This window comes from Osmia lignaria, unplaced genomic scaffold, assembly GCF_051020975.1.
Source record: "Osmia lignaria lignaria isolate PbOS001 unplaced genomic scaffold, iyOsmLign1 scaffold0005, whole genome shotgun sequence".
NCBI lineage: Eukaryota > Metazoa > Arthropoda > Insecta > Hymenoptera > Megachilidae > Osmia > Osmia lignaria.
In genome coordinates, this window is record NW_027478162.1 from 20,059,385 (window position 1) to 20,131,473 (window position 72,089).

A 72,089-nucleotide genomic window follows, 5' to 3' on the forward strand; every position below is an offset into this window, starting at 1 on the left:
TGTAAAAGTTCCGAAGCCGCACCAACATAATAGAGATACAGAAACACCGTGGCCCCTTTCTTTGAGATAACTCTGCACTAGTGCGAGCCGCAAATGCCACTTCCAGCTTAGCTGTGCAGAAGAAGAACAACAAGAAGAAGAAATATCTCGAAATATGTCCGTCAGGCCCCTTCCCTTGAGATAAATCTGCAAATATCTCGGAAACGAAGCGAGCTATGGCAAAATGTTAAGAGACCTTTTTTGTAGAGAATTAAGTTTCCTACTTTTTATGTTCTATGATATTTTTTGATCAGATGCGTAGTTCTCGAGATATATCAAGATATTTAAAAGTTTCGAAGCCGCACCAACATAATAGAGATACAGAAACACCGTCGCCCCTTTCTTTGAGATAACTTTGCACTATTGCGAGCTGTAAATGCCACTTCCAGCTTAGCTGTGCAGAAGAGGTACAACAAGAAGAAGAAATATCTCGAAATATGTCCGTCAGGCCCCTTCCCTTGAGATAAATCTGCAAATATCTCGGAAACGAAGCGAGCTATGGCAAAATGTTAACAGACCTTTTTTGTAGAGAATTAAGTTTCCTACTTTTTATGTTCTATGATATTTTTTGATCAGATGCGTAGTTCTCGAGATATATCAAGATATTTAAAAGTTCCGAAGCCGCACCAACATAATAGAGATACAGAAACACCGTCGCCCCTTTCTTTGAGATAACTTTGCACTATTGCGAGCTGTAAATGCCACTTCCAGCTTAGCTGTGCAGAAAAAGTACAACAAGAAGAAGAAATATCTCGAAATATGTCCGTCATGCCCCTTCCCTTGAGATAAATCTGCAAATATCTCGGAAACGAAGCGAGCTATGGCAAAATGCTAAGAGACCTTTTTTGTAAAGAATTATGTTTCCTACAATTTATGTTCTATGATATTTTTTGATCAGAAGCGTAGTTTTCGAGATATATCGAGATATTTAAAAGTTCCGAAGTCGCACCAACATAATAGAGATACAGAAACACCGTGGCCCCTTTCTTTGAGATAACTCTGCACTAGTGCGAGCCGCAAATGCCACTTCCAGCTTAGCTGTGCCGAAGAAGAACAACAAGAAGAAGAAATATCTCGAAATATGTCCGTCAGGCCCCTTCCCTTGAGATAAATCTGCAAATATCTCGGAAACGAAGCGAGCTATGGCAAAATGTTAAGAGACCTTTTTTGTAGAGAATTAAGTTTCCTACTTTTTATGTTCTATGATATTTTTTGATCAGATGCGTAGTTCTCGAGATATATCAAGATATTTAAAAGTTCCGAAGCCGCACCAACATAATAGAGATACAGAAACACCGTGGCCCCTTTCTTTGAGATAACTCTGCACTAGTGCGAGCCGCAAATGCCACTTCCAGCTTAGCTGTGCAGAAGAAGAACAACAAGAAGAAGAAATATCTCGAAATATGTCCGTCAGGCCCCTTCCCTTGACATATATCTGCAAATATCTCGGAAACGAAGCGAGCTATGGCAAAATGTTAAGAGACCTTTTTTGTAGAGAATTAAGTTTCCTACTTTTTATGTTCTATGATATTTTTTGATCAGATGCGCAGTTCTCGAGATATATCAAGATATTTAAAAGTTCCGAAGCCGCACCAACATAATAGAGATACAGAAACACCGTGGCCCCTTTCTTTGAGATAACTCTGCACTATTGCGAGCTGCAAATGCCACTTCCAGCTTAGCTGTGCAGAAGAAGAACAACAAGAAGAAGAAATATCTCGAAATATGTCCGTCAGGCCCTTTCCCTTCAGATAAATCTGCAAATATCTCGGAAACAAAGCGAGCTATGGCAAAATGTTAAGAGACCTTTTTTGTAGAGAATTAAGTTTCCTACTTTTTATGTTCTATGATATTTTTTGATCAGATGCGTAGTTCTCGAGATATATCAAGATATTTAAAAGTTCCGAAGCCGCACCAACATAATAGAGATACAGAAACACCGTCGCCCCTTTCTTTGAGATAACTTTGCACTATTGCGAGCTGTAAATGCCACTTCCAGCTTAGCTGTGCAGAAGAAGTACAACAAGAAGAAGAAATATCTCGAAATATGTCCGTCAGGCCCCTTCCCTTGACATATATCTGCAAATATCTCGGAAACGAAGCGAGCTATGGCAAAATGTTAAGAGACCTTTTTTGTAGAGAATTATGTTTCCTACAATTTATGTTCTATGATATTTTTTGATCAGAAGCGTAGTTGTCGAGATATATCGAGATATTTAAAAGTTCCGAAGCCGCACCAACATAATAGAGATACAGAAACACCGTGGCCCCTTTCTTTGAGATAACTCTGCACTAGTGCGAGCCGCAAATGCCACTTCCAGCTTAGCTGTGCAGAAGAAGAACAACAAGAAGAAGAAATATCTCGAAATATGTCCGTCAGGCCCCTTCCCTTGAGATAAATCTGCAAATATCTCGGAAAGGAAGCGAGCTATGGCAAAATGTTAAGAGACCTTTTTTGTAGAGAATTAAGTTTCCTACTTTTTACGTTCTATGATATTTTTTGATCAGATGCGTAGTTCTCGAGATATATCAAGATATTTAAAAGTTCCGAAGCCGCACCAACATAATAGAGATACAGAAACACCGTGGCCCCTTTCTTTGAGATAACGCTGCACTAGTGCGAGCCGCAAATGCCACTTCCAGCTTAGCTGTGCAGAAGAAGAACAACAAGAAGAAGAAATATCTCGAAATATGTCCGTCAGGCCCCTTCCCTTGAGATAAATCTGCAAATATCTCGGAAACGAAGCGAGCTATGGCAAAATGTTAACAGACCTTTTTTGTAGAGAATTAAGTTTCCTACTTTTTATGTTCTATGATATTTTTTGATCAGATGCGTAGTTCTCGAGATATATCAAGATATTTAAAAGTTCCGAAGCCGCACCAACATAATAGAGATACAGAAACACCGTCGCCCCTTTCTTTGAGATAACTTTGCACTATTGCGAGCTGTAAATGCCACTTCCAGCTTAGCTGTGCAGAAGAAGTACAACAAGAAGAAGAAATATCTCGAAATATGTCCGTCAGGCCCCTTCCCTTGAGATATATCTGCAAATATCTCGGAAACGAAGCGAGCTATGGCAAAATGTTAAGAGACGTTTTTTGTAGAGAATTATGTTTCCTACAATTTATGTTCTATGATATTTTTTGATCACAAGCGTAGTTTTCGAGATATATCGAGATATTTAAAAGTTCCGAAGCCGCACCAACATAATAGAGATACAGAAACACCGTGGCCCCTTTCTTTGAGATAACTCTGCACTAGTGCGAGCCGCAAATGCCACTTCCAGCTTAGCTGTGCAGAAGAAGAACAACAAGAAGAAGAAATATCTCGAAATATGTCCGTCAGGCCCCTTCCCTTGAGATAAATCTGCAAATATCTCGGAAACGAAGCGAGCTATGGCAAGATGTTAAGAGAACTTTTTTGTAGAGAATTAAGTTTCCTACTTTTTATGTTCTATGATATTTTTTGATCAGATGCGTAGTTCTCGAGATATATCAAGATATTTAAAAGTTCCGAAGCCGCACCAACATAATAGAGATACAGAAACACCGTGGCCCCTTTCTTTGAGATAACTCTGCACTATTGCGAGCTGCAAATGCCACTTCCAGCTTAGCTGTGCAGAAGAAGAACAACAAGAAGAAGAAATATCTCGAAATATGTCCGTCAGGCCCTTTCCCTTCAGATAAATCTGCAAATATCTCGGAAACGAAGCGAGCTATGGCAAAATGTTAAGAGACCTTTTTTGTAGAGAATTAAGTTTCCTACTTTTTATGTTCTATGATATTTTTTGATCAGATGCGTAGTTCTCGAGATATATCAAGATATTTAAAAGTTCCGAAGCCGCACCAACATAATAGAGATACAGAAACACCGTGGCCCCTTTCTTTGAAATAACGCTGCACTAGTGCGAGCCGCAAATGCCACTTCCAGCTTAGCTGTGCAGAAGAAGAACAACAAGAAGAAGAAATATCTCGAAATATGTCCGTCAGGCCCCTTCCCTTGAGATAAATCTGCAAATATCTCGGAAACGAAGCGAGCTATGGCAAAATGTTAAGAGACGTTTTTTGTAGAGAATTATGTTTCCTACAATTTATGTTCTATGATATTTTTTGATCACAAGCGTAGTTTTCGAGATATATCGAGATATTTAAAAGTTCCGAAGCCGCACCAACATAATAGAGATACAGAAACACCGTGGCCCCTTTCTTTGAGATAACTCTGCACTAGTGCGAGCCGCAAATGCCACTTCCAGCTTAGCTGTGCAGAAGAAGAACAACAAGAAGAAGAAATATCTCGAAATATGTCCGTCAGGCCCCTTCCCTTGAGATAAATCTGCAAATATCTCGGAAACGAAGCGAGCTATGGCAAGATGTTAAGAGAACTTTTTTGTAGAGAATTAAGTTTCCTACTTTTTATGTTCTATGATATTTTTTGATCAGATGCGTAGTTCTCGAGATATATCAAGATATTTAAAAGTTCCGAAGCCGCACCAACATAATAGAGATACAGAAACACCGTGGCCCCTTTCTTTGAGATAACTCTGCACTATTGCGAGCTGCAAATGCCACTTCCAGCTTAGCTGTGCAGAAGAAGAACAACAAGAAGAAGAAATATCTCGAAATATGTCCGTCAGGCCCTTTCCCTTCAGATAAATCTGCAAATATCTCGGAAACGAAGCGAGCTATGGCAAAATGTTAAGAGACCTTTTTTGTAGAGAATTAAGTTTCCTACTTTTTATGTTCTATGATATTTTTTGATCAGATGCGTAGTTCTCGAGATATATCAAGATATTTAAAAGTTCCGAAGCCGCACCAACATAATAGAGATACAGAAACACCGTGGCCCCTTTCTTTGAAATAACGCTGCACTAGTGCGAGCCGCAAATGCCACTTCCAGCTTAGCTGTGCAGAAGAAGAACAACAAGAAGAAGAAATATCTCGAAATATGTCCGTCAGGCCCCTTCCCTTGAGATAAATCTGCAAATATCTCGGAAACGAAGCGAGCTATGGCAAAATGTTAAGAGACCTTTTTTGTAGAGAATTATGTTTCCTACAATTTATGTTCTATGATATTTTTTGATCAGAAGCGTAGTTGTCGAGATATATCGAGATATTTAAAAGTTCCGAAGCCGCACCAACATAATAGAGATACAGAAACACCGTGGCCCCTTTCTTTGAGATAACTCTGCACTAGTGCGAGCCGCAAATGCCACTTCCAGCTTAGCTGTGCAGAAGAAGAACAACAAGAAGAAGAAATATCTCGAAATATGTCCGTCAGGCCCCTTCCCTTGAGATAAATCTGCAAATATCTCGGAAAGGAAGCGAGCTATGGCAAAATGTTAAGAGACCTTTTTTGTAGAGAATTAAGTTTCCTACTTTTTATGTTCTATGATATTTTTTGATCAGATGCGTAGTTCTCGAGATATATCAAGATATTTAAAAGTTCCGAAGCCGCACCAACATAATAGAGATACAGAAACACCGTGGCCCCTTTCTTTGAAATAACGCTGCACTAGTGCGAGCCGCAAATGCCACTTCCAGCTTAGCTGTGCAGAAGAAGAACAACAAGAAGAAGAAATATCTCGAAATATGTCCGTCAGGCCCCTTCCCTTGAGATAAATCTGCAAATATCTCGGAAACGAAGCGAGCTATGGCAAAATGTTAACAGACCTTTTTTGTAGAGAATTAAGTTTCCTACTTTTTATGTTCTATGATATTTTTTGATCAGATGCGTAGTTCTCGAGATATATCAGGATATTTAAAAGTTCCGAAGCCGCACCAACATAATAGAGATACAGAAACACCGTCGCCCCTTTCTTTGAGATAACTTTGCACTATTGCGAGCTGTAAATGCCACTTCCAGCTTAGCTGTGCAGAAGAAGTACAACAAGAAGAAGAAATATCTCGAAATATGTCCGTCAGGCCCCTTCCCTTGAGATATATCTGCAAATATCTCGGAAACGAAGCGAGCTATGGCAAAATGTTAAGAGACGTTTTTTGTAGAGAATTATGTTTCCTACAATTTATGTTCTATGATATTTTTTGATCACAAGCGTAGTTTTCGAGATATATCGAGATATTTAAAAGTTCCGAAGCCGCACCAACATAATAGAGATACAGAAACACCGTGGCCCCTTTCTTTGAGATAACTCTGCACTAGTGCGAGCCGCAAATGCCACTTCCAGCTTAGCTGTGCAGAAGAAGAACAACAAGAAGAAGAAATATCTCGAAATATGTCCGTCAGGCCCCTTCCCTTGAGATAAATCTGCAAATATCTCGGAAACGAAGCGAGCTATGGCAAGATGTTAAGAGAACTTTTTTGTAGAGAATTAAGTTTCCTACTTTTTATGTTCTATGATATTTTTTGATCAGATGCGTAGTTCTCGAGATATATCAAGATATTTAAAAGTTCCGAAGCCGCACCAACATAATAGAGATACAGAAACACCGTGGCCCCTTTCTTTGAGATAACTCTGCACTATTGCGAGCTGCAAATGCCACTTCCAGCTTAGCTGTGCAGAAGAAGAACAACAAGAAGAAGAAATATCTCGAAATATGTCCGTCAGGCCCTTTCCCTTCAGATAAATCTGCAAATATCTCGGAAACGAAGCGAGCTATGGCAAAATGTTAAGAGACCTTTTTTGTAGAGAATTAAGTTTCCTACTTTTTATGTTCTATGATATTTTTTGATCAGATGCGTAGTTCTCGAGATATATCAAGATATTTAAAAGTTCCGAAGCCGCACCAACATAATAGAGATACAGAAACACCGTGGCCCCTTTCTTTGAAATAACGCTGCACTAGTGCGAGCCGCAAATGCCACTTCCAGCTTAGCTGTGCAGAAGAAGAACAACAAGAAGAAGAAATATCTCGAAATATGTCCGTCAGGCCCCTTCCCTTGAGATAAATCTGCAAATATCTCGGAAACGAAGCGAGCTATGGCAAAATGTTAAGAGACCTTTTTTGTAGAGAATTATGTTTCCTACAATTTATGTTCTATGATATTTTTTGATCAGAAGCGTAGTTGTCGAGATATATCGAGATATTTAAAAGTTCCGAAGCCGCACCAACATAATAGAGATACAGAAACACCGTGGCCCCTTTCTTTGAGATAACTCTGCACTAGTGCGAGCCGCAAATGCCACTTCCAGCTTAGCTGTGCAGAAGAAGAACAACAAGAAGAAGAAATATCTCGAAATATGTCCGTCAGGCCCCTTCCCTTGAGATAAATCTGCAAATATCTCGGAAAGGAAGCGAGCTATGGCAAAATGTTAAGAGACCTTTTTTGTAGAGAATTAAGTTTCCTACTTTTTATGTTCTATGATATTTTTTGATCAGATGCGTAGTTCTCGAGATATATCAAGATATTTAAAAGTTCCGAAGCCGCACCAACATAATAGAGATACAGAAACACCGTGGCCCCTTTCTTTGAAATAACGCTGCACTAGTGCGAGCCGCAAATGCCACTTCCAGCTTAGCTGTGCAGAAGAAGAACAACAAGAAGAAGAAATATCTCGAAATATGTCCGTCAGGCCCCTTCCCTTGAGATAAATCTGCAAATATCTCGGAAACGAAGCGAGCTATGGCAAAATGTTAACAGACCTTTTTTGTAGAGAATTAAGTTTCCTACTTTTTATGTTCTATGATATTTTTTGATCAGATGCGCAGTTCTCGAGATATATCAAGATATTTAAAAGTTCCGAAGCCGCACCAACATAATAGAGATACAGAAACACCGTGGCCCCTTTCTTTGAGATAACTCTGCACTATTGCGAGCTGCAAATGCCACTTCCAGCTTAGCTGTGCAGAAGAAGAACAACAAGAAGAAGAAATATCTCGAAATATGTCCGTCAGGCCCTTTCCCTTCAGATAAATCTGCAAATATCTCGGAAACGAAGCGAGCTATGGCAAAATGCTAAGAGACCTTTTTTGTAGAGAATTATGTTTCCTACAATTTATGTTCTATGATATTTTTTGATCAGAAGCGTAGTTTTCGAGATATATCGAGATATTTAAAAGTTCCGAAGCCGCACCAACATAATAGAGATACAGAAACACCGTGGCCCCTTTCTTTGAGATAACTCTGCACTAGTGCGAGCCGTAAATGCCACTTCCAGCTTAGCTGTGCAGAAGAGGTACAACAAGAAGAAGAAATATCTCGAAATATGTCCGTCAGGCCCCTTCCCTTGAGATATATCTGCAAATATCTCGGAAACGAAGCGAGCTATGGCAAAATGTTAAGAGACCTTTTTTGTAGAGAATTATGGTTCCTACAATTTATGTTCTATGATATTTTTTGATCAGAAGCGTAGTTTTCGAGATATATCGAGATATTTAAAAGTTCCGAAGCCGCACCAACATAATAGAGATACAGAAACACCGCGGCCCCTTTCTTTGAGATAACTCTGCACTAGTGCGAGCCGCAAATGCCACTTCCAGCTTAGCTGTGCAGAAGAATAACAACAAGAAGAAGAAATATCTCGAAATATGTCCGTCAGGCCCCTTCCCTTGAGATAAATCTGCAAATATCTCGGAAAGGAAGCGAGCTATGGCAAAATGTTAAGAGACCTTTTTTGTAGAGAATTAAGTTTCCTACTTTTTATGTTCTATGATATTTTTTGATCAGATGCGTAGTTCTCGAGATATATCAAGATATTTAAAAGTTCCGAAGCCGCACCAACATAATAGAGATACAGAAACACCGTGGCCCCTTTCTTTGAGATAACTCTGCACTATTGCGAGCTGCAAATGCCACTTCCAGCTTAGCTGTGCAGAAGAAGAACAACAAGAAGAAGAAATATCTCGAAATATGTCCGTCATGCCCCTTCCCTTGAGATAAATCTGCAAATATCTCGGAAACGAAGCGAGCTATGGCAAAATGCTAAGAGACCTTTTTTGTAAAGAATTATGTTTCCTACAATTTATGTTCTACGATATTTTTTGATCAGAAGCGTAGTTTTCGAGATATATCGAGATATTTAAAAGTTCCGAAGTCGTACCAACATAATAGAGATACAGAAACACCGTGGCCCCTTTCTTTGAGATAACTCTGCACTAGTGCGAGCCGCAAATGCCACTTCCAGCTTAGCTGTGCCGAAGAAGAACAACAAGAAGAAGAAATATCTCGAAATATGTCCGTCAGGCCCCTTCCCTTGAGATAAATCTGCAAATATCTCGGAAACGAAGCGAGCTATGGCAAGATGTTAAGAGACCTTTTTTGTAGAGAATTAAGTTTCCTACTTTTTATGTTCTATGATATTTTTTGATCAGATGCGTAGTTCTCGAGATATATCAAGATATTTAAAAGTTCCGAAGCCGCACCAACATAATAGAGATACAGAAACACCGTGGCCCCTTTCTTTGAGATAACTCTGCACTATTGCGAGCTGCAAATGCCACTTCCAGCTTAGCTGTGCCGAAGAAGAACAACAAGAAGAAGAAATATCTCGAAATATGTCCGTCAGGCCCCTTCCCTTGAGATAAATCTGCAAATATCTCGGAAACGAAGCGAGCTATGGCAAAATGTTAAGAGACCTTTTTTGTAGAGAATTAAGTTTCCTACTTTTTATGTTCTATGATATTTTTTGATCAGATGCGTAGTTCTCGAGATATATCAAGATATTTAAAAGTTCCGAAGCCGCACCAACATAATAGAGATACAGAAACACCGTGGCCCCTTTCTTTGAGATAACTCTGCACTAGTGCGAGCCGCAAATGCCACTTCCAGCTTAGCTGTGCAGAAGAAGAACAACAAGAAGAAGAAATATCTCGAAATATGTCCGTCAGGCCCCTTCCCTTGACATATATCTGCAAATATCTCGGAAACGAAGCGAGCTATGGCAAAATGTTAAGAGACCTTTTTTGTAGAGAATTAAGTTTCCTACTTTTTATGTTCTATGATATTTTTTGATCAGATGCGCAGTTCTCGAGATATATCAAGATATTTAAAAGTTCCGAAGCCGCACCAACATAATAGAGATACAGAAACACCGTGGCCCCTTTCTTTGAGATAACTCTGCACTAGTGCGAGCCGCAAATGCCACTTCCAGCTTAGCTGTGCAGAAGAAGAACAACAAGAAGAAGAAATATCTCGAAATATGTCCGTCAGGCCCCTTCCCTTGAGATAAATCTGCAAATATCTCGGAAAGGAAGCGAGCTATGGCAAAATGTTAAGAGACCTTTTTTGTAGAGAATTAAGTTTCCTACTTTTTATGTTCTATGATATTTTTTGATCAGATGCGTAGTTCTCGAGATATATCAAGATATTTAAAAGTTCCGAAGCCGCACCAACATAATAGAGATACAGAAACACCGTGGCCCCTTTCTTTGAAATAACGCTGCACTAGTGCGAGCCGCAAATGCCACTTCCAGCTTAGCTGTGCAGAAGAAGAACAACAAGAAGAAGAAATATCTCGAAATATGTCCGTCAGGCCCCTTCCCTTGAGATAAATCTGCAAATATCTCGGAAACGAAGCGAGCTATGGCAAAATGTTAAGAGACCTTTTTTGTAGAGAATTAAGTTTCCTACTTTTTATGTTCTATGATATTTTTTGATCAGATGCGTAGTTCTCGAGATATATCAAGATATGTAAAAGTTCCGAAGCCGCACCAACATAATAGAGATACAGAAACACCGTGGCCCCTTTCTTTGAGATAACTCTGCACTAGTGCGAGCCGCAAATGCCACTTCCAGCTTAGCTGTGCAGAAGAAGAACAACAAGAAGAAGAAATATCTCGAAATATGTCCGTCAGGCCCCTTCCCTTGAGATAAATCTGCAAATATCTCGGAAACGAAGCGAGCTATGGCAAAATGTTAAGAGACCTTTTTTGTAGAGAATTAAGTTTCCTACTTTTTATGTTCTATGATATTTTTTGATCAGATGCGTAGTTCTCGAGATATATCAAGATATTTAAAAGTTTCGAAGCCGCACCAACATAATAGAGATACAGAAACACCGTCGCCCCTTTCTTTGAGATAACTTTGCACTATTGCGAGCTGTAAATGCCACTTCCAGCTTAGCTGTGCAGAAGAGGTACAACAAGAAGAAGAAATATCTCGAAATATGTCCGTCAGGCCCCTTCCCTTGAGATATATCTGCAAATATCTCGGAAACGAAGCGAGCTATGGCAAAATGTTAAGAGACCTTTTTTGTAGAGAATTATGGTTCCTACAATTTATGTTCTATGATATTTTTTGATCAGAAGCGTAGTTTTCGAGATATATCGAGATATTTAAAAGTTCCGAAGCCGCACCAACATAATAGAGATACAGAAACACCGCGGCCCCTTTCTTTGAGATAACTCTGCACTAGTGCGAGCCGCAAATGCCACTTCCAGCTTAGCTGTGCAGAAGAAGAACAACAAGAAGAAGAAATATCTCGAAATATGTCCGTCAGGCCCCTTCCCTTGAGATAAATCTGCAAATATCTCGGAAACGAAGCGAGCTATGGCAAAATGTTAACAGACCTTTTTTGTAGAGAATTAAGTTTCCTACTTTTTATGTTCTATGATATTTTTTGATCAGATGCGTAGTTCTCGAGATATATCAAGATATTTAAAAGTTCCGAAGCCGCACCAACATAATAGAGATACAGAAACACCGTCGCCCCTTTCTTTGAGATAACTTTGCACTATTGCGAGCTGTAAATGCCACTTCCAGCTTAGCTGTGCAGAAGAAGTACAACAAGAAGAAGAAATATCTCGAAATATGTCCGTCAGGCCCCTTCCCTTGAGATATATCTGCAAATATCTCGGAAACGAAGCGAGCTATGGCAAAATGTTAAGAGACGTTTTTTGTAGAGAATTATGTTTCCTACAATTTATGTTCTATGATATTTTTTGATCACAAGCGTAGTTTTCGAGATATATCGAGATATTTAAAAGTTCCGAAGCCGCACCAACATAATAGAGATACAGAAACACCGTGGCCCCTTTCTTTGAGATAACTCTGCACTAGTGCGAGCCGCAAATGCCACTTCCAGCTTAGCTGTGCAGAAGAAGAACAACAAGAAGAAGAAATATCTCGAAATATGTCCGTCAGGCCCCTTCCCTTGAGATAAATCTGCAAATATCTCGGAAACGAAGCGAGCTATGGCAAAATGTTAAGAGACCTTTTTTGTAGAGAATTAAGTTTCCTACTTTTTATGTTCTATGATATTTTTTGATCAGATGCGTAGTTCTCGAGATATATCAAGATATTTAAAAGTTCCGAAGCCGCACCAACATAATAGAGATACAGAAACACCGTCGCCCCTTTCTTTGAGATAACTTTGCACTATTGCGAGCTGTAAATGCCACTTCCAGCTTAGCTGTGCAGAAGAAGTACAACAAGAAGAAGAAATATCTCGAAATATGTCGGTCAGGCCCCTTCCCTTGACATATATCTGCAAATATCTCGGAAAGGAAGCGAGCTATGGCAAAATGTTAAGAGACCTTTTTTGTAGAGAATTAAGTTTCCTACTTTTTATGTTCTATGATATTTTTTGATCAGATGCGTAGTTCTCGAGATATATCAAGATATTTAAAAGTTCCGAAGCCGCACCAACATAATAGAGATACAGAAACACCGTGGCCCCTTTCTTTGAGATAACGCTGCACTAGTGCGAGCCGCAAATGCCACTTCCAGCTTAGCTGTGCAGAAGAAGAACAACAAGAAGAAGAAATATCTCGAAATATGTCCGTCAGGCCCCTTCCCTTGAGATAAATCTGCAAATATCTCGGAAACGAAGCGAGCTATGGCAAAATGTTAACAGACCTTTTTTGTAGAGAATTAAGTTTCCTACTTTTTATGTTCTATGATATTTTTTGATCAGATGCGTAGTTCTCGAGATATATCAAGATATTTAAAAGTTCCGAAGCCGCACCAACATAATAGAGATACAGAAACACCGTCGCCCCTTTCTTTGAGATAACTTTGCACTATTGCGAGCTGTAAATGCCACTTCCAGCTTAGCTGTGCAGAAGAAGTACAACAAGAAGAAGAAATATCTCGAAATATGTCCGTCAGGCCCCTTCCCTTGAGATATATCTGCAAATATCTCGGAAACGAAGCGAGCTATGGCAAAATGTTAAGAGACGTTTTTTGTAGAGAATTATGTTTCCTACAATTTATGTTCTATGATATTTTTTGATCACAAGCGTAGTTTTCGAGATATATCGAGATATTTAAAAGTTCCGAAGCCGCACCAACATAATAGAGATACAGAAACACCGTGGCCCCTTTCTTTGAGATAACTCTGCACTAGTGCGAGCCGCAAATGCCACTTCCAGCTTAGCTGTGCAGAAGAAGAACAACAAGAAGAAGAAATATCTCGAAATATGTCCGTCAGGCCCCTTCCCTTGAGATAAATCTGCAAATATCTCGGAAACGAAGCGAGCTATGGCAAGATGTTAAGAGACCTTTTTTGTAGAGAATTAAGTTTCCTACTTTTTATGTTCTATGATATTTTTTGATCAGATGCGTAGTTCTCGAGATATATCAAGATATTTAAAAGTTCCGAAGCCGCACCAACATAATAGAGATACAGAAACACCGTGGCCCCTTTCTTTGAGATAACTCTGCACTATTGCGAGCTGCAAATGCCACTTCCAGCTTAGCTGTGCCGAAGAAGAACAACAAGAAGAAGAAATATCTCGAAATATGTCCGTCAGGCCCCTTCCCTTGAGATAAATCTGCAAATATCTCGGAAACGAAGCGAGCTATGGCAAAATGTTAAGAGACCTTTTTTGTAGAGAATTAAGTTTCCTACTTTTTATGTTCTATGATATTTTTTGATCAGATGCGCAGTTCTCGAGATATATCAAGATATTTAAAAGTTCCGAAGCCGCACCAACATAATAGAGATACAGAAACACCGTGGCCCCTTTCTTTGAGATAACTCTGCACTATTGCGAGCTGCAAATGCCACTTCCAGCTTAGCTGTGCAGAAGAAGAACAACAAGAAGAAGAAATATCTCGAAATATGTCCGTCAGGCCCTTTCCCTTCAGATAAATCTGCAAATATCTCGGAAACGAAGCGAGCTATGGCAAAATGTTAAGAGACCTTTTTTGTAGAGAATTAAGTTTCCTACTTTTTATGTTCTATGATATTTTTTGATCAGATGCGTAGTTCTCGAGATATATCAAGATATTTAAAAGTTCCGAAGCCGCACCAACATAATAGAGATACAGAAACACCGTCGCCCCTTTCTTTGAGATAACTTTGCACTATTGCGAGCTGTAAATGCCACTTCCAGCTTAGCTGTGCAGAAGAAGTACAACAAGAAGAAGAAATATCTCGAAATATGTCCGTCAGGCCCCTTCCCTTGACATATATCTGCAAATATCTCGGAAAGGAAGCGAGCTATTGCAAAATGTTAAGAGACCTTTTTTGTAGAGAATTAAGTTTCCTACTTTTTATGTTCTATGATATTTTTTGATCAGATGCGTAGTTCTCGAGATATATCAAGATATTTAAAAGTTCCGAAGCCGCACCAACATAATAGAGATACAGAAACACCGTGGCCCCTTTCTTTGAGATAACGCTGCACTAGTGCGAGCCGCAAATGCCACTTCCAGCTTAGCTGTGCAGAAGAAGAACAACAAGAAGAAGAAATATCTCGAAATATGTCCGTCAGGCCCCTTCCCTTGAGATAAATCTGCAAATATCTCGGAAACGAAGCGAGCTATGGCAAAATGTTAACAGACCTTTTTTGTAGAGAATTAAGTTTCCTACTTTTTATGTTCTATGATATTTTTTGATCAGATGCGTAGTTCTCGAGATATATCAAGATATTTAAAAGTTCCGAAGCCGCACCAACATAATAGAGATACAGAAACACCGTCGCCCCTTTCTTTGAGATAACTTTGCACTATTGCGAGCTGTAAATGCCACTTCCAGCTTAGCTGTGCAGAAGAAGTACAACAAGAAGAAGAAATATCTCGAAATATGTCCGTCAGGCCCCTTCCCTTGAGATATATCTGCAAATATCTCGGAAACGAAGCGAGCTATGGCAAAATGTTAAGAGACGTTTTTTGTAGAGAATTATGTTTCCTACAATTTATGTTCTATGATATTTTTTGATCACAAGCGTAGTTTTCGAGATATATCGAGATATTTAAAAGTTCCGAAGCCGCACCAACATAATAGAGATACAGAAACACCGTGGCCCCTTTCTTTGAGATAACTCTGCACTAGTGCGAGCCGCAAATGCCACTTCCAGCTTAGCTGTGCAGAAGAAGAACAACAAGAAGAAGAAATATCTCGAAATATGTCCGTCAGGCCCCTTCCCTTGAGATAAATCAGCAAATATCTCGGAAACGAAGCGAGCTATGGCAAGATGTTAAGAGACCTTTTTTGTAGAGAATTAAGTTTCCTACTTTTTATGTTCTATGATATTTTTTGATCAGATGCGTAGTTTTCGAGATATATCAAGATATTTAAAAGTTCCGAAGCCGCACCAACATAATAGAGATACAGAAACACCGTGGCCCCTTTCTTTGAGATAACTCTGCACTATTGCGAGCTGCAAATGCCACTTCCAGCTTAGCTGTGCAGAAGAAGAACAACAAGAAGAAGAAATATCTCGAAATATGTCCGTCAGGCCCCTTCCCTTGAGATAAATCTGCAAATATCTCGGAAACGAAGAGAGCTATGGCAAAATGTTAAGAGACCTTTTTTGTAGAGAATTAAGTTTCCTACTTTTTATGTTCTATGATATTTTTTGATCAGATGCGTAGTTCTCGAGATATATCAAGATATTTAAAAGTTCCGAAGCCGCACCAACATAATAGAGATACAGAAACACCGTCGCCCCTTTCTTTGAGATAACTTTGCACTATTGCGAGCTGTAAATGCCACTTCCAGCTTAGCTGTGCAGAAGAAGTACAACAAGAAGAAGAAATATCTCGAAATATGTCCGTCAGGCCCCTTCCCTTGACATATATCTGCAAATATCTCGGAAAGGAAGCGAGCTATGGCAAAATGTTAAGAGACCTTTTTTGTAGAGAATTAAGTTTCCTACTTTTTATGTTCTATGATATTTTTTGATCAGATGCGTAGTTCTCGAGATATATCAAGATATTTAAAAGTTCCGAAGCCGCACCAACATAATAGAGATACAGAAACACCGTGGCCCCTTTCTTTGAGATAACGCTGCACTAGTGCGAGCCGCAAATGCCACTTCCAGCTTAGCTGTGCAGAAGAAGAACAACAAGAAGAAGAAATATCTCGAAATATGTCCGTCAGGCCCCTTCCCTTGAGATAAATCTGCAAATATCTCGGAAACGAAGCGAGCTATGGCAAAATGTTAACAGACCTTTTTTGTAGAGAATTAAGTTTCCTACTTTTTATGTTCTATGATATTTTTTGATCAGATGCGTAGTTCTCGAGATATATCAAGATATTTAAAAGTTCCGAAGCCGCACCAACATAATAGAGATACAGAAACACCGTCGCCCCTTTCTTTGAGATAACTTTGCACTATTGCGAGCTGTAAATGCCACTTCCAGCTTAGCTGTGCAGAAGAAGTACAACAAGAAGAAGAAATATCTCGAAATATGTCCGTCAGGCCCCTTCCCTTGAGATATATCTGCAAATATCTCGGAAACGAAGCGAGCTATGGCAAAATGTTAAGAGACGTTTTTTGTAGAGAATTATGTTTCCTACAATTTATGTTCTATGATATTTTTTGATCACAAGCGTAGTTTTCGAGATATATCGAGATATTTAAAAGTTCCGAAGCCGCACCAACATAATAGAGATACAGAAACACCGTGGCCCCTTTCTTTGAGATAACTCTGCACTAGTGCGAGCCGCAAATGCCACTTCCAGCTTAGCTGTGCAGAAGAAGAACAACAAGAAGAAGAAATATCTCGAAATATGTCCGTCAGGCCCCTTCCCTTGAGATAAATCAGCAAATATCTCGGAAACGAAGCGAGCTATGGCAAGATGTTAAGAGACCTTTTTTGTAGAGAATTAAGTTTCCTACTTTTTATGTTCTATGATATTTTTTGATCAGATGCGTAGTTCTCGAGATATATCAAGTTATTTAAAAGTTCCGAAGCCGCACCAACATAATAGAGATACAGAAACACCGTGGCCCCTTTCTTTGAGATAACTCTGCACTAGTGCGAGCCGCAAATGCCACTTCCAGCTTAGCTGTGCAGAAGAAGAACAACAAGAAGAAGAAATATCTCGAAATATGTCCGTCAGGCCCCTTCCCTTGACATATATCTGCAAATATCTCGGAAACGAAGCGAGCTATGGCAAAATGTTAAGAGACCTTTTTTGTAGAGAATTAAGTTTCCTACTTTTTATGTTCTATGATATTTTTTGATCAGATGCGCAGTTCTCGAGATATATCAAGATATTTAAAAGTTCCGAAGCCGCACCAACATAATAGAGATACAGAAACACCGTGGCCCCTTTCTTTGAGATAACTCTGCACTATTGCGAGCTGCAAATGCCACTTCCAGCTTAGCTGTGCAGAAGAAGAACAACAAGAAGAAGAAATATCTCGAAATATGTCCGTCAGGCCCTTTCCCTTCAGATAAATCTGCAAATATCTCGGAAACGAAGCGAGCTATGGCAAAATGTTAAGAGACCTTTTTTGTAGAGAATTAAGTTTCCTACTTTTTATGTTCTATGATATTTTTTGATCAGATGCGTAGTTCTCGAGATATATCAAGATATTTAAAAGTTCCGAAGCCGCACCAACATAATAGAGATACAGAAACACCGTGGCCCCTTTCTTTGAAATAACGCTGCACTAGTGCGAGCCGCAAATGCCACTTCCAGCTTAGCTGTGCAGAAGAAGAACAACAAGAAGAAGAAATATCTCGAAATATGTCCGTCAGGCCCCTTCCCTTGAGATAAATCTGCAAATATCTCGGAAACGAAGCGAGCTATGGCAAAATGTTAAGAGACCTTTTTTGTAGAGAATTAAGTTTCCTACTTTTTATGTTCTATGATATTTTTTGATCAGATGCGTAGTTCTCGAGATATATCAAGATATTTAAAAGTTCCGAAGCCGCACCAACATAATAGAGATACAGAAACACCGTCGCCCCTTTCTTTGAGATAACTTTGCACTATTGCGAGCTGTAAATGCCACTTCCAGCTTAGCTGTGCAGAAGAAGTACAACAAGAAGAAGAAATATCTCGAAATATGTCCGTCAGGCCCCTTCCCTTGACATATATCTGCAAATATCTCGGAAACGAAGCGAGCTATGGCAAAATGTTAAGAGACCTTTTTTGTAGAGAATTATGTTTCCTACAATTTATGTTCTATGATATTTTTTGATCAGAAGCGTAGTTGTCGAGATATATCGAGATATTTAAAAGTTCCGAAGCCGCACCAACATAATAGAGATACAGAAACACCGTGGCCCCTTTCTTTGAGATAACTCTGCACTAGTGCGAGCCGCAAATGCCACTTCCAGCTTAGCTGTGCAGAAGAAGAACAACAAGAAGAAGAAATATCTCGAAATATGTCCGTCAGGCCCCTTCCCTTGAGATAAATCTGCAAATATCTCGGAAACGAAGCGAGCTATGGCAAAATGTTAAGAGACCTTTTTTGTAGAGAACTAAGTTTCCTACTTTTTATGTTCTATGATATTTTTTGATCAGATGCGCAGTTCTCGAGATATATCAAGATATTTAAAAGTTCCGAAGCCGCACCAACATAATAGAGATACAGAAACACCGTGGCCCCTTTCTTTGAGATAACTCTGCACTAGTGCGTGCCGCAAATGCCACTTCCAGCTTAGCTGTGCAGAAGAAGAACAACAAGAAGAAGAAATATCTCGAAATATGTCCGTCAGGCCCCTTCCCTTGAGATAAATCTGCAAATATCTCGGAAACGAAGCGAGCTATGGCAAAATGTTAAGAGACCTTTTTTGTAGAGAATTAAGTTTCCTACTTTTTATGTTCTATGATATTTTTTGATCAGATGCGTAGTTCTCGAGATATATCAAGATATTTAAAAGTTCCGAAGCCGCACCAACATAATAGAGATACAGAAACACCGTCGCCCCTTTCTTTGAGATAACTTTGCACTATTGCGAGCTGTAAATGCCACTTCCAGCTTAGCTGTGCAGAAGAAGTACAACAAGAAGAAGAAATATCTCGAAATATGTCCGTCAGGCCCCTTCCCTTGACATATATCTGCAAATATCTCGGAAACGAAGCGAGCTATGGCAAAATGTTAAGAGACCTTTTTTGTAGAGAATTATGTTTCCTACAATTTATGTTCTATGATATTTTTTGATCAGAAGCGTAGTTGTCGAGATATATCGAGATATTTAAAAGTTCCGAAGCCGCACCAACATAATAGAGATACAGAAACACCGTGGCCCCTTTCTTTGAAATAACGCTGCACTAGTGCGAGCCGCAAATGCCACTTCCAGCTTAGCTGTGCAGAAGAAGAACAACAAGAAGAAGAAATATCTCGAAATATGTCCGTCAGGCCCCTTCCCTTGAGATAAATCTGCAAATATCTCGGAAACGAAGCGAGCTATGGCAAAATGTTAACAGACCTTTTTTGTAGAGAATTAAGTTTCCTACTTTTTATGTTCTATGATATTTTTTGATCAGATGCGCAGTTCTCGAGATATATCAAGATATTTAAAAGTTCCGAAGCCGCACCAACATAATAGAGATACAGAAACACCGTGGCCCCTTTCTTTGAGATAACTCTGCACTATTGCGAGCTGCAAATGCCACTTCCAGCTTAGCTGTGCAGAAGAAGAACAACAAGAAGAAGAAATATCTCGAAATATGTCCGTCAGGCCCTTTCCCTTCAGATAAATCTGCAAATATCTCGGAAACGAAGCGAGCTATGGCAAAATGCTAAGAGACCTTTTTTGTAGAGAATTATGTTTCCTACAATTTATGTTCTATGATATTTTTTGATCAGAAGCGTAGTTTTCGAGATATATCGAGATATTTAAAAGTTCCGAAGCCGCACCAACATAATAGAGATACAGAAACACCGTGGCCCCTTTCTTTGAGATAACTCTGCACTAGTGCGAGCCGTAAATGCCACTTCCAGCTTAGCTGTGCAGAAGAGGTACAACAAGAAGAAGAAATATCTCGAAATATGTCCGTCAGGCCCCTTCCCTTGAGATATATCTGCAAATATCTCGGAAACGAAGCGAGCTATGGCAAAATGTTAAGAGACCTTTTTTGTAGAGAATTATGGTTCCTACAATTTATGTTCTATGATATTTTTTGATCAGAAGCGTAGTTTTCGAGATATATCGAGATATTTAAAAGTTCCGAAGCCGCACCAACATAATAGAGATACAGAAACACCGCGGCCCCTTTCTTTGAGATAACTCTGCACTAGTGCGAGCCGCAAATGCCACTTCCAGCTTAGCTGTGCAGAAGAAGAACAACAAGAAGAAGAAATATCTCGAAATATGTCCGTCAGGCCCCTTCCCTTGAGATAAATCTGCAAATATCTCGGAAACGAAGCGAGCTATGGCAAAATGTTAACAGACCTTTTATGTAGAGAATTAAGTTTCCTACTTTTTATGTTCTATGATATTTTTTGATCAGATGCGTAGTTCTCGAGATATATCAAGATATTTAAAAGTTCCGAAGCCGCACCAACATAATAGAGATACAGAAACACCGTCGCCCCTTTCTTTGAGATAACTTTGCACTATTGCGAGCTGTAAATGCCACTTCCAGCTTAGCTGTGCAGAAGAAGTACAACAAGAAGAAGAAATATCTCGAAATATGTCCGTCAGGCCCCTTCCCTTGAGATATATCTGCAAATATCTCGGAAACGAAGCGAGCTATGGCAAAATGTTAAGAGACGTTTTTTGTAGAGAATTATGTTTCCTACAATTTATGTTCTATGATATTTTTTGATCACAAGCGTAGTTTTCGAGATATATCGAGATATTTAAAAGTTCCGAAGCCGCACCAACATAATAGAGATACAGAAACACCGTGGCCCCTTTCTTTGAGATAACTCTGCACTAGTGCGAGCCGCAAATGCCACTTCCAGCTTAGCTGTGCAGAAGAAGAACAACAAGAAGAAGAAATATCTCGAAATATGTCCGTCAGGCCCCTTCCCTTGAGATAAATCTGCAAATATCTCGGAAACGAAGCGAGCTATGGCAAAATGTTAAGAGACCTTTTTTGTAGAGAATTAAGTTTCCTACTTTTTATGTTCTATGATATTTTTTGATCAGATGCGTAGTTCTCGAGATATATCAAGATATTTAAAAGTTCCGAAGCCGCACCAACATAATAGAGATACAGAAACACCGTGGCCCCTTTCTTTGAGATAACTCTGCACTATTGCGAGCTGCAAATGCCACTTCCAGCTTAGCTGTGCAGAAGAAGAACAACAAGAAGAAGAAATATCTCGAAATATGTCCGTCAGGCCCCTTCCCTTGAGATAAATCTGCAAATATCTCGGAAACGAAGAGAGCTATGGCAAAATGTTAAGAGACCTTTTTTGTAGAGAATTAAGTTTCCTACTTTTTATGTTCTATGATATTTTTTGATCAGAAGCGTAGTTTTCGAGATATATCGAGATATTTAAAAGTTCCGAAGCCGCACCAACATAATAGAGATACAGAAACACCGTGGCCCCTTTCTTTGAGATAACTCTGCACTAGTGCGAGCCGCAAATGCCACTTCCAGCTTAGCTGTGCAGAAGAAGAACAACAAGAAGAAGAAATATCTCGAAATATGTCCGTCATGCCCCTTCCCTTGAGATAAATCTGCAAATATCTCGGAAACGAAGCGAGCTATGGCAAAATGCTAAGAGACCTTTTTTGTAAAGAATTATGTTTCCTACAATTTATGTTCTATGATATTTTTTGATCAGAAGCGTAGTTTTCGAGATATATCGAGATATTTAAAAGTTCCGAAGTCGTACCAACATAATAGAGATACAGAAACACCGTGGCCCCTTTCTTTGAGATAACTCTGCACTAGTGCGAGCCGCAAATGCCACTTCCAGCTTAGCTGTGCCGAAGAAGAACAACAAGAAGAAGAAATATCTCGAAATATGTCCGTCAGGCCCCTTCCCTTGAGATAAATCTGCAAATATCTCGGAAACGAAGCGAGCTATGGCAAGATGTTAAGAGACCTTTTTTGTAGAGAATTAAGTTTCCTACTTTTTATGTTCTATGATATTTTTTGATCAGATGCGTAGTTCTCGAGATATATCAAGATATTTAAAAGTTCCGAAGCCGCACCAACATAATAGAGATACAGAAACACCGTGGCCCCTTTCTTTGAGATAACTCTGCACTATTGCGAGCTGCAAATGCCACTTCCAGCTTAGCTGTGCCGAAGAAGAACAACAAGAAGAAGAAATATCTCGAAATATGTCCGTCAGGCCCCTTCCCTTGAGATAAATCTGCAAATATCTCGGAAACGAAGCGAGCTATGGCAAAATGTTAAGAGACCTTTTTTGTAGAGAATTAAGTTTCCTACTTTTTATGTTCTATGATATTTTTTGATCAGATGCGTAGTTCTCGAGATATATCAAGATATTTAAAAGTTCCGAAGCCGCACCAACATAATAGAGATACAGAAACACCGTGGCCCCTTTCTTTGAAATAACGCTGCACTAGTGCGAGCCGCAAATGCCACTTCCAGCTTAGCTGTGCAGAAGAAGAACAACAAGAAGAAGAAATATCTCGAAATATGTCCGTCAGGCCCCTTCCCTTGAGATAAATCTGCAAATATCTCGGAAACGAAGCGAGCTATGGCAAAATGTTAAGAGACCTTTTTTGTAGAGAATTAAGTTTCCTACTTTTTATGTTCTATGATATTTTTTGATCAGATGCGCAGTTCTCGAGATATATCAAGATATTTAAAAGTTCCGAAGCCGCACCAACATAATAGAGATACAGAAACACCGTGGCCCCTTTCTTTGAGATAACTCTGCACTATTGCGAGCTGCAAATGCCACTTCCAGCTTAGCTGTGCAGAAGAAGAACAACAAGAAGAAGAAATATCTCGAAATATGTCCGTCAGGCCCTTTCCCTTCAGATAAATCTGCAAATATCTCGGAAACGAAGCGAGCTATGGCAAAATGCTAAGAGACCTTTTTTGTAGAGAATTATGTTTCCTACAATTTATGTTATATGATATTTTTTGATCAGAAGCGTAGTTTTCGAGATATATCGAGATATTTAAAAGTTCCGAAGCCGCACCAACATAATAGAGATACAGAAACACCGTGGCCCCTTTCTTTGAGATAACTCTGCACTAGTGCGAGCCGTAAATGCCACTTCCAGCTTAGCTGTGCAGAAGAAGAACAACAAGAAGAAGAAATATCTCGAAATATGTCCGTCAGGCCCCTTCCCTTGAGATAAATCTGCAAATATCTCGGAAAGGAAGCGAGCTATGGCAAAATGTTAAGAGACCTTTTTTGTAGAGAATTAAGTTTCCTACTTTTTATGTTCTATGATATTTTTTGATCAGATGCGTAGTTCTCGAGATATATCAAGATATTTAAAAGTTCCGAAGCCGCACCAACATAATAGAGATACAGAAACACCGTGGCCCCTTTCTTTGAGATAACGCTGCACTAGTGCGAGCCGCAAATGCCACTTCCAGCTTAGCTGTGCAGAAGAAGAACAACAAGAAGAAGAAATATCTCGAAATATGTCCGTCAGGCCCCTTCCCTTGAGATAAATCTGCAAATATCTCGGAAACGAAGCGAGCTATGGCAAAATGTTAACAGACCTTTTTTGTAGAGAATTAAGTTTCCTACTTTTTATGTTCTATGATATTTTTTGATCAGATGCGTAGTTCTCGAGATATATCAAGATATTTAAAAGTTCCGAAGCCGCACCAACATAATAGAGATACAGAAACAGCGTCGCCCCTTTCTTTGAGATAACTTTGCACTACTGCGAGCTGTAAATGCCACTTCCAGCTTAGCTGTGCAGAAGAAGTACAACAAGAAGAAGAAATATCTCGAAATATGTCCGTCAGGCCCCTTCCCTTGAGATAAATCTGCAAATATCTCGGAAACGAAGCGAGCTATGGCAAAATGTTAAGAGACGTTTTTTGTAGAGAATTATGTTTCCTACTTTTTATGTTCTATGATATTTTTTGATCAGATGCGTAGTTCTCGAGATATATCAAGATATTTAAAAGTTCCGAAGCCGCACCAACATAATAGAGATACAGAAACACCGTGGCCCCTTTCTTTGAGATAACGCTGCACTAGTGCGAGCCGCAAATGCCACTTCCAGCTTAGCTGTGCAGAAGAAGAACAACAAGAAGAAGAAATATCTCGAAATATGTCCGTCAGGCCCCTTCCCTTGAGATAAATCTGCAAATATCTCGGAAACGAAGCGAGCTATGGCAAAATGTTAACAGACCTTTTTTGTAGAGAATTAAGTTTCCTACTTTTTATGTTCTATGATATTTTTTGATCAGATGCGTAGTTCTCGAGATATATCAAGATATTTAAAAGTTCCGAAGCCGCACCAACATAATAGAGATACAGAAACAGCGTCGCCCCTTTCTTTGAGATAACTTTGCACTACTGCGAGCTGTAAATGCCACTTCCAGCTTAGCTGTGCAGAAGAAGTACAACAAGAAGAAGAAATATCTCGAAATATGTCCGTCAGGCCCCTTCCCTTGAGATAAATCTGCAAATATCTCGGAAACGAAGCGAGCTATGGCAAAATGTTAAGAGACGTTTTTTGTAGAGAATTATGTTTCCTACAATTTATGTTCTATGATATTTTTTGATCACAAGCGTAGTTTTCGAGATATATCGAGATATTTAAAAGTTCCGATGCCGCACCAACATAATAGAGATACAGAAACACCGTGGCCCCTTTCTTTGAGATAACTCTGCACTAGTGCGAGCCGCAAATGCCACTTCCAGCTTAGCTGTGCAGAAGAAGAACAACAAGAAGAAGAAATATCTCGAAATATGTCCGTCATGCCCCTTCCCTTGAGATAAATCTGCAAATATCTCGGAAACGAAGCGAGCTATGGCAAAATGCTAAGAGACCTTTTTTGTAAAGAATTATGTTTCCTACAATTTATGTTCTATGATATTTTTTGATCAGAAGCGTAGTTTTCGAGATATATCGAGATATTTAAAAGTTCCGAAGTCGTACCAACATAATAGAGATACAGAAACACCGTGGCCCCTTTCTTTGAGATAACTCTGCACTAGTGCGAGCCGCAAATGCCACTTCCAGCTTAGCTGTGCCGAAGAAGAACAACAAGAAGAAGAAATATCTCGAAATATGTCCGTCAGGCCCCTTCCCTTGAGATAAATCTGCAAATATCTCGGAAACGAAGCGAGCTATGGCAAAATGTTGAGAGACCTTTTTTGTAGAAAATTAAGTTTCCTACTTTTTATGTTCTATGATATTTTTTGATCAGATGCGTAGTTCTCGAGATATATCAAGATATTTAAAAGTTCCGAAGCCGCACCAACATAATAGAGATACAGAAACACCGTGGCCCCTTTGTTTGAGATAACTCTGCACTATTGCGAGCTGCAAATGCCACTTCCAGCTTAGCTGTGCAGAAGAAGAACAACAAGAAGAAGAAATATCTCGAAATATGTCCGTCAGGCCCCTTCCCTTGAGATAAATCTGCAAATATCTCGGAAACGAAGAGAGCTATGGCAAAATGTTAAGAGACCTTTTTTGTAGAGAATTAAGTTTCCTACTTTTTATGTTCTATGATATTTTTTGATCAGAAGCGTAGTTTTCGAGATATATCGAGATATTTAAAAGTTCCGAAGCCGCACCAACATAATAGAGATACAGAAACACCGTGGCCCCTTTCTTTGAGATAACTCTGCACTAGTGCGAGCCGCAAATGCCACTTCCAGCTTAGCTGTGCAGAAGAAGAACAACAAGAAGAAGAAATATCTCGAAATATGTCCGTCAGGCCCCTTCCCTTGAGATAAATCTGCAAATATCTCGGAAACGAAGCGAGCTATGGCAAAATGTTAAGAGACCTTTTTTGTAGAGAATTATGTTTCCTACAATTTATGTTCTATGATATTTTTTGATCAGAAGCGTAGTTGTCGAGATATATCGAGATATTTAAAAGTTCCGAAGCCGCACCAACATAATAGAGATACAGAAACACCGTGGCCCCTTTCTTTGAGATAACTCTGCACTAGTGCGAGCCGCAAATGCCACTTCCAGCTTAGCTGTGCAGAAGAAGAACAACAAGAAGAAGAAATATCTCGAAATATGTCCGTCAGGCCCCTTCCCTTGAGATAAATCTGCAAATATCTCGGAAAGGAAGCGAGCTATGGCAAAATGTTAACAGACCTTTTTTGTAGAGAATTAAGTTTCCTACTTTTTATGTTCTATGATATTTTTTGATCAGATGCGTAGTTCTCGAGATATATCAAGATATTTAAAAGTTCCGAAGCCGCACCAACATAATAGAGATACAGAAACACCGTGGCCCCTTTCTTTGAAATAACGCTGCACTAGTGCGAGCCGCAAATGCCACTTCCAGCTTAGCTGTGCAGAAGAAGAACAACAAGAAGAAGAAATATCTCGAAATATGTCCGTCAGGCCCCTTCCCTTGAGATAAATCTGCAAATATCTCGGAAACGAAGCGAGCTATGGCAAAATGTTAAGAGACCTTTTTTGTAGAGAATTAAGTTTCCTACTTTTTATGTTCTATGATATTTTTTGATCAAATGCGCAGTTCTCGAGATATATCAAGATATTTAAAAGTTCCGAAGCCGCACCAACATAATAGAGATACAGAAACACCGTGGCCCCTTTCTTTGAGATAACTCTGCACTAGTGCGAGCCGCAAATGCCACTTCCAGCTTAGCTGTGCAGAAGAAGAACAACAAGAAGAAGAAATATCTCGAAATATGTCCGTCAGGCCCCTTCCCTTGAGATAAATCTGCAAATATCTCGGAAAGGAAGCGAGCTATGGCAAAATGTTAACAGACCTTTTTTGTAGAGAATTAAGTTTCCTACTTTTTATGTTCTATGATATTTTTTGATCAGATGCGTAGTTCTCGAGATATATCAAGATATTTAAAAGTTCCGAAGCCGCACCAACATAATAGAGATACAGAAACACCGTGGCCCCTTTCTTTGAAATAACGCTGCACTAGTGCGAGCCGCAAATGCCACTTCCAGCTTAGCTGTGCAGAAGAAGAACAACAAGAAGAAGAAATATCTCGAAATATGTCCGTCAGGCCCCTTCCCTTGAGATAAATCTGCAAATATCTCGGAAACGAAGCGAGCTATGGCAAAATGTTAAGAGACTTTTTTTGTAGAGAATTAAGTTTCCTACTTTTTATGTTCTATGATATTTTTTGATCAGATGCGCAGTTCTCGAGATATATCAAGATATTTAAAAGTTCCGAAGCCGCACCAACATAATAGAGATACAGAAACACCGTGGCCCCTTTCTTTGAGATAACTCTGCACTATTGCGAGCTGCAAATGCCACTTCCAGCTTAGCTGTGCAGAAGAAGAACAACAAGAAGAAGAAATATCTCGAAATATGTCCGTCAGGCCCTTTCCCTTCAGATAAATCTGCAAATATCTCGGAAACGAAGCGAGCTATGGCAAAATGCTAAGAGACCTTTTTTGTAGAGAATTATGTTTCCTACAATTTATGTTCTATGATATTTTTTGATCAGAAGCGTAGTTTTCGAGATATATCGAGATATTTAAAAGTTCCGAAGCCGCACCAACATAATAGAGATACAGAAACACCGTGGCCCCTTTCTTTGAGATAACTCTGCACTAGTGCGAGCCGCAAATGCCACTTCCAGCTTAGCTGTGCAGAAGAAGAACAACAAGAAGAAGAATTATCTCGAAATATGTCCGTCAGGCCCCTTCCCTTGAGATAAATCTGCAAATATCTCGGAAACGAAGCGAGCTATGGCAAAATGTTAAGAGACCTTTTTTGTAGAGAATTAAGTTTCCTACTTTTTATGTTCTATGATATTTTTTGATCAGATGCGTAGTTCTCGAGATATATCAAGATATTTAAAAGTTCCGAAGCCGCACCAACATAATAGAGATACAGAAACACCGTGGCCCCTTTCTTTGAGATAACTCTGCACTAGTGCGAGCCGCAAATGCCACTTCCAGCTTAGCTGTGCAGAAGAAGAACAACAAGAAGAAGAAATATCTCGAAATATGTCCGTCAGGCCCCTTCCCTTGAGATAAATCTGCAAATATCTCGGAAACGAAGCGAGCTATGGCAAAATGTTAAGAGACCTTTTTTGTAGAGAATTAAGTTTCCTACTTTTTATGTTTCATGATATTTTTTGATCAGATGCGTAGTTCTCGAGATATATCAAGATATTTAAAAGTTCCGAAGCCGCACCAACATAATAGAGATACAGAAACACCGTCGCCCCTTTCTTTGAGATAACTTTGCACTATTGCGAGCTGTAAATGCCACTTCCAGCTTAGCTGTGCAGAAGAAGTACAACAAGAAGAAGAAATATCTCGAAATATGTCCGTCAGGCCCCTTCCCTTGACATATATCTGCAAATATCTCGGAAACGAAGCGAGCTATGGCAAAATGTTAAGAGACCTTTTTTGTAGAGAATTATGTTTCCTACAATTTATGTTCTATGATATTTTTTGATCAGAAGCGTAGTTTTCGAGATATATCGAGATATTTAAAAGTTCCGAAGCCGCACCAACATAATAGAGATACAGAAACACCGTGGCCCCTTTCTTTGAGATAACTCTGCACTAGTGCGAGCCGCAAATGCCACTTCCAGCTTAGCTGTGCAGAAGAAGAACAACAAGAAGAAGAAATATCTCGAAATATGTCCGTCAGGCCCCTTCCCTTGAGATAAATCTGCAAATATCTCGGAAACGAAGCGAGCTATGGCAAAATGTTAAGAGACCTTTTTTGTAGAGAATTAAGTTTCCTACTTTTTATGTTCTATGATATTTTTTGATCAGATGCGTAGTTCTCGAGATATATCAAGATATTTAAAAGTTCCGAAGCCGCACCAACAGAATAGAGATACAGAAACACCGTGGCTCCTTTCTTTGAGATAACTCTGCACTATTGCGAGCTGTAAATGCCACTTCCAGCTTAGCTGTGCAGAAGAAGAACAACAAGAAGAAGAAATATCTCGAAATATGTCCGTTAGGCCCCTTCCCTTGAGATGAATCTGCAAATATCTCGGAAACGAAGCGAGCTATGGCAAAATGTTAAGAGACTTTATTTGTAGAGAATTAAGTTTCCTACTTTTTATGTTCTACGATATTTTTTGATCAGATGCGTAGTTCTCGAGATATATCAAGATATTTAAAAGTTCCGAAGCCGCACCAACATAATAGAGATACAGAAACACCGTGGCTCCTTTCTGTGAGATAACTCTGCACTATTGCGAGCTGGAAATGCCACTTCCAGTTTAGCTGTGCAGAAGAAGAACAACAAGAAGAAGAAATATCTCGAAATATGTCCGTTAGGCCCCTTCCCTTGAGATAAATCTGCAAATATCTCGGAAACGAAGCGAGCTATGGCATAATGTTAAGAGACCTTTTTTGTAGAGAATTAAGTTTCCTACTTTTTATGTTCTATGATATTTTTTGATCAGATGCGCAGTTCTCGAGATATATCAAGATATTTAAAAGTTCCGAAGCCGCACCAACATAATAGAGATACAGAAACACCGTGGCCCCTTTCTTTGAGATAACTCTGCACTATTGCGAGCTGCAAATGCCACTTCCAGCTTAGCTGTGCAGAAGAAGAACAACAAGAAGAAGAAATATCTCGAAATATGTCCGTCAGGCCCCTTCCCTTGAGATAAATCTGCAAATATCTCGGAAACGAAGAGAGCTATGGCAAAATGTTAAGAGACCTTTTTTGTAGAGAATTAAGTTTCCTACTTTTTATGTTCTATGATATTTTTTGATCAGATGCGCAGTTCTCGAGATATATCAAGATATTTAAAAGTTCCGAAGCCGCACCAACATAATAGAGATACAGAAACACCGTGGCCCCTTTCTTTGAGATAACTCTGCACTATTGCGAGCTGTAAATGCCACTTCCAGCTTAGCTGTGCAGAAGAAGAACAACAAGAAGAAGAAATATCTCTAAATATGTCCGTCAGGCCCCTTCCCTTGAGATAAATCTGCAAATATCTCGGAAACGAATAGAGCTATGGCAAAATGTTAAGAGACCTTTTTTGTAGAGAATTAAGTTTCCTACTTTTTATGTTCTATGATATTTTTTGATCAGATGCGCAGTTCTCGAGATATATCAAGATATTTAAAAGTTCCGAAGCCGCACCAACATAATAGAGATACAGAAACACCGTGGCCCCTTTCTTTGAGATAACTCTGCACTATTGCGAGCTGTAAATGCCACTTCCAGCTTAGCTGTGCAGAAGAAGAACAACAAGAAGAAGAAATATCTCGAAATATGTCCGTCAGGCCCCTTCCCTTGAGATAAATCTGCAAATATCTCGGAAACGAAGCGAGCTATGGCAAAATGTTAAGAGACCTTTTTTGTAGAGAATTAAGTTTCCTACTTTTTATGTTCTATGATATTTTTTGATCAGATGCGTAGTTCTCGAGATATATCAAGATATTTAAAAGTTCCGAAGCCGCACCAACATAATAGAGATACAGAAACACCGTGGCCCCTTTCTTTGAAATAACGCTGCACTATTGCGAGCTGTAAATGCCACTTCCAGCTTAGCTGTGCAGAAGAAGAACAACAAGAAGAAGAAATATCTCGAAATATGTCCGTCAGGCCCCTTCCCTTGAGATAAATCTGCAAATATCTCGGAAACGAAGCGAGCTACGGCAAAATGTTAAGAGACCTTTTTTGTAGAAAATTAGGTTTCCTACTTTTTATGTTCTATGATATTTTTTGATGAGATGCGTAGTTCTCGAGATATATCAAGATATTTAAAAGTTCCGAAGCTGCACCAACATAATAGAGATACAGAAACACCGTGGCCCCTTTCTTTGAGATAACTCTGCACTATTGCGAGCTGCAAATGCCACTTCCAGCTTAGCTGTACAGAAGAAGAACAACAAGAAGAAGAAATATCTCGAAATATATCCGTCAGGCCCCTTCCATTGAGATGTATCTGCAAATATCTCGGAAACGAAGCGAGCTATGGCAAAATGTTAAGAGACCTTTTTTGTGGAGAATTATGTTTCCTACAATTTATGTTCTATGATATTTTTTGATCAGAAGCGTAGTTTTCCAGATATATCGAGATATTTAAAAGTTCCGAAGCCGCACCAACATAATAGAGATACAGAAACACCGTGGCCCCTTTCTTTGAGATAACTCTGCACTAGTGCGAGCCGCAATTGCCACTTCCAGCTTAGCTGTGCAGAAGAAGAACAACAAGAAGAAGAAATATCTCGAAATATGTCCGTCAGGCCCCTTTCCTTGAGATAAATCTGCAAATATCTCGGAAACGAAGCCAGCTATGGCAAAATGTTAAGAGACGTTTTTTGTAGGGAATTATGTTTCCTACAATTTATGTTCTATGATATTTTTGGATCAGAAGCGTAGTTTTCGAGATATATCGAGATATTTAAAAGTTCCGAAGCCGCACCAACATAATAGAGATACAGAAACACCGGGGCCCCTTCCTTTGAGATAACTCTGCACTATTGCGAGCTGCAAATGCCACTTCCAGCTTAGCTGTGCAGAAGAAGAACAACAAGAAGAAGAAATATCTCGAAATATGTCCGTCAGGCCCCTTCCCTTGAGATGTATCTGCAAATATCTCGGAAACGAAGCGAGCTATGGCAAAATGTTAAGAGACCTTTTTTGTAGAGAATTATATTTCCTACAATTTATGTTCTATGATATTTTTTGATCAGAAGCGTAGTTTTCGAGATATATCGAGATATTTAAAAGTTCCGAAGCCGCACCAACATAATAGAGATACAGAAAAACCGTGTCCCCTTTCTTTGAGATAACTCTGCACTAGTGCGAGCCGCAAATGCCACTTCCAGCTTAGCTGTGCAGAAGAAGAACAACAAGAAGAAATATCTCGAAATATGTCCGTCAGGCCCCTTCCCTTGAGATAAATCTGCAAATATCTCGGAAACGAAGCGAGCTATGGCAAAATGTTAAGAGACCTTTTTTGTAGAGAATTAAGTTTCCTACTTTTTATGTTCTATGATATTTTTTGATCAGATGCGTAGTTCTCGAGATATATCAAGATATTTAAAAGTTCCGAAGCCGCACCAACATAATAGAGATACAGAAACACCGTGGCCCCTTTCTTTGAGATAACTCTGCACTATTGCGAGCTGGAAATGCCACTTCCAGTTTAGCTGTGCAGAAGAAGAACAACAAGAAGAAGAAATATCGCGAAATATGTCCGTCAGGCCCCTTCCCTTGAGATAAATCTGCAAATATCTCGGAAACGAAGCGAGCTATGGCAAAATGTTAAGAGACCTTTTTTGTAGAGGATTAAGTTTCCTACTTTTCATGTTCTATGATAATTTTTGATCAGATGCGTAGTTCTCGAGATATATCAAGATATTTAAAAGTTCCGAAGCCGCACCAACATAATAGAGATACAGAAACACCGTGGCCCCTTTCTTTGAGATAACTCTGCACTATTGCGAGCTGCAAATGCCACTTCCAGCTTAGCTGTGCAGAAGAAGAACAACAAGAAGAAGAAATATTTCGAAATATGTCCGTCAGGCCCCTTCCCTTGAGATAAATCTGCAAATATCTCGGAAACGAAGCGAGCTATGGCAAAATGTTAAGAGACCTTTTTTGTAGAGAATTAAGTTTCCTACTTTTTATGTTCTATGATATTTTTTGATCAGATGCGTAGTTCTCGAGATATATCAAGATATTTAAAAGTTCCGAAGCCGCACCAACATAATAGAGATACAGAAACACCGTGGCCCCTTTCTTTGAGATAACTCTGCACTATTGCGAGCTGGAAATGCCACTTCCAGTTTAGCTGTGCAGAAGAAGAACAACAAGAAGAAGAAATATCGCGAAATATGTCCGTCAGGCCCCTTCCCTTGAGATAAATCTGCAAATATCTCGGAAACGAAGCGAGCTATGGCAAAATGTTAAGAGACCTTTTTTGTAGAGGATTAAGTTTCCTACTTTTCATGTTCTATGATAATTTTTGATCAGATGCGTAGTTCTCGAGATATATCAAGATATTTAAAAGTTCCGAAGCCGCACCAACATAATAGAGATACAGAAACACCGTGGCCCCTTTCTTTGAGATAACTCTGCACTATTGCGAGCTGCAAATGCCACTTCCAGCTTAGCTGTGCAGAAGAAGAACAACAAGAAGAAGAAATATTTCGAAATATGTCCGTCAGGCCCCTTCCCTTGAGATAAATCTGCAAATATCTCGGAAACGAAGCGAGCTACGGCAAAATGTTAAGAGACCTTTTTTGTAGAAAATTAGGTTTCCTACTTTTTATGTTCTATGATATTTTTTGATGAGATGCGTAGTTCTCGAGATATATCAAGATATTTAAAAGTTCCGAAGCTGCACCAACATAATAGAGATACAGAAACACCGTGGCCCCTTTCTTTGAGATAACTCTGCACTATTGCGAGCTGCAAATGCCACTTCCAGCTTAGCTGTGCAGAAGAAGAACAACAAGAAGAAGAAATATCTCGAAATATGTCCGTCAGGCCCCTTCCCTTGAGATGTATCTGCAAATATCTCGGAAACGAAGCGAGCTATGGCAAAATGTTAAGAGACCTTTTTTGTAGAGAATTATGTTTCCTACAATTTATGTTCTACGATATTTTTTGATCAGAAGCGTAGTTTTCGAGATATATCGAGATATTTAAAAGTTCCGAAGCCGCACCAACATAATAGAGATACAGAGAAACCGTGTCCCCTTTCTTTGAGATAACTCTGCACTAGTGCGAGCCGCAAATGCCACTTCCAGCTTAGCTGTGCAGAAGAAGAACAACAAGAAGAAGAAATATCTCGAAATGTGTCCGTCATGCCCCTTTCCTTGAGATAAATCTGCAAATATCTCGGAAACGAAGCGAGCTATGGCAAAATGTTAAGAGACCTTTTTTGTAGAGGATTAAGTTTCCTACTTTTTATGTTCTATGATATTTTTTGATCAGATGCGTAGTTCTCGAGATATATCAAGATATTTAAAAGTTCCGAAGCCGCACCAACATAATAGAGATACAGAAACACCGTGGCCCCTTTCTTTGAGATAACTCTGCACTATTGCGAGCTGGAAATGCCACTTCCAGTTTAGCTGTGCAGAAGAAGAACAACAAGAAGAAGAAATATCTCGAAATATGTCCGTCAGGCCCCTTCCCTTGAGATAAATCTGCAAATATCTCGGAAACGAAGCGAGCTATGGCAAAATGTTAAGAGACCTTTTTTGTAGAGGATTAAGTTTCCTACTTTTCATGTTCTATGATAATTTTTGATCAGATGCGTAGTTCTCGAGATATATCAAGATATTTAAAAGTTCCGAAGCCGCACCAACATAATAGAGATACAGAAACACCGTGGCCCCTTTCTTTGAGATAACTCTGCACTATTGCGAGCTGCAAATGCCACTTCCAGCTTAGCTGTGCAGAAGAAGAACAACAAGAAGAAGAAATATTTCGAAATATGTCCGTCAGGCCCCTTCCCTTGAGATAAATCTGCAAATATCTCGGAAACGAAGCGAGCTACGGCAAAATGTTAAGAGACCTTTTTTGTAGAAAATTAGGTTTCCTACTTTTTATGTTCTATGATATTTTTTGATGAGATGCGTAGTTCTCGAGATATATCAAGATATTTAAAAGTTCCGAAGCTGCACCAACATAATAGAGATACAGAAACACCGTGGCCCCTTTCTTTGAGATAACTCTGCACTATTGCGAGCTGCAAATGCCACTTCCAGCTTAGCTGTGCAGAAGAAGAACAACAAGAAGAAGAAATATCTCGAAATATGTCCGTCAGGCCCCTTCCCTTGAGATGTATCTGCAAATATCTCGGAAACGAAGCGAGCTATGGCAAAATGTTAAGAGACCTTTTTTGTAGAGAATTATGTTTCCTACAATTTATGTTCTACGATATTTTTTGATCAGAAGCGTAGTTTTCGAGATATATCGAGATATTTAAAAGTTCCGAAGCCGCACCAACATAATAGAGATACAGAGAAACCGTGTCCCCTTTCTTTGAGATAACTCTGCACTAGTGCGAGCCGCAAATGCCACTTCCAGCTTAGCTGTGCAGAAGAAGAACAACAAGAAGAAGAAATATCTCGAAATGTGTCCGTCATGCCCCTTTCCTTGAGATAAATCTGCAAATATCTCGGAAACGAAGCCAGCTATGGCAAAATGTTAAGAGACGTTTTTTGTAGAGAATTATGTTTCCTACAATTTATGTTCTATGATATTTTTGGATCAGAAGCGTAGTTTTCGAGATATATCGAGATATTTAAAAGTTCCGAAGCCGCACCAACATAATAGAGATACAGAAACACCGGGGCCCCTTTCTTTGAGATAACTCTGCACTATTGCGAGCTGCAAATGCCACTTCCAGCTTAGCTGTGCAGAAGAAGAACAACAAGAAGAAGAAATATCTCGAAATATGTCCGTCAGGCCCCTTCCCTTGAGATGTATCTGCAAATATCTCGGAAACGAAGCGAGCTATGGCAAAATGTTAAGAGACCTTTTTTGTAGAGAATTATGTTTCCTACAATTTATGTTCTACGATATTTTTTGATCAGAAGCGTAGTTTTCGAGATATATCGAGATATTTAAAAGTTCCGAAGCCGCACCAACATAATAGAGATACAGAGAAACCGTGTCCCCTTTCTTTGAGATAACTCTGCACTAGTGCGAGCCGCAAATGCCACTTCCAGCTTAGCTGTGCAGAAGAAGAACAACAAGAAGAAATATCTCGAAATATGTCCGTCAGGCCCCTTCCCTTGAGATAAATCTGCAAATATCTCGGAAACGAAGCGAGCTATGGCAAAATGTTAAGAGACCTTTTTTGTAGAGAATTAAGTTTCCTACTTTTTATGTTCTATGATATTTTTTGATCAGATGCGTAGTTCTCGATATATATTAAGATATTTAAAAGTTCCGAAGCCGCACCAACATAATAGAGATACAGAAACACCGTGGCCCCTTTCTTTGAGATAACTCTGCACTATTGCGAGCTGCAAATGCCACTTCCAGCTTAGCTGTGCAGAAGAAGAACAACATGAAGAAGAAATATCTCGAAATATGTCCGTCAGGCCCCTTCCCTTGAGATAAATCTGCAAATATCTCGGAAACGAAGCGAGCTATGGCAAAATGTTAAGAGACCTTTTTTGTAGAGGATTAAGTTTCCTACTTTTCATGTTCTATGATAATTTTTGATCAGATGCGTAGTTCTCGAGATATATCAAGATATTTAAAAGTTCCGAAGCCGCACCAACATAATAGAGATACAGAAACACCGTGGCCCCTTTCTTTGAGATAACTCTGCACTAGTGCGAACCGCAAATGCCACTTCCAGCTTAGCTGTGCAGAAGAAGAACAACAAGAAGAAGAAATATCTCGAAATATGTCCGTCAGGCCCCTTCCCTTGAGATAAATCTGCAAATATCTCGGAAACGAAGCGAGCTATGGCAAAATGATAAGAGACTTTATTTGTAGAGAATTAAGTTTCCTACTTTTTACGTTCTATGATATTTTTTGATCAGATGCGTAGTTCTCGAGATATATCAAGATATTTAAAAGTTCTGAAGCCGCACCAACATAATAGAGATACAGAAACACCGTGGCCCCTTTCTTTGAGATAACTCTGCACTATTGCGAGCTGTAAATGCCACTTCCAGCTTAGCTGTGCAGAAGAAGAACAACAAGAAGAAGAAATATCTCGAAATATGTCCGTCAGGCCCCTTCCCTTGAGATAAATCTGCAAATATCTTGGAAACGAAGCGGGCTATGGCAAAATGTTAAGAGACCTTTTTTGTGGAGAATTATGTTTCCTACAATTTATGTTCTATGATATTTTTTGATCAGAAGCGTAGTTTTCCAGATATATCGAGATATTTAAAAGTTCCGAAGCCGCACCAACATAATAGAGATACAGAAACACCGTGGCCCCTTTCTTTGAGATAACTCTGCACTATTGCGAGCTGCAGATGCCACTTCCAGCTTAGCTGTGCAGAGGAAGAACAACAAGAAGAAGAAATATCTCGAAATATGTCCGTCAGGCCAGTTCCTTTGAGCTGAATCTGCAAATATCTCGGAAACGAAGCGAGCTATGGCAAAATGTTAAGAGACGTTTTTTGTAGAGAATTATGTTTCCTACAATTTATGTTCTATGATATTTTTTGATCAGAAGCGTAGTTTTCGAGATATATCGAGATATTTAAAAGTTCCGAAGCCGCACCAACATAATAGAGATACAGAAACACCGTGGCCCCTTTCTTTGAGATAACTCTGCACTATTGCGAGCTGGAAATGCCACTTCCAGTTTAGCTGTGCAGAAGAAGAACAACAAGAAGAAGAAATATCTCGAAATATGGCCGTCAGGCCCCTTCCCTTGAGATAAATCTGCAAATATCTCGGAAACGAAGCGAGCTATGGCAAAATGTTAACAGACCTTTTTTGTAGAGAATTAAGTTTCCTACTTTTTATGTTCTATGATATTTTTTGATCAGATGCGTAGTTCTCGAGATATATCAAGATATTTAAAAGTTCCGAAGCCGCACCAACATAATAGAGATACAGAAACACCGTGGCCCCTTTCTTTGAGATAACTCTGCACTATTGCGAGCTGCAAATGTCACTTCCAGCTTAGCTGTGCAGAAGAAGAACAACAAGAAGAAGAAATGTCTCGAAATATGTCCGTCAGGCCCCTTCCCTTGAGATAAATCTGCAAATATCTCGGAAACGAAGCGAGCTATGGCAAAATGTTAAGAGACCTTTTTTGTAGAGAATTAAGTTTCCTACTTTTTATGTTCTATGATATTTTTTGATCAGATGCGTAGTTCTCGAGATATATCAAGATATTTAAAAGTTCCGAAGCCGCACCAACATAATAGAGATACAGAAACACCGTGGCCCCTTTCTTTGAGATAACTCTGCACTATTGCGAGCTGTAAATGCCACTTCCAGCTTAGCTGTGCCGAAGAAGAACAACAAGAAGAAGAAATATCTCGAAATATGTCCGTCAGGCCCCTTCCCTTGAGATAAATCTGCAAATATCTCGGAAACGAAGCGAGCTATGGCAAAATGTTAAGAGACCTTTTTTGTAGAGAATTAAGTTTCCTACTTTTTATGTTCTATGATATTTTTTGATCAGATGCGTAGTTCTCGAGATATATCAAGATATTTAAAAGTTCCGAAGCCGCACCAACATAATAGAGAAACAGAAACACCGTGGCCCCTTTCTTTGAGACAACTCTGCACTAGTGCGAGCCGCAAATGCCACTTCCAGCTTAGCTGTGCAGAAGAAGAACAACAAGAAGAAGAAATATCTCGAAATATGTCCGTCAGGCCCCTTCCCTTGAGATAAATCTGCAAATATCTCGGAAACGAAGCGAGCTATGGCAAAATGTTAAGAGACCTTTTTTGTAGAGAATTGAGTTTCCTACTTTTTATCTTCTATGATATTTTTTGATCAGATGCGTAGTTCTCGAGATATATCAAGATATTTAAAAGTTCCGAAGCCGCACCAACATAATAGAGATACAGAAACACCGTGGCCCCTCTCTTTGAGATAACTCTGCACTATTGCGAGCTGGAAATGCCACTTCCAGTTTAGCTGTGCAGAAGAAGAACAACAAGAAGCAAAAATATCTCGAAATATGTCCGTTAGGCCCCTTCCCTTGAGATAAATCTGCAAATATCTCGGAAACGAAGCGAGCTATGGCAAAATGTTAAGAGACCTTTTTTGTAGAGAATTATGTTTCCTACAATTTATGTTCTATGATATTTTTTGATCAGAAGCGTAGTTTTCGAGATATATCGAGATATTTAAAAGTTCTGAAGCCGCACCAACATAATAGAGATACAGAGAAACCGTGTCCCCTTTCTTTGAGAAAACTCTGCACTAGTGCGAGCCGCAAATGCCACTTCCAGCTTAGCTGTGCAGAAGAAGAACAACAAGAAGAAATATCTCGAAATATGTCCGTCAGGCCCCTTCCCTTGAGATAAATCTGCAAATATCTCGGAAACGAAGCGAGCTATGGCAAAATGTTAAGAGACCTTTTTTGTAGAGAATTAAGTTTCCTACTTTTTATGTTCTATGATATTTTTTGATCAGATGCGTAGTTCTCGATATATATTAAGATATTTAAAAGTTCCGAAGCCGCACCAACATAATAGAGATACAGAAACACCGTGGCCCCTTTCTTTGAGATAACTCTGCACTATTGCGAGCTGCAAATGCCACTTCCAGCTTAGCTGTGCAGAAGAAGAACAACATGAAGAAGAAATATCTCGAAATATGTCCGTCAGGCCCCTTCCCTTGAGATAAATCTGCAAATATCTCGGAAACGAAGCGAGCTATGGCAAAATGTTAAGAGACCTTTTTTGTAGAGGATTAAGTTTCCTACTTTTCATGTTCTATGATAATTTTTGATCAGATGCGTAGTTCTCGAGATATATCAAGATATTTAAAAGTTCCGAAGCCGCACCAACATAATAGAGATACAGAAACACCGTGGCCCCTTTCTTTGAGATAACTCTGCACTAGTGCGAACCGCAAATGCCACTTCCAGCTTAGCTGTGCAGAAGAAGAACAACAAGAAGAAGAAATATCTCGAAATATGTCCGTCAGGCCCCTTCCCTTGAGATAAATCTGCAAATATCTCGGAAACGAAGCGAGCTATGGCAAAATGATAAGAGACTTTATTTGTAGAGAATTAAGTTTCCTACTTTTTACGTTCTATGATATTTTTTGATCAGATGCGTAGTTCTCGAGATATATCAAGATATTTAAAAGTTCTGAAGCCGCACCAACATAATAGAGATACAGAAACACCGTGGCCCCTTTCTTTGAGATAACTCTGCACTATTGCGAGCTGTAAATGCCACTTCCAGCTTAGCTGTGCAGAAGAAGAACAACAAGAAGAAGAAATATCTCGAAATATGTCCGTCAGGCCCCTTCCCTTGAGATAAATCTGCAAATATCTTGGAAACGAAGCGGGCTATGGCAAAATGTTAAGAGACCTTTTTTGTGGAGAATTATGTTTCCTACAATTTATGTTCTATGATATTTTTTGATCAGAAGCGTAGTTTTCCAGATATATCGAGATATTTAAAAGTTCCGAAGCCGCACCAACATAATAGAGATACAGAAACACCGTGGCCCCTTTCTTTGAGATAACTCTGCACTATTGCGAGCTGCAGATGCCACTTCCAGCTTAGCTGTGCAGAGGAAGAACAACAAGAAGAAGAAATATCTCGAAATATGTCCGTCAGGCCAGTTCCTTTGAGCTGAATCTGCAAATATCTCGGAAACGAAGCGAGCTATGGCAAAATGTTAAGAGACGTTTTTTGTAGAGAATTATGTTTCCTACAATTTATGTTCTATGATATTTTTTGATCAGAAGCGTAGTTTTCGAGATATATCGAGATATTTAAAAGTTCCGAAGCCGCACCAACATAATAGAGATACAGAAACACCGTGGCCCCTTTCTTTGAGATAACTCTGCACTATTGCGAGCTGGAAATGCCACTTCCAGTTTAGCTGTGCAGAAGAAGAACAACAAGAAGAAGAAATATCTCGAAATATGGCCGTCAGGCCCCTTCCCTTGAGATAAATCTGCAAATATCTCGGAAACGAAGCGAGCTATGGCAAAATGTTAACAGACCTTTTTTGTAGAGAATTAAGTTTCCTACTTTTTATGTTCTATGATATTTTTTGATCAGATGCGTAGTTCTCGAGATATATCAAGATATTTAAAAGTTCCGAAGCCGCACCAACATAATAGAGATACAGAAACACCGTGGCCCCTTTCTTTGAGATAACTCTGCACTATTGCGAGCTGCAAATGTCACTTCCAGCTTAGCTGTGCAGAAGAAGAACAACAAGAAGAAGAAATATCTCGAAATATGTCCGTCAGGCCCCTTCCCTTGAGATAAATCTGCAAATATCTCGGAAACGAAGCGAGCTATGGCAAAATGTTAAGAGACCTTTTTTGTAGAGAATTGAGTTTCCTACTTTTTATCTTCTATGATATTTTTTGATCAGATGCGTAGTTCTCGAGATATATCAAGATATTTAAAAGTTCCGAAGCCGCACCAACATAATAGAGATACAGAAACACCGTGGCCCCTCTCTTTGAGATAACTCTGCACTATTGCGAGCTGGAAATGCCACTTCCAGTTTAGCTGTGCAGAAGAAGAACAACAAGAAGCAAAAATATCTCGAAATATGTCCGTTAGGCCCCTTCCCTTGAGATAAATCTGCAAATATCTCGGAAACGAAGCGAGCTATGGCAAAATGTTAAGAGACCTTTTTTGTAGAGAATTATGTTTCCTACAATTTATGTTCTATGATATTTTTTGATCAGAAGCGTAGTTTTCGAGATATATCGAGATATTTAAAAGTTCTGAAGCCGCACCAACATAATAGAGATACAGAGAAACCGTGTCCCCTTTCTTTGAGAAAACTCTGCACTAGTGCGAGCCGCAAATGCCACTTCCAGCTTAGCTGTGCAGAAGAAGAACAACAAGAAGAAATATCTCGAAATATGTCCGTCAGGCCCCTTCCCTTGAGATAAATCTGCAAATATCTCGGAAACGAAGCGAGCTATGGCAAAATGTTAAGAGACCTTTTTTGTAGAGAATTAAGTTTCCTACTTTTTATGTTCTATGATATTTTTTGATCAGATGCGTAGTTCTCGATATATATTAAGATATTTAAAAGTTCCGAAGCCGCACCAACATAATAGAGATACAGAAACACCGTGGCCCCTTTCTTTGAGATAACTCTGCACTATTGCGAGCTGCAAATGCCACTTCCAGCTTAGCTGTGCAGAAGAAGAACAACATGAAGAAGAAATATCTCGAAATATGTCCGTCAGGCCCCTTCCCTTGAGATAAATCTGCAAATATCTCGGAAACGAAGCGAGCTATGGCAAAATGTTAAGAGACGTTTTTTGTAGAGAATTATGTTTCCTACAATTTATGTTCTATGATATTTTTTGATCAGAAGCGTAATTTTCGAGGTATATCGAGATATTTAAAAGTTCCGAAGCCGCACCAACATAATAGAGATTCAGAAACACCGTGGCCCCTTTCTTTGAGATAACGCTGCACTAGTGCGAGCCGCAAATGCCACCTCCAGCTTAGCTGTGCAGAAGAAGAACAACAAGAAGAAGAAATATCTCGAAATATGTCCGTCAGGCCCCTTCCCTTGAGATAAATCTGCAAATATCTCGGAAACGAAGCGAGCTATGGCAAAATGTTAAGAGACCTTTTTTGTAGAGAATTAAGTTTCCTACTTTTTATCTTCTATGATATTTTTTGATCAGATGCGTAGTTCTCGAGATATATCAAGATATTTAAAAGTTCCGAAGCCGCACCAACATAATAGAGATACAGAAACACCGTGGCCCCTCTCTTTGAGATAACTCTGCACTATTGCGAGCTGGAAATGCCACTTCCAGTTTAGCTGTGCAGAAGAAGAACAACAAGAAGCAAAAATATCTCGAAATATGTCCGTTAGGCCCCTTCCCTTGAGATAAATCTGCAAATATCTCGGAAACGAAGCGAGCTATGGCAAAATGTTAAGAGACCTTTTTTGTAGAGAATTAAGTTTCCTACTTTTTATGTTCTATGATATTTTTTGATCAGATGCGCAGTTCTCGAGATATATCAAGATATTTAAAAGTTCCGAAGCCGCACCAACATAATAGAGATACAGAAACACCGTGGCCCCTTTCTTTGAGATAACTCTGCACTATTGCGAGCTGCAAATGCCACTTCCAGCTTAGCTGTGCAGAAGAAGAACAACAAGAAGAAGAAATATCTCGAAATATGTCCGTTAGGCCCCTTCCCTTGAGATAAATCTGCAAATATCTCGGAAACGAAGCGAGCTATGGCAAAATGTTAAGAGACCTTTTTTGTAGAGAATTATGTTTCCTACAATTTATCTTCTATGATATTTTTTGATCAGAAGCGTAGTTTTCGAGATATATCGAGATATTTAAAAGTTCCGAAGCCGCACCAACATAATAGAGATACAGAAACACCGTGGCCCCTTTCTTTGAGATAACTCTGCACTATTGCGAGCTGCAGATGCCACTTCCAGCTTAGCTGTGCAGAGGAAGAACAACAAGAAGAAGAAATATCTCGAAATATGTCCGTCAGGCCAGTTCCTTTGAGCTGAATCTGCAAATATCTCGGAAACGAAGCGAGCTATGGCAAAATGTTAAGAGACGTTTTTTGTAGAGAATTATGTTTCCTACAATTTATGTTCTATGATATTTTTTGATCAGAAGCGTAGTTTTCGAGATATATCGAGATATTTAAAAGTTCCGAAGCCGCACCAACATAATAGAGATACAGAAACACCGTGGCCCCTTTCTTTGAGATAACTCTGCACTATTGCGAGCTGGAAATGCCACTTCCAGTTTAGCTGTGCAGAAGAAGAACAACAAGAAGAAGAAATATCTCGAAATATGTCCGTCAGGCCCCTTCCCTTGAGATAAATCTGCAAATATCTCGGAAACGAAGCGAGCTATGGCAAAATGTTAACAGACCTTTTTTGTAGAGAATTAAGTTTCCTACTTTTTATGTTCTATGATATTTTTTGATCAGATGCGTAGTTCTCGAGATATATCAAGATATTTAAAAGTTCCGAAGCCGCACCAACATAATAGAGATACAGAAACACCGTGGCCCCTTTCTTTGAGATAACTCTGCACTAGTGCGAGCCGCAAATGCCACTTCCAGCTTAGCTGTGCAGAAGAAGAACAACAAGAAGAAGAAATATCTCGAAATATGTCCGTCAGGCCCCTTCCCTTGAGATAAATCTGCAAATATCTCGGAAACGAAGCGAGCTATGGCAAAATGTTAAGAGACTTTATTTGTAGAGAATTAAGTTTCCTACTTTTTACGTTCTATGATATTTTTTGATCAGATGCGTAGTTCTCGAGATATATCAAGATATTTAAAAGTTCCGAAGCCGCACCAACATAATAGAGATACAGAAACACCGTGGCCCCTTTCTTTGAGATAACTCTGCACTATTGCGAGCTGTAAATGCCACTTCCAGCTTAGCTGTGCAGAAGAAGAACAACAAGAAGAAGAAATATCTCGAAATATGTCCGTCAGGCCCCTTCCCTTGAGATAAATCTGCAAATATCTCGGAAACGAAGCGAGCTATGGCAAAATGTTAAGAGACCTTTTTTGTGGAGAATTATGTTTCCTACAATTTATGTTCTATGATATTTTTTGATCAGAAGCGTAGTTTTCCAGATATATCGAGATATTTAAAAGTTCCGAAGCCGCACCAACATAATAGAGATACAGAAACACCGTGGCCCCTTTCTTTGAGATAACTCTGCACTATTGCGAGCTGCAGATGCCACTTCCAGCTTAGCTGTGCAGAGGAAGAACAACAAGAAGAAGAAATATCTCGAAATATGTCCGTCAGGCCAGTTCCTTTGAGCTGAATCTGCAAATATCTCGGAAACGAAGCGAGCTATGGCAAAATGTTAAGAGACGTTTTTTGTAGAGAATTATGTTTCCTACAATTTATGTTCTATGATATTTTTTGATCAGAAGCGTAGTTTTCGAGATATATCGAGATATTTAAAAGTTCCGAAGCCGCACCAACATAATAGAGATACAGAAACACCGTGGCCCCTTTCTTTGAGATAACTCTGCACTATTGCGAGCTGGAAATGCCACTTCCAGTTTAGCTGTGCAGAAGAAGAACAACAAGAAGAAGAAATATCTCGAAATATGTCCGTCAGGCCCCTTCCCTTGAGATAAATCTGCAAATATCTCGGAAACGAAGCGAGCTATGGCAAAATGTTAAGAGACCTTTTTTGTAGAGAATTATGTTTCCTACAATTTATCTTCTATGATATTTTTTGATCAGAAGCGTAGTTTTCGAGATATATCGAGATATTTAAAAGTTCCGAAGCCGCACCAACATAATAGAGATACAGAAACACCGTGGCCCCTTTCTTTGAGATAACTCTGCACTATTGCGAGCTGCAGATGCCACTTCCAGCTTAGCTGTGCAGAGGAAGAACAACAAGAAGAAGAAATATCTCGAAATATGTCCGTCAGGCCAGTTCCTTTGAGCTGAATCTGCAAATATCTCGGAAACGAAGCGAGCTATGGCAAAATGTTAAGAGACGTTTTTTGTAGAGAATTATGTTTCCTACAATTTATGTTCTATGATATTTTTTGATCAGAAGCGTAGTTTTCGAGATATATCGAGATATTTAAAAGTTCTGAAGCCGCACCAACATAATAGAGATACAGAGAAACCGTGTCCCCTTTCTTTGAGATAACTCTGCACTAGTGCGAGCCGCAAATGCCACTTCCAGCTTAGCTGTGCAGAAGAAGAACAACAAGAAGAAATATCTCGAAATATGTCCGTCAGGCCCCTTCCCTTGAGATAAATCTGCAAATATCTCGGAAACGAAGCGAGCTATGGCAAAATGTTAAGAGACCTTTTTTGTAGAGAATTAAGTTTCCTACTTTTTATGTTCTATGATATTTTTTGATCAGATGCGTAGTTCTCGATATATATTAAGATATTTAAAAGTTCCGAAGCCGCACCAACATAATAGAGATACAGAAACACCGTGGCCCCTTTCTTTGAGATAACTCTGCACTATTGCGAGCTGCAAATGCCACTTCCAGCTTAGCTGTGCAGAAGAAGAACAACATGAAGAAGAAATATCTAGAAATATGTCCGTCAGGCCCCTTCCCTTGAGATAAATCTGCAAATATCTCGGAAACGAAGCGAGCTATGGCAAAATGTTAAGAGACGTTTTTTGTAGAGAATTATGTTTCCTACAATTTATGTTCTATGATATTTTTTGATCAGAAGCGTAATTTTCGAGGTATATCGAGATATTTAAAAGTTCCGAAGCCGCACCAACATAATAGAGATTCAGAAACACCGTGGCCCCTTTCTTTGAGATAACTCTGCACTATTGCGAGCTGGAAATGCCACTTCCAGTTTAGCTGTGCAGAAGAAGAACAACAAGAAGAAGAAATATCTCGAAATATGTCCGTCAGGCCCCTTCCCTTGAGATAAATCTGCAAATATCTCGGAAACGAAGCGAGCTATGGCAAAATGTTAACAGACCTTTTTTGTAGAGAATTACGTTTCCTACTTTTTATGTTCTATGATATTTTTTGATCAGATGCGTAGTTCTCGAGATATATCAAGATATTTAAAAGTTCCGAAGCCGCACCAACATAATAGAGATACAGAAACACCGTGGCCCCTTTCTTTGAGATAACTCTGCACTATTGCGAGCTGCAAATGTCACTTCCAGCTTAGCTGTGCAGAAGAAGAACAACAAGAAGAAGAAATATCTCGAAATCTGTCCGACAGGCCCCTTCCCTTGAGATAAATGTGCAAATATCTCGGAAACGAAGCGAGCTATGGCAAAATGTTAAGAGACCTTTTTTGTAGAGAATTAAGTTTCCTACTTTTTATGTTCTATCATATTTTTTGATCAGATGCGTAGTTCTCGAGATATATCAAGATATTTAAAAGTTCCGACGCCGCACCAACATAATAGAGATACAGAAACACCGTGGCCCCTTTCTTTGAGATAACTCTGCACTCTTGCGAGCTGGAAATGCCACTTCCAGTTTAGCTGTGCAGAAGAAGAACAACAAGAAGAAGAAATATCTCGAAATATGTCCGTCAGGCCCCTTCCCTTGAGATAAATCTGCAAATATCTCGGAAACGAAGCGAGCTATGGCAAAATGTTAACAGACCTTTTTTGTAGAGAATTAAGTTTCCTACTTTTTATGTTCTATGATATTTTTTGATCAGATGCGTAGTTCTCGAGATATATCAAGATATTTAAAAGTTCCGAAGCCGCACCAACATAATAGAGATACAGAAACACCGTGGCCCCTTTCTTTGAGATAACTCTGCACTATTGCGAGCTGCAAATGTCACTTCCAGCTTAGCTGTGCAGAAGAAGAACAACAAGAAGAAGAAATATCTCGAAATCTGTCCGACAGGCCCCTTCCCTTGAGATAAATGTGCAAATATCTCGGAAACGAAGCGAGCTATGGCAAAATGTTAAGAGACCTTTTTTGTAGAGAATTAAGTTTCCTACTTTTTATGTTCTATGATATTTTTTGATCAGATGCGTAGTTCTCGAGATATATCAAGATATTTAAAAGTTCCGAAGCCGCACCAACATAATAGAGATACAGAAACACCGTGGCCCCTCTCTTTGAGATAACTCTGCACTATTGCGAGCTGGAAATGCCACTTCCAGTTTAGCTGTGCAGAAGAAGAACAACAAGAAGCAAAAATATCTCGAAATATGTCCGTTAGGCCCCTTCCCTTGAGATAAATCTGCAAATATCTCGGAAACGAAGCGAGCTATGGCAAAATGTTAAGAGACCTTTTTTGTAGAGAATTAAGTTTCCTACTTTTTATGTTCTACGATATTTTTTGATCAGATGCGTAGTTCTCGAGATATATCAAGATATTTAAAAGTTCCGAAGCCGCACCAACATAATAGAGATACAGAAACACCGTGGCCCCTTTCTTTGAGATAACTCTGCACTATTGCGAGCTGGAAATGCCACTTCCAGTTTAGCTGTGCAGAAGAAGAACAACAAGAAGAAGAAATATCTCGAAATATGTCCGTCAGGCCCCTTCCCTTGAGATAAATCTGCAAATATCTCGGAAACGAAGCGAGCTATGGCAAAATGTTAAGAGACCTTTTTTGTAGAGAATTATGTTTCGTACAATTTATGTTCTATGATATTTTTTGATCAGAAGCGTAGTTTTCGAGATATATCGAGATATTTAAAAATTCCGAAGCCGCACCAACATAATAGAGATACGGAAACACCGTGGGCCCTTTCTTTGAGATAACTCTGCACTCTTGCGAGCTGCAAATGCCACTTCCAGCTTAGCTGTGCAGAGGAAGAACAACAAGAAGAAGAAATATCTCGAAATATGTCCGTCAGGCCAGTTCCTTTGAGATAAATCTGCAAATATCTCGGAAACGAAGAGAGCTATGGCAAAATGTTAAGAGACCTTTTTTGTAGAGAATTAAGTTTCCTACTTTTTATGTTCTATGATATTTTTTGATCAGATGCTTAGTTCTCGAGATATATCAAGATATTTAAAAGTTCCGAAGCCGCACCAACATAATAGAGATACAGAAACACCGTGGCCCCTTTCTGTGAGATAACTCTGCACTATTGCGAGCTGCAAATGCCACTTCCAGCTTAGCTGTGCAGAGGAAGAACAACAAGAAGAAGAAATATCTCGAAATATGTCCGTCAGGGCAGTTCCTTTGAGCTGAATCTGCAAATATCTCGGAAACGAAGCGAGCTATGGCAAAATGATAAGAGACGTTTTTTGTAGAGAATTATGTTTCCTACAATTTATGCTCTATGATATTTTTTGATCAGAAGCGTAGTTTTCGAGATATATCGAGATATTTAAAAGTTCCGAAGCCGCACCAACATAATAGAGATACAGCAACACCGTGGCCCCTTTCTTTGAGATAACTGTGCACTAGTGCGAGCCGCAAATGCCACTTCCAGCTTAGCTGTGCAGAAGAAGAACAACAAGAAGAAGAAATATCTCGAAATATGTCCGTCAGGCCCCTTCCCTTGAGATAAATCTGCAAATATCTCGGAAACGAAGCGAGCTATGGCAAAATGTTAAGAGACCGTTTTTGTAGAGAATTAAGTTTCCTACTTTTTATGTTCTATAATGTTTTTTGATCAGATGCGTAGTTCTCGAGATATATCAAGATATTTAAAAGTTCCGAAGCCGCACCAACATAATAGAGATACAGAAACACCGTGGCCCCTTTCTTTGAGATAACTCTGCACTCTTGCGAGCTGCAAATGCCACTTCCAGCTTAGCTGTGCAGAGGAAGAACAACAAGAAGAAGAAATATCTCGAAATATGTCCGTCAGGCCAGTTCCTTTCAGATAAATCTGCAAATATCTCGGAAACGAAGAGAGCTATGGCAAAATGTTAAGAGACCTTTTTTGTAGAGAATTAAGTTTCCTACTTTTTATGTTCTATGATATTTTTTGATCAGATGCGTAGTTCTCGAGATATATCAAGATATTTAAAAGTTCCGAAGCCGCACCAACATAATAGAGATACAGAAACACCGTGGCCCCTTTCTTTGAGATAACTCTGCACTATTGCGAGCTGTAAATGCCACTTCCAGCTTAGCTGTGCAGAAGAAGAACAACAAGAAGAAGAAATATCTCGAAATATGTCCGTCAGGCCCCTTCCCTTGAGATATATCTGCAAATATCTCGGAAACGAAGCGAGCTATGGCAAAATGTTAAGAGACCTTTTTTGTAGAGAATTAAGTTTCCTACTTTTTATCTTTTATGATATTTTTTGATCAGATGCGTAGTTCTCGAGATATATCAAGATATTTAAAAGTTCCGAAGCCGCACCAACATAATAGAGATACAGAAACACCGTGGCCCCTCTCTTTGAGATAACTCTGCACTATTGCGAGCTGGAAATGCCACTTCCAGTTTAGCTGTGCAGAAGAAGAACAACAAGAAGCAAAAATATCTCGAAATATGTCCGTTAGGCCCGTTCCCTTGAGATAAATCTGCAAATATCTCGGAAACGAAGCGAGCTATGGCAAAATGTTAAGAGACCTTTTTTGTAGAGAATTATGTTTCCTACAATTTATCTTCTATGATATTTTTTGATCAGAAGCGTAGTTTTCGAGATATATCGAGATATTTAAAAGTTCCGAAGCCGCACCAACATAATAGAGATACAGAAACACCGTGGCCCCTTTCTTTGAGATAACTCTGCACTAGTGCGAGCCGCAAATGCCACTTCCAGCTTAGCTGTGCAGAAGAAGAACAACAAGAAGAAGAAACATCTCGAAATATGTCCGTCAGGCCCCTTCCCTTGAGATAAATCTGCAAATATCTCGGAAACGAAGCGAGCTATGGCAAAATGTTAAGAGACTTTATTTGTAGGGAATTATGTTTCCTACAATTTATGTTCTATGATATTTTTTGATCAGAAGCGTAGTTTTCGAGATATATCGAGATATTTAAAAGTTCCGAAGCCGCACCAACATAATAGAGATACAGAAACACCGTGGCCCCTTTCTTTGAGATAACTCTGCACTATTGCGAGCTGGAAATGCCACTTCCAGTTTAGCTGTGCAGAAGAAGAACAACAAGAAGAAGAAATATCTCGAAACATGTCCGTCAGGCCCCTTCCCTTGAGATAAATCTGCAAATATCTCGGAAACGAAGCGAGCTATGGCAAAATGTTAAGAGACCTTTTTTGTAGAGAATTAAGTTTCCTACTTTTTATGTTCTACGATATTTTTTGATCAGATGCGTAGTTCCCGAGATATATCAAGATATTTAAAAGTTCCGAAGCCGCACCAACATAATAGAGATACAGAAACACCGTGGCCCCTTTCTTTGAGATAACTCTGCACTATTGCGAGCTGGAAATGCCACTTCCAGTTTAGCTGTGCAGAAGAAGAACAACAAGAAGCAAAAATATCTCGAAATATGTCCGTTAGGCCCCTTCCCTTGAGATAAATCTGCAAATATCTCGGAAACGAAGCGAGCTATGGCAAAATGTTAAGAGACCGTTTTTGTAGAGAATTATGTTTCCTACAATTTATCTTCTATGATATTTTTTGATCAGAAGCGTAGTTCTCGAGATATATCAAGATATTTAAAAGTTCCGAAGCCGCACCAACATAATAGAGATACAGAAACACCGTGGCCCCTTTCTTTGAGATAACTCTGCACTATTGCGAGCTGCAGATGCCACTTCCAGCTTAGCTGTGCAGAGGAAGAACAACAAGAAGAAGAAATATCTCGAAATATGTCCGTCAGGCCAGTTCCTTTGAGCTGAATCTGCAAATATCTCGGAAACGAAGCGAGCTATGGCAAAATGTTAAGAGACGTTTTTTGTAGAGAATTATGTTTCCTACAATTTATGTTCTATGATATTTTTTGATCAGAAGCGTAGTTTTCGAGATATATCGAGATATTTAAAAGTTCCGAAGCCGCACCAACATAATAGAGATACAGAAACACCGTGGCCCCTTTCTTTGAGATAACTCTGCACTAGTGCGAGCCGCAAATGCCACTTCCAGCTTAGCTGTGCAGAAGAAGAACAACAAGAAGAAGAAACATCTCGAAATATGTCCGTCAGGCCCCTTCCCTTGAGATAAATCTGCAAATATCTCGGAAACGAAGCGAGCTATGGCAAAATGTGAAGAGACCTTTTTTGTAGAGAATTAAGTTTCCTACTTTTTATCTTTTATGATATTTTTTGATCAGATGCGTAGTTCTCGAGACATATCAAGGTATTTAAAAGTTCCGAAGCCGCACCAACATAATAGAGATACAGAAACACCGTGGCCCCTTTCTTTGAGATAACTCTGCACTAGTGCGAGCCGCAAATGCCACTTCCAGCTTAGCTGTGCAGAAGAAGAACAACAAGAAGAAGAAATATCTCGAAATATGTCCGTCAGGCCCCTTCCCTTGAGATAAATCAGCAAATATCTCGGAAACGAAGCGAGCTATGGCAAAATGTTAAGAGACCTTATTTGTAGAGAATTAAGTTTCCTACTTTTTACGTTCTATGATATTTTTTGATCAGAAGCGTAGTTCTCGAGATATATCAAGATATTTAAAAGTTCCGAAGCCGCACCAACATAATAGAGATACAGAAACACCGTGGCCCCTTTCTTTGAGATAACTCTGCACTAGTGCGAGCCGCAAATGCCACTTCCAGCTTAGCTGTGCAGAAGAAGAACAACAAGAAGAAGAAATATCTCGAAATATGTCCGTTAGGCCCCTTCCCTTGAGATAAATCTGCAAATATCTCGGAAACGAAGCGAGCTATGGCAAAATGTTAAGAGACCTTTTTTGTAGCGAATTAAGTTTCCTACAATTTATGTTCTATGATATTTTTTGATCAGAAGCGTAGTTTTCGAGATATATCGAGATATTTAAAAGTTCCGAAGCCGCACCAACATAATAGAGATACAGAAACACCGTGGCCCCTTTCTTTGAGATAACTCTGCACTAGTGCGAGCCGCAAATGCCACTTCCAGCTTAGCTGTGCAGAAGAAGAACAACAAGAAGAAGAAATATCTCGAAATATGTCCGTCAGGCCCCTTCCCTTGAGATAAATATGCAAATATCTCGGAAACGAAGCGAGCTATGGCAAAATGTTAAGAGACCTTTTTTGTAGAGAATTAAGTTTCCTACTTTTTATGTTCTATGATATTTTTTGATCAGATGCGTAGTTCTCGCGATATATCAAGATATTTAAAAGTTCCGAAGCCGCACCAACATAATAGAGATGCAGAAACACCGTGGCCCCTTTCTTTGAGATAACTCTGCACTATTGCGAGCTGCAAATGCCACTTCCAGCTTAGCTGTGCAGAGGAAGAACAACAAGAAGAAGAAATATCTCGAAATATGTCCGTCAGGCCAGTTCCTTTGAGCTGAATCTGCAAATATCTCGGAAACGAAGCGAGCTATGGCAAAATGTTAAGAGACGTTTTTTGTAGAGAATTATGTTTCCTACTTTTTATGTTCTACGATATTTTTTGATCAGACGCGTAGTTCTCGAGATATATCAAGATATTTAAAAGTTCCGAAGCCGCACCAACATAATAGAGATACAGAAACACCGTGGCCCCTTTCTTTGAGATATCTCTGCACTATTGCGAGCTGCAAATGCCACTTCCAGCTTAGCTGTGCAGAAGAAGAACAACAAGAAGAAGAAATATCTCGAAATATGTCCGTTAGGCCCCTTCCCTTGAGATAAATCTGCAAATATCTCGGAAACGAAGCGAGCTATGGCAAAATGTTAAGAGACCTTTTTTGTAGAGAGTTAAGTTTCCTACTTTTTATGTTCTATGATATTTTTTGATCAGATGCGTAGTTTTCGAGATATATCAAGATATTTAAAAGTTCCGAAGCCGCACCAACATAATAGAGATACAGAAACACCGTGGCCCCTCTCTTTGAGATAACTCTGCACTATTGCGAGCTGCAAATGCCACTTCCAGCTTAGCTGTGCAGAAGAAGAACAACAAGAAGAAGAAATATCTCGATATATGTCCGTCACGCCCCTTCCCTTGAGATAAATCTGCAAATATCTCGGAAACGAAGCGAGCTATGGCAAAGGGTTAAGAGACCTTTTTTGTAGAGAATTAAGTTTCCTACTTTTCATGTTCTATGATATTTTTTGATCAGATGCGTAGTTCTCGAGATATATCAAGATATTTAAAAGTTCCGAAGCCGCATCAACATAATAGAGATACAGAAACACCGTGGCCCCTTTCTTTGAGATAACTCTGCACTAGTGCGAGCCGCAAATGCCACTTCCAGCTTAGCTGTGCAGAAGAAGAACAACAAGAAGAAGAAATATCTCGAAATATGTCCGTCAGGCCCCTTCCCTTGAGATAAATATGCAAATATCTCGGAAACGAAGCGAGCTATGGCAAAATGTTAAGAGACCTTTTTTGTAGAGAATTAAGTTTCCTACTTTTTATGTTCTATGATATTTTTTGATCAGATGCGTAGTTTTCGAGATATATCAAGATATTTAAAAGTTCCGAAGCCGCACCAACATAATAGAGATACAGAAACACCGTGGCCCCTCTCTTTGAGATAACTCTGCACTATTGCGAGCTGCAAATGCCACTTCCAGCTTAGCTGTGCAGAAGAAGAACAACAAGAAGAAGAAATATCTCGATATATGTCCGTCACGCCCCTTCCCTTGAGATAAATCTGCAAATATCTCGGAAACGAAGCGAGCTATGGCAAAATGTTTAGAGACCTTTTTTGTAGAGAATTAAGTTTCCTACTTTTTACGTAGTATGATATTTTTTGATCAGATGCGTAGTTCTCGAGATATATCAAGATATTTAAAAGTTCCGAAGCCGCACCAACATAATAGAGATACAGAAACACCGTGGCCCCTTTCTTTGAGATAACTCTGCACTATTGCGAGCTGGAAATGCCACTTCCAGTTTAGCTGTGCAGAAGAAGAACAACAAGAAGAAGAAATATCTCGAAATATGTCCGTTAGGCCCCTTCCCTTGAGATAAATCTGCAAATATCTCGGAAACGAAGCGAGCTATGGCAAAATGTTAAGAGACCTTTTTTGTAGAGAATTAAGTTTCCTACTTTTTATGTTCTATGACATTTTTTGATCAGATGCGTAGTTCTCGAGATATATCAAGATATTTAAAAGTTCCGAAGCCGCACCAACATAATAGAGATACAGAAACACCGTGGCCCCTTTCTTTGAGATAACTCTGGACTATTGCGAGCTGTAAATGCCACATCCAGCTTAGCTGTGCAGAAGAAGAACAGCAAGAAGAAGAAATATCTCGAAATATGTCCGTCAGGCCCCTTCCCTTGAGATATATCTGCAAATATCTCGGAAACGAAGCGAGCTATGGCAAAATGTTAAGAGACCTTTTTTGTAGCGAATTAAGTTTCCTACAATTTATGTTCTATGATATTTTTTGATCAGAAGCGTAGTTTTCGAGATATATCGAGATATTTAAAAGTTCCGAAGCCGCACCAACATAATAGAGATACAGAAACACCGTGGCCCCTTTCTTTGAGATAACTCTGCACTAGTGCGAGCCGCAAATGCCACTTCCAGCTTAGCTGTGCAGAAGAAGAACAACAAGAAGAAGAAATATCTCGAAATATGTCCGTCAGGCCCCTTCCCTTGAGATAAATATGCAAATATCTCGGAAACGAAGCGAGCTATGGCAAAATGTTAAGAGACCTTTTTTGTAGAGAATTAAGTTTCCTACTTTTTATGTTCTATGATATTTTTTGATCAGATGCGTAGTTCTCGCGATATATCAAGATATTTAAAAGTTCCGAAGCCGCACCAACATAATAGAGATGCAGAAACACCGTGGCCCCTTTCTTTGAGATAACTCTGCACTATTGCGAGCTGCAAATGCCACTTCCAGCTTAGCTGTGCAGAGGAAGAACAACAAGAAGAAGAAATATCTCGAAATATGTCCGTCAGGCCAGTTCCTTTGAGCTGAATCTGCAAATATCTCGGAAACGAAGCGAGCTATGGCAAAATGTTAAGAGACGTTTTTTGTAGAGAATTATGTTTCCTACTTTTTATGTTCTATGATATTTTTTGATCAGACGCGTAGTTCTCGAGATATATCAAGATATTTAAAAGTTCCGAAGCCGCACCAACATAATAGAGATACAGAAACACCGTGGCCCCTTTCTTTGAGATATCTCTGCACTATTGCGAGCTGCAAATGCCACTTCCAGCTTAGCTGTGCAGAAGAAGAACAACAAGAAGAAGAAATATCTCGAAATATGTCCGTCAGGCCCCTTCCCTTGAGATAAATCTGCAAATATCTCGGAAACGAAGCGAGCTATGGCAAAATGTTAAGAGACCTTATTTGTAGAGAATTAAGTTTCCTACTTTTTACGTTCTATGATATTTTTTGATCAGATGCGTAGTTCTCGAGATATATCAAGATATTTAAAAGTTCCGAAGCCGCACCAACATAATAGAGATACAGAAACACCGTGGCCCCTTTCTTTGAGATAACTCTGCACTATTGCGAGCTGTAAATGCCACTTCCAGCTTAGCTGTGCAGAAGAAGAACAACAAGAAGAAGAAATATCTCGAAATATGTCCGTTAGGCCCCTTCCCTTGAGATAAATGTGCAAATATCTCGGAAACGAAGCGAGCTATGGCAAAATGTTAAGAGACCTTTTTTGTAGAGAATTAAGTTTCCTACTTTTTATGTTCTATGATATTTTTTGATCAGATGCGTAGTTCTCGAGATATATCAAGATATTTAAAAGTTCCGAAGCCGCACCAACATAATAGAGATACAGAAACACCGTGGCCCCTTTCTTTGAGATATCTCTGCACTATTGCGAGCTGCAAATGCCACTTCCAGCTTAGCTGTGCAGAAGAAGAACAACAAGAAGAAGAAATATCTCGAAATATGTCCGTTAGGCCCCTTCCCTTGAGATAAATCTGCAAATATCTCGGAAACGAAGCGAGCTATGGCAAAATGTTAAGAGACCTTTTTTGTAGAGAGTTAAGTTTCCTACTTTTTATGTTCTATGATATTTTTTGATCAGATGCGTAGTTCTCGAGATATATCAAGATATTTAAAAGTTCCGAAGCCGCACCAACATAATAGAGATACAGAAACACCGTGGCCCCTTTCTTTGAGATAACTCTGCACTATTGCGAGCTGTAAATGCCACTTCCAGCTTAGCTGTGCAGAAGAAGAACAACAAGAAGAAGAAATATCTCGAAATATGTCCGTTAGGCCCCCTCCCTTGAGATAAATGTGCAAATATCTCGGAAACGAAGCGAGCTATGGCAAAATGTTAAGAGACCTTTTTTGTAGAGAATTAAGTTTCCTACTTTTTATGTTCTATGATATTTTTTGATCAGATGCGTAGTTTTCGAGATATATCAAGATATTTAAAAGTTCCGAAGCCGCACCAACATAATAGAGATACAGAAACACCGTGGCCCCTCTCTTTGAGATAACTCTGCACTATTGCGAGCTGCAAATGCCACTTCCAGCTTAGCTGTGCAGAAGAAGAACAACAAGAAGAAGAAATATCTCGAAATATGTCCGTCAGGCCCCTTCCCTTGAGATATATCTGCAAATATCTCGGAAACGAAGCGAGCTATGGCAAAATGTTAAGAGACCTTATTTGTAGAGAATTAAGTTTCCTACTTTTTACGTTCTATGATATTTTTTGATCAGATGCGTAGTTCTCGAGATATATCAAGATATTTAAAAGTTCCGAAGCCGCACCAACATAATAGAGATACAGAAACACCGTGGCCCCTTTCTTTGAGATAACTCTGCACTATTGCGAGCTGTAAATGCCACTTCCAGCTTAGCTGTGCAGAAGAAGAACAACAAGAAGAAGAAATATCTCGAAATATGTCCGTTAGGCCCCTTCCCTTGAGATAAATGTGCAAATATCTCGGAAACGAAGCGAGCTATGGCAAAATGTTGAGAGACCTTTTTTGTAGAGAATTAAGTTTCCTACTTTTTATGTTCTATGATATTTTTTGATCAGATGCGTAGTTTTCGAGATATATCGAGATGTTTAAAAGTTCCGAAGCCGCACCAACATAATAGAGATACAGAAACACCGTGGCCCCTCTCTTTGAGATAACTCTGCACTATTGCGAGCTGAAATGCCACTTCCAGTTTAGCTGTGCAGAAGAAGAACAACAAGAAGAAGAAATATCTCGAAATATGTCCGTCAGGCCCCTTCCCTTGAGACAAATCTGCAAATATCTCGGAAACGAAGAGAGCTATGGCAAAATGTTAAGAGACCTTTTTTGTAGAGAATTAAGTTTCCTACTTTTCATGTTCTATGATATTTTTTGATCAGGAGCGTAGTTTTCGAGATATATCGAGATATTTAAAAGTTCCGAAGCCGCACCAACATAATAGAGATACAGAAACACCGTGGCCCCTTTCTTTGAGATAACTCTGCACTAGTGCGAGCCGCAAATGCCACTTCCAGCTTAGCTGTGCAGAAGAAGAACAACAAGAAGAAGAAATATCTCGAAATATGTCCGTCAGGCCCCTTCCCTTGAGATAAATCTGCAAATATCTCGGAAACGAAGCGATCTATGGCAAAATGTTAAGAGACCTTTTTTGTAGAGAATTAAGTTTCCTACTTTTTATCTTCTATGATATTTTTTGATCAGATGCGTAGTTCTCGAGATATATCAAGATATTTAAAAGTTCCGAAGCCGCACCAACATAATAGAGATACAGAAACACCGTGACCCCTCTCTTTGAGATAACTCTGCACTATTGCGAGCTGGAAATGCCACTTCCAGTTTAGCTGTGCAGAAGAAGAACAACAAGAAGAAGAAATATCTCGAAATATGTCCGTTAGGCCCCTTCCCTTGAGATAAATCTGCAGATATCTCGGAAACGAAGCGAGCTATGGCAAAATGTTAAGAGACCTTTTTTGTAGAGAGTTAAGTTTCCTACTTTTTATGTTCTATGATATTTTTTGATCAGATGGGTAGTTCTCGAGATATATCAAGATATTCAAAAGTTCCGAAGCCGCACCAACATAATAGAGATACAGAAACACCGTGGCCCCTTTCTTTGAGATAACTCTGCACTATTGCGAGCTGTAAATGCCACTTCCAGCTTAGCTGTGCAGAAGAAGAACAACAAGAAGAAGAAATATCTCGAAATATGTCCGTCAGGCCCCTTCCCTTGAGATATATCTGCAAATATCTCGGAAACGAAGCGAGCTATGGCAAAATGTTAAGAGACCTTTTTTGTAGAGAATTATGTTTCCTACAATTTATGTTCTATGATATTTTTTGATCAGAAGCGTAGTTTTCGAGATACATCGAGATATTTAAAAGTTCCGAAGCCGCACCAACATAATAGAGATACAGAAACACCGTGGCCCCTTTCTTTGAGATAACTCTGCACTAGTGCGAGCCGCAAATGCCACTTCCAGCTTAGCTGTGCAGAAGAAGAACAACAAGAAGAAGAAGTATCTCAAAATATGTCCGTCAGGCCCCTTCCCTTGAGATAAATCTGCAAATATCTCGGAAACGAAGCGAGCTATGGCAAAATGTTAAGAGACCTTTTTTGTAGAGAATTAAGTTTCCTACTTTTTATGTTCTATGATATTTTTTGATCAGATGCGTAGTTTTCGAGATATATCGAGATGTTTAAAAGTTCCGAAGCCGCACCAACATAATAGAGATACAGAAACACCGTGGCCCCTCTCTTTGAGATAACTCTGCACTATTGCGAGCTGAAATGCCACTTCCAGTTTAGCTGTGCAGAAGAAGAACAACAAGAAGAAGAAATATCTCGAAATATGTCCGTCAGGCCCCTTCCCTTGAGATAAATCTGCAAATATCTCGGAAACGAAGCGAGCCATGGCAAAATGTTAAGAGACGTTTTTTGTAGAGAATTATGTTTCCTACTTTTTATGTTCTATGATATTTTTTGATCAGACGCGTAGTTCTCGAGATATATCAAGATATTTAAAAGTTCCGAAGCCGCACCAACATAATAGAGATACAGAAACACCGTGGCCCCTTTCTTTGAGATATCTCTGCACTATTGCGAGCTGCAAATGCCACTTCCAGCTTAGCTGTGCAGAAGAAGAACAACAAGAAGAAGAAGTATCTCGAAATATGTCCGTCAGGCCCCTTCCCTTGAGATAAATCTGCAAATATCTCGGAAACGAAGCGAGCTATGGCAAAATGTTAAGAGACCTTTTTTGTAGAGAAATAAGTTTCCTACTTTTTATCTTCTATGATATTTTTTGATCAGATGCGTAGTTCTCGAGATATATCAAGATATTTAAAAGTTCCGAAGGCGCACCAACATAATAGAGATACAGAAACACCGTGGCCCCTCTCTTTGAGATAACTCTGCACTATTGCGAGCTGGAAATGCCACTTCCAGTTTAGCTGTGCAGAAGAAGAACAACAAGAAGAAGAAATATCTCGAAATATGTCCGTTAGGCCCCTTCCCTTGAGATAAATCTGCAAATATCTCGGAAACGAAGCGAGCTATGGCAAAATGTTAAGAGACCTTTTTTGTAGAGAGTTAAGTTTCCTACTTTTTATGTTCTATGATATTTTTTGATCAGATGCGTAGTTCTCGAGATATATCAAGATATTTAAAAGTTCCGAAGCCGCTCCAACATAATAGAGATACAGAAACACCGTGGCCCCTTTCTTTGAGATAACTCTGCACTATTGCGAGCTGCAAATGCCACTTCCAGCTTAGCTGTGCAGAAGAAGAACAACAAGAAGAAGAAATATCTCGAAATATGTCCATCAGTCCCGTTCCTTTGAGCTGAATCTGCAAATATCTCGGAAACGAAGCGAGCTATGGCAAAATGTTATGAGACGTTTTTTGTAGAGAATTATGTTTCCTACAATTTAGGTTCTATGATATTTTTTGATCAGAAGCGTAGTTTTCGAGATATATCGAGATATTTAAAAGTTCCGAAGCCGCACCAACATAATAGAGATACAGAAACACCGTGGCCCCTTTCTTTGAGATAACTCTGCACTAGTGCGAGCCGCAAATGCCACTTCCAGCTTAGCTGTGCAGAAGAAGAACAACAAGAAGAAGAAATATCTCGAAATATGTCCATCAGGCCCGTTCCTTTGAGCTGAATCTGCAAATATCTCGAAAACGAAGCGAGCTATGGCAAAATGTTAAGAGACGTTTTTTGTAGAGAATTATGTTTCCTACAATTTAGGTTCTATGATATTTTTTGATCAGAAGCGTAGTTTTCGAGATATATCGAGATATTTAAAAGTTCCGAAGCCGCACCAACATAATAGAGTGACAGAAACACCGTGGCCCCTTTCTTTGAGATAACTCTGCACTATTGCGAGCCGCAAATGCCACTTCCAGCTTAGCTGTGCAGAAGAAGAACAACAAGAAGAAGAAATATCTCGAAATATGTCCGTCAGGCCCCTTCCCTTGAGATAAATCTGCAAATATCTCGGAAACGAAGCGAGCGATGGCAAAATGTTAAGAGACCTTTTTTGTAGAGAGTTAAGTTTCCTACTTTTTATGTTCTATGATATTTTTTGATCAGATGCGTAGTTCTCGGGATATATCAAGATATTTAAAAGTTCCGAAGCCGCACCAACATAATAGAGATACAGAAACACCGTGGCCCCTTTCTTTGAGATAACTCTGCACTATTGCGAGCTGTAAATGCCACTTCCAGCTTAGCTGTGCAGAAGAAGAACAACAAGAAGAAGAAATATCTCGAAATATGTCCGTTAGGCCCCCTCCCTTGAGATAAATGTGCAAATATCTCGGAAAGGAAGCGAGCTATGGCAAAATGTTGAGAGACCTTTTTTGTAGAGAATTAAGTTTCCTACTTTTTATGTTCTATGATATTTTTTGATCAGATGCGTAGTTTTCGAGATATATCAAGATATTTAAAAGTTCCGAAGCCGCACCAACATAATAGAGATACAGAAACACCGTGGCCCCTCTCTTTGAGATAACTCTGCACTATTGCGAGCTGAAATGCCACTTCCAGTTTAGCTGTGCAGAAGAAGAACAACAAGAAGAAGAAATATCTCGAAATATGTCCGTCAGGCCCCTTCCCTTGAGATAAATCTGCAAATCTCTCGGAAACGAAGAGAGCTATGGCAAAATGTTAAGAGACCTTTTTTGTAGAGAATTAAGTTTCCTACTTTTCATGTTCTATAATATTTTTTGATCAGAAGCGTAGTTTTCGAGATATATCGAGATATTTAAAAGTTCCGAAGCCGCACCAACATAATAGAGATACAGAAACACCGTGGCCCCTCTCTTTGAGATAACTCTGCACTATTGCGAGCTGAAATGCCACTTCCAGTTTAGCTGTGCAGAAGAAGAACAACAAGAAGAAGAAATATCTCGAAATATGTCCGTCAGGCCCCTTCCCTTGAGATAAATCTGCAAATATCTCGGAAACGAAGAGAGCTATGGCAAAATGTTAAGAGACCTTTTTTGTAGAGAATTAAGTTTCCTACTTTTCATGTTCTATGATATTTTTTGATCAGAAGCGTAGTTTTCGAGATATATCGAGATATTTAAAAGTTCCGAAGCCGCACCAACATAATAGAGATACAGAAACACCGTGGCCCCTTTCTTTGAGATAACTCTGCACTAGTGCGAGCCGCAAATGCCACTTCCAGCTTAGCTGTGCAGAAGAAGAACAACAAGAAGAAGAAATATCTCGAAATATGTCCGTCAGGCCCCTTCCCTTGAGATAAATCTGCAAATATCTCGGAAACGAAGCGAGCTATGGCAAAATGTTAAGAGACCTTTTTTGTAGAGAATTAAGTTTCCTACTTTTTATCTTCTATGATATTTTTTGATCAGATGCGTAGTTCTCGAGATATATCAAGATATTTAAAAGTTCCGAAGCCGCACCAACATAATAGAGATACAGAAACGCCGTGACCCCTCTCTTTGAGATAACTCTGCACTATTGCGAGCTGGAAATGCCACTTCCAGTTTAGCTGTGCAGAAGAAGAACAACAAGAAGAAGAAATATCTCGAAATATGTCCGTTAGGCCCCTTCGCTTGAGATAAATCTGCAAATATCTCGGAAACGAAGCGAGCTATGGCAAAATGTTAAGAGACCTTTTTTGTAGAGAGTTAAGTTTCCTACTTTTTATGTTCTATGATATTTTTTGATCAGATGGGTAGTTCTCGAGATATATCAAGATATTTAAAAGTTCCGAAGCCGCACCAACATAATAGAGATACAGAAACACCGCGGCCCCTTTCTTTGAGATAACTCTGCACTAGTGCGAGCCGCAAATGCCACTTCCAGCTTAGCTGTGCAGAAGAAGAACAACAAGAAGAAGAAATATCTCGAAATATGTCCGTCAGGCCCCTTCCCTTGAGATAAATCTGCAAATATCTCGGAAACGAAGCGAGCTATGGCAAAATGTTAAGAGACCTTTTTTGTAGAGAATTAAGTTTCCTACTTTTCATGTTCTATAATATTTTTTGATCAGAAGCGTAGTTTTCGAGATATATCGAGATATTTAAAAGTTCCGAAGCCGCACCAACATAATAGAGATACAGAAACACCGTGGCCCCTCTCTTTGAGATAACTCTGCACTATTGCGAGCTGAAATGCCACTTCCAGTTTAGCTGTGCAGAAGAAGAACAACAAGAAGAAGAAATATCTCGAAATATGTCCGTCAGGCCCCTTCCCTTGAGATAAATCTGCAAATATCTCGGAAACGAAGAGAGCTATGGCAAAATGTTAAGAGACCTTTTTTGTAGAGAATTAAGTTTCCTACTTTTCATGTTCTATGATATTTTTTGATCAGAAGCGTAGTTTTCGAGATATATCGAGATATTTAAAAGTTCCGAAGCCGCACCAACATAATAGAGATACAGAAACACCGTGGCCCCTTTCTTTGAGATAACTCTGCACTAGTGCGAGCCGCAAATGCCACTTCCAGCTTAGCTGTGCAGAAGAAGAACAACAAGAAGAAGAAATATCTCGAAATATGTCCGTCAGGCCCCTTCCCTTGAGATAAATCTGCAAATATCTCGGAAACGAAGCAGGCTATGGCAAAATGTTAAGAGACCTTTTTTGTAGAGAATTAAGCTTCCTACTTTTTATCTTCTATGATATTTTTTGATCAGATGCGTAGTTCTCGAGATATATCAAGATATTTAAAAGTTCCGAAGCCGCACCAACATAATAGAGATACAGAAACGCCGTGACCCCTCTCTTTGAGATAACTCTGCACTATTGCGAGCTGGAAATGCCACTTCCAGTTTAGCTGTGCAGAAGAAGAACAACAAGAAGAAGAAATATCTCGAAATATGTCCGTTAGGCCCCGTCCCTTGAGATAAATCTGCAAATATCTCGGAAACGAAGCGAGCTATGGCAAAATGTTAAGAGACCTTTTTTGTAGAGAGTTAAGTTTCCTACTTTTTATGTTCTATGATATTTTTTGATCAGATGCGTAGTTCTCGGGATATATCAAGATATTTAAAAGTTCCGAAGCCGCACCAACATAATAGAGATACAGAAACACCGTGGCCCCTTTCTTTGAGATAACTCTGCACTATTGCGAGCTGTAAATGCCACTTCCAGCTTAGCTGTGCAGAAGAAGAACAACAAGAAGAAGAAATATCTCGAAATATGTCCGTCAGGCCCCTTCCCTTGAGATAAATCTGCAAATATCTCGGAAACGAAGCGAGCGATGGCAAAATGTTAAGAGACCTTTTTTGTAGAGAATGAAGTTTCCTACTTTTTATGTTCCATGATATTTTTTGATCAGATGCGTAGTTCTCGAGATACATCAAGATATTTAAAAGTTCCGAAGGCGCACCAACATAATAGAGATACAGAAACACAGTGGCCCCTCTCTTTGAGATAACTCTGCACTATTGCGAGCTGGAAATGCCACTTCCAGTTTAGCTGTGCAGAAGAAGAACAACAAGAAGAAGAAATATCTCGAAATATGTCCGTTAGGCCCCTTCCCTTGAGATAAATCTGCAAATATCTCGGAAACGAAGCGAGCTATGGCAAAATGTTAAGAGACCTTTTTTGTAGAGAGTTAAGTTTCCTACTTTTTATGTTCTATGATATTTTTTGATCAGATGCGTAGTTCTCGGGATATATCAAGATATTTAAAAGTTCCGAAGCCGCACCAACATAATAGAGATACAGAAACACCGTGGCCCCTTTCTTTGAGATAACTCTGCACTATTGCGAGCTGTAAATGCCACTTCCAGTTTAGCTGTGCAGAAGAAGAACAACAAGAAGAAGAAATATCTCGAAATATGTCCGTTAGGCCCCTTCCCTTGAGATAAATCTGCAAATATCTCGGAAACGAAGCGAGCTATGGCAAAATGTTAAGAGACCTTTTTTGTAGAGAATTAAGTTTCCTACTTTTTATGTTCTATGACATTTTTTGATCAGATGCGTAGTTCTCGAGATATATCAAGATATTTAAAAGTTCCGAAGCCGCACCAACATAATAGAGATACAGAAACACCGTGGCCCCTTTCTTTGAGATAACTATGGACTATTGCGAGCTGTAAATGCCACATCCAGCTTAGCTGTGCAGAAGAAGAACAACAAGAAGAAGAAATATCTCGAAATATGTCCGTCAGGCCCCTTCCCTTGAGATATATCTGCAAATATCTCGGAAACGAAGCGAGCTATGGCAAAATGTTAAGAGACCTTTTTTGTAGCGAATTAAGTTTCCTACAATTTATGTTCTATGATATTTTTTGATCAGAAGCGTAGTTTTCGAGATATATCGAGATATTTAAAAGTTCCGAAGCCGCACCAACATAATAGAGATACAGAAACACCGTGGCCCCTTTCTTTGAGATAACTCTGCACTAGTGCGAGCCGCAAATGCCACTTCCAGCTTAGCTGTGCAGAAGAAGAACAACAAGAAGAAGAAATATCTCGAAATATGTCCGTCAGGCCCCTTCCCTTGAGATAAATATGCAAATATCTCGGAAACGAAGCGAGCTATGGCAAAATGTTAAGAGACCTTTTTTGTAGAGAATTAAGTTTCCTACTTTTTATGTTCTATGATATTTTTTGATCAGATGCGTAGTTCTCGAGATATATCAAGATATTTAAAAGTTCCGAAGCCGCACCAACATAATAGAGATGCAGAAACACCGTGGCCCCTTTCTTTGAGATAACTCTGCACTATTGCGAGCTGCAAATGCCACTTCCAGCTTAGCTGTGCAGAGGAAGAACAACAAGAAGAAGAAATATCTCGAAATATGTCCGTCAGGCCAGTTCCTTTGAACTGAATCTGCAAATATCTCGGAAACGAAGCGAGCTATGGCAAAATGTTAAGAGACGTTTTTTGTAGAGAATTATGTTTCCTACTTTTTATGTTCTATGATATTTTTTGATCAGACGCGTAGTTCTCGAGATATATCAAGATATTTAAAAGTTCCGAAGCCGCACCAACATAATAGAGATACAGAAACACCGTGGCCCCTTTCTTTGAGATATCTCTGCACTATTGCGAGCTGCAAATGCCACTTCCAGCTTAGCTGTGCAGAAGAAGAACAACAAGAAGAAGAAATATCTCGAAATATGTCCGTCAGGCCCCTTCCCTTGAGATAAATCTGCAAATATCTCGGAAACGAAGCGAGCTATGGCAAAATGTTAAGAGACCTTATTTGTAGAGAATTAAGTTTCCTACTTTTTACGTTGTATGATATTTTTTGATCAGATGCGTAGTTCTCGAGATATATCAAGATATTTAAAAGTTCCGAAGCCGCACCAACATAATAGAGATACAGAAACACCGTGGCCCCTTTCTTTGAGATAACTCTGCACTATTGCGAGCTGTAAATGCCACTTCCAGCTTAGCTGTGCAGAAGAAGAACAACAAGAAGAAGAAGTATCTCGAAATATGTCCGTCAGGCCCCTTCCCTTGAGATAAATCTGCAAATATCTCGGAAACGAAGCGAGCTATGGCAAAATGTTAAGAGACCTTTTTTGTAGAGAATTAAGTTTCCTACTTTTTATGTTCTATGATATTTTTTGATCAGATGCGTAGTTCTCGAGATATATCAAGATATTTAAAAGTTCCGAAGGCGCACCAACATAATAGAGATACAGAAACACCGTGGCCCCTCTCTCTGAGATAACTCTGCACTATTGCGAGCTGGAAATGCCACTTCCAGTTTAGCTGTGCAGAAGAAGAACAACAAGAAGAAGAAATATCTCGAAATATGTCGGTTAGGCCCCTTCCCTTGAGATAAATCTGCAAATATCTCGGAAACGAAGCGAGCTATGGCAAAATGTTAAGAGACCTTTTTTGTAGAGAGTTAAGTTTCCTACTTTTTATGTTCTATGATATTTTTTGATCAGATGCGTAGTTCTCGGGATATATCAAGATATTTAAAAGTTCCGAAGCCGCACCAACATAATAGAGATACAGAAACACCGTGGCCCCTTTCTTTGAGATAACTCTGCACTATTGCGAGCTGTAAATGCCACTTCCAGCTTAGCTGTGCAGAAGAAGAACAACAAGAAGAAGAAATATCTCGAAATATGTCCGTTAGGCCCCCTCCCTTGAGATAAACGTGCAAATATCTCGGAAATGAAGCGAGCTATGGCAAAATGTTAAGAGACCATTTTTGTAGAGAATTAAGTTTCCTACTTTTTATGTTCTATGATATTTTTTGATCAGATGCGTAGTTTTCGAGATATATCAAGATATTTAAAAGTTCCGATGCCGCACCAACATAATAGAGATACAGAAACACCGTGGCCCCTCTCTTTGAGATAACTCTGCACTATTGCGAGCTGCAAATGCCACTTCCAGCTTAGCTGTGCAGAAGAAGAACAACAAGAAGAAGAAATATCTCGATATATGTCCGTCACGCCCCTTCCCTTGAGATAAATCTGCAAATATCTCGGAAACGAAGCGAGCTATGGCAAAATGTTTAGAGACCTTTTTTGTAGAGAATTAAGTTTCCTACTTTTTACGTAGTATGATATTTTTTGATCAGATGCGTAGTTCTCGAGATATATCAAGATATTTAAAAGTTCCGAAGCCGCACCGACATAATAGAGATAGAGAAACACCGTGGCCCCTTTCTTTGAGATAACTCTGCACTATTGCGAGCTGGAAATGCCACTTCCAGTTTAGCTGTGCAGAAGAAGAACAACAAGAAGAAGAAATATCTCGAAATATGTCCGTTAGGCCCCTTCCCTTGAGATAAATCTGCAAATATCTCGGAAACGAAGCGAGCTATGGCAAAATGTTAAGAGACCTTTTTTGTAGAGAATCAAGTTTCCTACTTTTTATGTTCTATGACATTTTTTGATCAGATGCGTAGTTCTCGAGATATATCAAGATATTTAAAAGTTCCGAAGCCGCACCAACATAATAGAGATACAGAAACACCGTGGCCCCTTTCTTTGAGATAACTCTGGACTATTGCGAGCTGTAAATGCCACATCCAGCTTAGCTGTGCAGAAGAAGAACAACAAGAAGAAGAAATATCTCGAGATATGTCCGTCAGGCCCCTTCCCTTGAGATAAATCTGCAAATATCTCGGAAACGAAGAGAGCTATGGCAAAATGTTAAGAGACCTTTTTTGTAGAGAATTAAGTTTCCTACTTTTCATGTTCTATGATATTTTTTGATCAGAAGCGTAGTTTTCGAGATATATCGAGATATTTAAAAGTTCCGAAGCCGCACCAACATAATAGAGATACAGAAGCACCGTGGCCCCTTTCTTTGAGATAACTCTGCACTAGTGCGAGCCGCAAATGCCACTTCCAGCTTAGCTGTGCAGAAGAAGAACAACAAGAAGAAGAAATATCTCGAAATATGTCCGTCAGGCCCCTTCCCTTGAGATAAATGTGCAAATATCTCGGAAACGAAGCGAGCTATGGCAAAATGTTAAGAGATCTTTTTTGTAGAGAATTAAGTTTCCTACTTTTTATGTTCTATGATATTTTTTGATCAGATGCGTAGTTTTCGAGATATATCGAGATATTTAAAAGTTCCGAAGCCGCACCAACATAATAGAGATACAGAAACACCGTGGCCCCTCTCTTTGAGATAACTCTGCACTATTGCGAGCTGAAATGCCACTTCCAGTTTAGCTGTGCAGAAGAAGAACAACAAGAAGAAGAAATATCTCGAAATATGTGCGTCAGGCCCCTTCCCTTGAGATAAATCTGCAAATATCTCGGAAACGAAGAGAGCTATGGCAAAATGTTAAGAGACCTTTTTTGTAGAGAATTAAGTTTCCTACTTTTCATGTTCTATGATATTTTTTGATCAGAAGCGTAGTTTTCGAGATATATCGAGATATTTAAAAGTTCCGAAGCCGCACCAACATAATAGAGATACAGAAACACCGTGGCCCCTTTCTTTGAGATAACTCTGCACTAGTGCGAGCTGGAAACGCCACTTCCAGTTTAGCTGTGCAGAAGAAGAACAACAAGAAGAAGAAATATCTCGAAATATGTCCGTCAGGCCCCTTCCCTTGAGATAAATCTGCAAATATCTCGGAAACGAAGCGAGCTATGGCAAAATGTTAAGAGACCTTTTTTGTAGAGAATTATGTTTCCTACAATTTATGTTCTATGATATTTTTTGATCAGAAGCGTAGTTATCGAGATATATCGAGATATTTAAAAGTTCCGAAGCCGCACCAACATAATAGAGATACAGAAACACCGTGGCCCCTTTCTTTGAGATAACTCTGCACTAGTGCGAGCCGCAAATGCCACTTCCAGCTTAGCTGTGCAGAAGAAGAACAACAAGAAGAAGAAATATCTCGAAATATGTCCGTCAGGCCCCTTCCCTTGAGATAAATCTGCAAATATCTCGGAAACGAAGCGAGCTATGGCAAAATGTTAAGAGACCTTTTTTGTAGAGAATTATGTTTCCTACAATTTATGTTGTATAATATTTTTTGATCAGAAGCGTAGTTTTCGAGATACATCGAGATATTTAAAAGTTCCGAAGCCGCACCAACATAATAGAGATACAGAAACACCGTGGCCCCTTTCTTTGAGATAACTCTGCACTAGTGCGAGCCGCAAATGCCACTTCCAGCTTAGCTGTGCAGAAGAAGAACAACAAGAAGAAGAAGTATCTCGAAATATGTCCGTCAGGCCCCTTCCCTTGAGATAAATCTGCAAATATCTCGGAAACGAAGCGAGCTATGGCAAAATGTTAAGAGACCTTTTTTGTAGAGAAATAAGTTTCCTACTTTTTATCTTCTATGATATTTTTTGATCAGATGCGTTGTTCTCGAGATATATCAAGATATTTAAAAGTTCCGAAGGCGCACCAACATAATAGAGATACAGAAACACCGTGGCCCCTCTCTTTGAGATAACTCTGCACTATTGCGAGCTGGAAATGCCACTTCCAGTTTAGCTGTGCAGAAGAAGAACAACAAGAAGAAGAAATATCTCGAAATATGTCCGTTAGGCCCCTTCCCTTGAGATAAATCTGCAAATATCTCGGAAACGAAGCGAGCTATGGCAAAATGTTAAGAGACCTTTTTTGTAGAGAATTATGTTTCCTACAATTTATGTTCTATGATATTTTTTGATCAGAAGCGTAGTTTTCGAGATACATCGAGATATTTAAAAGTTCCGAAGCCGCACCAACATAATAGAGATACAGAAACACCGTGGCCCCTCTCTTTGAGATAACTCTGCACTATTGCGAGCTGAAATGCCACTTCCAGTTTAGCTGTGCAGAAGAAGAACAACAAGAAGAAGAAATATCTCGAAATATGTCCGTCAGGCCCCTTCCCTTGAGATATATCTGCAAATATCTCGGAAACGAAGAGAGCTATGGCAAAATGTTAAGAGACCTTTTTTGTAGAGAATTAAGTTTCCTACTTTTTATGTTCTATGATATTTTTTGATCAGAAGCGTAGTTTTCGAGATATATCGAGATATTTAAAAGTTCCGAAGCCGCACCAACATAATAGAGATACAGAAACACCGTGGCCCCTTTCTTTGAGATAACTCTGCACTAGTGCGAGCAGCAAATGCCACTTACAGCTTAGCTGTGCAGAAGAAGAACAACAAGAAGAAGAAATATCTCGAAATATGTCCGTCAGGCCCCTTCCCTTGAGATAAATCTGCAAATATCTCGGAAACGAAGCGAGCTATGGCAAAATGTTAAGAGACCTTTTTTGTAGAGAATTATGTTTCCTACAATTTATGTTCTATGATATTTTTTGATCAGAAGCGTAGTTATCGAGATATATCGAGATATTTAAAAGTTCCGAAGCCGCACCAACATAATAGAGATACAGAAACACCGTGGCCCCTTTCTTTGAGATAACTCTGCACTATTGCGAGCTGCAAATGCCACTTCCAGCTTAGCTGTGCAGAAGAAGAACAACAAGAAGAAGAAATATCTCGAAATATGTCCATCAGGCCCGTTCCTTTGAGCTGAATCTGCAAATATCTCGGAAACGAAGCGAGCTATGGCAAAATGTTAAGAGACCTCTTTTGTAGAGAATTAAGTTTCCTACTTTTTATGTTCCATGATATTTTTTGATCAGATGCGTAGTTCTCGAGATATATCAAGATATTTAAAAGTTCCGAAGGCGCACCAACATAATAGAGATACAGAAACACCGTGGCCCCTCTCTTTGAGATAACTCTGCACTATTGCGAGCTGGAAATGCCACTTCCAGTTTAGCTGTGCAGAAGAAGAACAACAAGAAGAAGAAATATCTCGAAATATGTCCGTTAGGCCCCTTCCCTTGAGATAAATCTGCAAATATCTCGGAAACGAAGCGAGCTATGGCAAAATGTTAAGAGACCTTTTTTGTAGAGAATTATGTTTCCTACAATTTATGTTCTATGATATTTTTTGATCAGAAGCGTAGTTTTCGAGATACATCGAGATATTTAAAAGTTCCGAAGCCGCACCAACATAATAGAGATACAGAAACACCGTGGCCCCTCTCTTTGAGATAACTCTGCACTATTGCGAGCTGAAATGCCACTTCCAGTTTAGCTGTGCAGAAGAAGAACAACAAGAAGAAGAAATATCTCGAAATATGTCCGTCAGGCCCCTTCCCTTGAGATAAATCTGCAAATATCTCGGAAACGAAGAGAGCTATGGCAAAATGTTAAGAGACCTTTTTTGTAGAGAATTAAGTTTCCTACTTTTTATGTTCTATGATATTTTTTGATCAGAAGCGTAGTTTTCGAGATATATCGAGATATTTAAAAGTTCCGAAGCCGCACCAACATAATAGAGATACAGAAACACCGTGGCCCCTTTCTTTGAGATAACTCTGCACTAGTGCGAGCAGCAAATGCCACTTACAGCTTAGCTGTGCAGAAGAAGAACAACAAGAAGAAGAAATATCTCGAAATATGTCCGTCAGGCCCCTTCCCTTGAGATAAATCTGCAAATATCTCGGAAACGAAGCGAGCTATGGCAAAATGTTAAGAGACGTTTTTTGTAGAGAATTAAGTTTCCTACTTTTTATCTTCTATGATATTTTTTGATCAGATGCGTAGTTCTCGAGATATATCGAGATATTTAAAAGTTCCGAAGGCGCACCAACATAATAGAGATACAGAAACACCGTGGCCCCTCTCTTTGAGATAACTCTGCACTATTGCGAGCTGGAAATGCCACTTCCAGTTTAGCTGTGCAGAAGAAGAACAACAAGAAGAAGAAATATCTCGAAATATGTCCGTTAGGCCCCTTCCCTTGAGATAAATCTGCAAATATCTCGGAAACGAAGCGAGCTATGGCAAAATGTTAAGAGACCTTTTTTGTAGAGAGTTAAGTTTCCTACTTTTTATGTTCTATGATATTTTTTGATCAGATGGGTAGTTCTC